This window comes from Erithacus rubecula, assembly GCF_903797595.1.
Source record: "Erithacus rubecula genome assembly, chromosome: 4".
Taxonomy (NCBI): Eukaryota; Metazoa; Chordata; class Aves; order Passeriformes; family Muscicapidae; genus Erithacus; species Erithacus rubecula.
In genome coordinates, this window is record NC_136686.1 from 6,548,386 (window position 1) to 6,609,905 (window position 61,520).

General features: G+C 40.5%; 3 protein-coding genes across 3 annotated transcripts; 2 read left to right on the plus strand and 1 right to left on the minus strand.

Moving 5' to 3' along the window:
- Window positions 1-10,053: 10,053 nt before the first annotated feature.
- CMAS (cytidine monophosphate N-acetylneuraminic acid synthetase) lies at window positions 10,054-21,097 on the plus strand. Its single transcript, XM_079303808.1, has 8 exons — window positions 10,054-10,295; window positions 12,641-12,783; window positions 13,005-13,160; window positions 15,759-15,892; window positions 16,747-16,841; window positions 17,513-17,684; window positions 18,506-18,656; window positions 19,426-21,097. The coding sequence occupies exons 1-8, from the start codon at window positions 10,135-10,137 to the stop codon at window positions 19,698-19,700; spliced, it is 1,287 nt and encodes a 428-aa protein (XP_079159934.1). The 5' UTR covers window positions 10,054-10,134; the 3' UTR covers window positions 19,701-21,097.
- A 5,072-nt stretch (window positions 21,098-26,169) lies between these two features.
- LOC306801777 (sulfotransferase 6B1-like) lies at window positions 26,170-32,983 on the minus strand (the record flags this gene model as incomplete). Its single annotated transcript, XM_079305147.1, has 6 exons — window positions 26,170-26,380; window positions 27,366-27,552; window positions 28,563-28,657; window positions 30,678-30,804; window positions 31,855-32,039; window positions 32,839-32,983. 6 exons carry the CDS (start codon window positions 32,981-32,983, stop codon window positions 26,262-26,264), a joined length of 858 nt encoding a protein of 285 aa, XP_079161273.1. The 3' UTR covers window positions 26,170-26,261.
- An 18,597-nt stretch (window positions 32,984-51,580) lies between these two features.
- Window positions 51,581-55,714, plus strand: TMEM52B (transmembrane protein 52B). Its single transcript, XM_079304754.1, has 6 exons — window positions 51,581-51,713; window positions 51,928-52,557; window positions 53,154-53,197; window positions 53,892-53,930; window positions 54,826-54,992; window positions 55,405-55,714. The coding sequence occupies exons 2-6, from the start codon at window positions 52,510-52,512 to the stop codon at window positions 55,653-55,655; spliced, it is 549 nt and encodes a 182-aa protein (XP_079160880.1). The 5' UTR covers window positions 51,581-51,713; window positions 51,928-52,509; the 3' UTR covers window positions 55,656-55,714.
- Window positions 55,715-61,520: the final 5,806 nt, after the last annotated feature.

Here is a 61,520-nt window from a genome sequence, read left to right on the forward strand (position 1 = left end):
GTGAAAACTCTTACATGTGAAAAATTTATCTTTCTTTTTCCTATCGCATTTGTTTCAGCATTTTCAAAATGCAAGAGCCAAGGCTTCATATTTTGAAAATTTTAACTTTAGCAGGGCTAACAGTGTTCCTACTGAAGCTGAGAGGAGATGCAGATTCCTGAACTCCTGAGGAAACTTCCAGAGCTAAAAAGAGAGATATTAATTGAAGTAATAGAAGATGGGGAATATATGAAGTGATGCAGTTATTCAAAGTACTAAACATTTTATTATGCCTGGGGAACCCAATAAAGTGGGATCCTGATAAATAAGCTGAAATTATATTTTCTAGTGGATGATTTACCACATTTTCTGGACACAATTTGAACAGTAAAAACCAAGATTCTTGTTTAGAAAGTTTTCTCTCCTGCAAATACACACTTCAGCTTTCACCAAGAAAATTTTCAAGGGTAGAATAGTTCTCCTATCAAACCATTCTGTGTTTTTATATTGAGTATCACCAGTGAAAGTGCCACTACAATTTTGAAACAACCTCCTTTTTACCCTCAGTTTGAAGCATTCAACTCTGGTACCTGAAAAAGGTGTACCAGTATCCAGGCATCTTCCATCTACATATGGAGCTGTGAGAAGAGTGACACAGAAGTTCCTCCTCCCTACTAAAAACTCTTGTTTTCAGACCAAAATGTGTCATTCTTCCTGAGCTCTAAGAAATACATCGATAAAGACAAAAAGTTACTGGTTGGAGCTTGTGGAATACTTGATATGTGGAAATGGGAACACACAGAGGAAGCAAATTGGCCTGAAATTTAACCAGGAGACAAAAATAATTGATGGAATCATTGTGTGCTTGTGTTCAGTGTGGTTGTGGTCAGGGCCATGAGGAGCTCTGGCTCTGGCATCCCTTTGAAGCCACCTGCACTTTCTGCCTCAGTGCAATTAAGCCAACCTAAGAAAAATATTTCCATGTCAAAGATACATACTTTAGGTAGTTTGCACAGTTGGTGAGGGCTAAATGAGATGTAATGCATTTCAAACACTCCAACAGTAAGAGATCTAATAGGCACATTCTCAGTACAGGTCTTTGCAAGTGCTGTACTGTCAATAGTTACTAAAGTTTTCCAGGAGTCCTTTCCTTAGAGACAAGGCAAAGGTGTGATGTCTGATTGTGGTTTAGAGCATGATTTGAAGTTACAGAGTAGTACAAATGGAGATTTGAGTCCCCCGTTACCAAAACTGCCAGGACTGGTTTCATTTGGAAAAAAATGACAAAAAAACTTGCAAAGGCAAAAATAAGGGTAGCATAATATGGAAGATAATAAAATTACTTGATAATGTAGAGCTTTCTGTGCCTCACACTCTTTTGCAAGATGTAGCAAGGAAAAAGTCCAGGGTACATGAGTTACTCAATGTCATTTTTGTCAACTCTTGGCCCAAACAGCCCTGTTTCCCCTCAGGAGATATTTCAACCAAAATTGCATGATTGAAGCTGATCACCACAAATCTAGTGAAATCAATCAAAATTGCATGACTGAAACTGCTTAAAACCCAAACCGACTACAAAAAGCATTTATAGTACAGATATTTTAAATGTTGAGTGTCTTCACTAAAATATTAATCCAATTGCTTACTCTACAGTCAGCACAGTAATATTTTTGCATAGGGTTAATTTAATGAAAAATAAGAATTTATCACAGATGTCCTATGACCTCTGTGAATACATATTCAATTACTTGCTTTCCCAGCAGCAATTACAAGTGAAATATGGTGTCTGGGTAGTCCAAAAGAAGCATTTGCTCACTGCTGAGTCGGACTGTGAGAAAACCATCCTCCAAAAGTTTTCATGGTAGGGACAGAGAAAGATGGGAAGTAGGGAAGGAGTGCTGCAATGCTCTCAGCAAAATGACACAAAAAATATCTGAGAAGACAGCTCCAGGCCCACGAGGGCACGAGAGCTCCGGGAACTCTCCGGCTCCACCGCCCATTGTGTAAACCATGGGGAATGGGGAGGGGATTTCCCACCAGCCTGAATCACAAAGGTGGGATGAGGAGCCCCTGATCTCTGCCTGATCTTTTGTACAGCCTTCTGCAGCTCACATGCTCATACAGAAATTCTGAAGAGGGTGATTTATCCAAGCCTGCAAATTTCTGCTTGGCCTGTGCTGGTGATTCCATCCCAGTCCTGCTCTGCGGGACAGCCAGCCATGAGATTGTCACAGGAACTGGGCCAAAGCACTCCTCACTTATTTGTTTCCCATCCAGATTGAGGCCTAGACACAGGGAGGGTGTTTACTTTGAAAGGAAGAGGAGTAACATGCTTGTACAAGGGATTCATCTCATTTAAAGGGAAACCACCCCTGCTCCAGAATTCCAACTCAGTGTGGCCATAAAACAAGCAAAAAATAGAGTAATTAAAATACTGCCACCTGCAATAGCATAATGGCAACAGCAGAAAATATTCCTTGTGCAACAATCTTAAATAACTGTCTGGAAAATCTATACAAATACTGATTTTGCTGAATTCTCCATGGACACATTTTGACATCACTGTTATAGTAAGAAGGGTAATTAATTGATGATGACTCTCTCAGTTGATTATTACTTGTTGCTGTGCTACATGGTGCTCATGTTGCTATAATAATGGCACTAGATGGTCCCACCAGTTGCCAAAATGACTTGTGTTGCTAATTCTGAGTTACTCAGGGTTACAGCAGCCTGTGCTACAGCAGCAGTTTCAGAAGGCATAGCAGACTATGAGCTGTGTGAATCTATAATTAAAGCTACTGCTTTAGACAGACAGAAGTATAAATTGCTCTAGACTAGGCAGAAATAAAGCTCTGTTGTGATTAGGCCACAATTTCAAATTGTGGATCTCTTTCCTACTGAGAGGCAGCATGCAAAGCTTTGCACTTGGCAGACCAAAAACCATTAGCAGCAGCCAGGGATGTTCAGTGTCAGGCAAAAAGGAGGCACTATATACACATTCCTGTGCTTTGAGGGAAAGAATTTGTTGATATGTAAAATAAACATGCATTTCATAAATAGTTTTGACATATATTGTGGGCAAACTGCTGCAGCAGATTGAGGATGTTTATGAACTCAGCTGGTGTAATGACCCAGTGCACAGATAAAATGAGTGAGCTGGCTGCTAAAGCAATAGAGATTTGCAACAAGAAATACATTAAGAGTGTTATGAACACAGGATGAATGGAAACACGTGAAAGCAGCAGATGAGAAAGCAGAACAAAACGTAAAAGAATTACTTGTACTGGCAATGAAGAACACCATTCCCTTGACACTGTTCCCAGAACATTGTTCTCAGCAGTAAAATTGAGTCATGTGATGTTTAGGGCAAGCCCAAAAGGCTGCACTGAAGGCCACAGGGCAAGATGATTTCAAAGCAGAAGATGCTCCAGCATCCTCACAACGGGATGGCAACAATGCTGCAGGCTGTTGTTCTCCCATTGGCCTGTTGGAAAAACAGACATACATTTCAAGCAAACAAGATTGGAAAAATCAGCAACTTTTCCAAAGGTCTATGGAAGTTGAAGTAAGTTAGAGCCCAAAACCAACAGGCTGCCCTATGACAAACACTGACTCCTAAAGGTTATCAAAGATCCATCAAAAACCCAATAGTTGTCAATCAAGAATAACCCCAGAGAAAGAATGAGTTCATGACAGACAGTGTCCTTTGCTCTCTGTGCTGCACACAAGTGATCCTTGCTGGGGAGACACACATAGGGGCTTGCAGCTGTGATATGGGACTGTGATTAAATGAAATATTTGAGAGAATGTTAGTGTATAACATCGATTTGGACTGAGATTTTATAAATAGGTAAAATGTACTCTTTCTCTAAGACCTAAGATTTTGTTGCATTGAATTTTCCTTTTTTAAAATATTTCTATGTCCCTTGATATCTTCACTCTTAAAATTTCTAACAGCTAGCCTGAATGTATCATGATGTGACTCATGCTTGTAACTTGTCCTAAACAAGCCATTGACACGACAAAGATTTTTTTGTTGCAGAAATCTTTTACTTATGTGGCAATAAATATCAGTTCCCCTCTCAGTTTCTACTTAAAGAGCTCCATTTCCCCCAATAGCTCTTCACAGTTTTATTATAAGAAGGAAAACCTGGCAGGATTTTTGGTGTTTTGCTTTACTGGCTATTAAAACAATGCTTTACCAGAATTTTTTTGGCTTTATTTAGAATCCCATAAGCTGGTTGATAGAAGAAAGAGTTAAAAACAACAAGTTAAAAAAAACAATTTGTTCATGCATGGATAGAAATTTATTAAAAAAAAAAAAAAAAAAAAAAAAAAAAGAGAGAAAAGAAAAAACACACCCACAAAATGCTGACCCATGAAATTGCTTGACACTGTAAGAAAGTACATACAAGTTGGACTAAAAAGAGTGAAAAGCCATGAACTACAGAAAAAAAAAAAAAAAACCAAACCTTCCTGTATGTACTAAGACCCTTAAGTAGGATGGAATTTTTGAAGGTTTTAGGGAGGATCAAGATTAAATTGCACTGCTAAAGAATTTATGGATTTTTTTAACAATCAAGGTAACAAAGATATTTTCAAGTCTGAATTCTGTGGGAAACTTTTTCTGCTTTCAGATCTGGATAAAAGCTTAGCTATGTCCATGTAATCAGGACAAACTAACCTGGCATCTGAAAAAGCTGAGCAAGGCAGGTATTTGGGGATACCTAGCACTGTTAAAACTCATTTTTCAGCCCTCTCTGAGGGCAATCTGAAGTTAAGTTGCTTTCAAATGTTCTCTACAGGTACTTTCTGAAAGTTATTTAAACTGTAATCTTTGACTGTACAAAGAACCTGAAGTATTCATGATTCCAGCTCATTGCTCATTTGGACACCTGGATTTGTGCAGGATGAATCTAAGTCATGATATCAAAAATGATGTTGTTACTGCAAAAATAAATGATTATTTTATTATTTTATATCAGGTAATGTAGACAGGTAATGTCTACACTATTTGTCAAATAGTGCAATAATAACAATAATAATAATAATAATAATAATAATAATAAATCAGCAGTTTGAAATTACTCTTAAGTATTCCTATTTCAATTCTGATTTGTTCTGTTTCCATGAGATTGCCAAATGGAACACAATCCATCCAGCAAGCACTGAATTAAACACCGTGCATTTCATTCTCTCATTGCAATTTCGATTAAAATTCAGCAAAGTAGTTTGCTGTTTCACTTCTTCAGAAAGCCCAAAAAATACACCAGGTCAAGCATGAACTCAGAGCAAATATATTCCTTCCTGCCTGCTTATAAGAAATTTCAGACCCTTGATCACTTTTTGATAAACATGGTAACATTTCTTCACCTAACTCTCAAGTATGAACAAGCTGCATTAGCCCAAGACCTGCCCAAAGCTTCCAATAAGAGGAATGGGTAATTTGATAGATTTGACCAAGCCCATTCCCTGTTTCCTTTACACTGGTTTGACTTCAGCATAATTGCAGGGATTTCACTAGAACTATCCATGGTTCAGGCAAGGAGATTTGGAATTCTGAACTTTTTGTTGCTGCAGAGAGGCCTAGAAAGAGCCTATCCAAGTTCACCCACAAGTTTATCCCAGAACTCCCCCTACATGCCTCCATTAAGCCTTTCTTAGTATTTCCATAGTATTAATTAAAATAGTTTCCATAGTATTCATTAAATTAGGTATGTCCTGGGGAAAGACACAACCCTGCAACTGGGCCCACCTGCACTGCTACTTATGGAGCCTGAATCAGACTGCATGCATACAAAATTAAAGTGTCAACAGCAGTTTGGACATCGGGTTTTTTTTATTTTTTTTAATGCATTTGGCTTTGACCCACACCCCACAAGGCTCCAGTGTGAGCTTCAGAGAACTGTTGTGACATGCTTTTCCTGGCTTTTCAGAGTATAAAGGGTGGATGACAGTAAGTGCAGAGCAGATCTCAAGACTGGCAGCTTGGAAGGGCAGGGTTAACCCCATGCCAGGCAGTTCAGAGGGTGTGGGTGTGAAAGCAGACCCCAGCCATCATTACTGAGAGGTTTCTTGCCCAGCCATGCCTGATATATGTAAATAGCAGCTCCACACTGCAGAAAATTCCCCTAATTAATCAGCTAAGTTTCATGATGTGCTCACTGGTAGTTAAGTTACAACCTCTGAGCATTAACACCTCAGCACACACCTACTGAACACCTCTGGCTTTGTCCATTTAATCCTCCACATGGACACGAATGAATAGACTTCTTTCTTCAGAAAAACAATAAACTGATAGTTTATAGCAACTGAGTGGTGGTCAGAAAGGAAACTCACAGATTTTACTATTCCCAGTGGAGTCATGTGGCATGGAACATATTTTTAAAATAGATTTATTCCCATTAATTTTACTTCTATACCAGCATTTCCTTGTAATTATCTAGTTTGGCTCTTCTTGTTCAGGGACAGTCAGAAATGACAGAATGGGGATATTAGTGAGGGGAACTGTGCAGTTCCAAGACCTTGTCCACACCAAAGGATGTGGGAATGACTGCTGTACTAGCTGGTGGTGATGGAGGAGCTGAAATCCCATTTCCTCCAGGGAAACCTGTGCCTGCAGGCCACTTTCATGATGCCCTAAACCAGGGTACATGTTCCAAAGATATGGAAAGCATTATATTCTTTGTTCTGTCTGTTCTCCACTTCTCTATTATTAGAATAGTTCTTATCTCTCTGAGTGCTGTGACCCACACAGGAGCAAAACCTCAGTTCACACACAGAGAAAGGAGCTAGGATGTATTTAGGTGAGTAATGTGTGCTCAGAGCTGAGTTTCACCCTTGGATACTGGAGCAGGCAGCTGATGAACCCTCTGAACCAGGCAGAGTTTCTGAGACCAGACAGCATAAAATGTTCCCTGTGTTAAAAACAGGGAGAAAGAAAATTCCTGGGGACTGTTTCCTCTGTCTGCTCTGGCAAGCAGTGCCACACAGCAACAGTTTAGGTAGCAGGAGAATCAGTTCATTAATGCATTCATAATCTGAACTAAAATATTGATACAGATGCCATTAGTCCAACATTTGATTCTTGGGGAAAAAAAAAAAAAAAAAAGCTGGAATAAATAATCAAAAGGTTTTAGTGAGCATATAAAATAAATCAAAGCAATTAATAGTCAATACAAATTTACAGAGAATGAGTCAAGCCAGCATAATTTCAGCCTACAAACCCAGACCTAGGAGGAGCTGGAGTAGATGCCCTATATCATAAGCTCAGTGAAACTCTCGATAGATTTCACATAAATAAACTACAGGAGTGTGGTTTTCATGAAATTATTTAAATGTAGGGACAGGTGTGGTTGCTGTAGGAATGACTGCAGGAAACCTTGGGGCACACACATCCAGAGGCAAAGGAAGAGGGTTGGAAGTATCTGGCTATGTCCCAGCTCTTGCAGAAACAAACCTTAGGTCAAAGCAAGCCAGTGGCTGAATTATGTTAATGTTGCACAAGAAAAGGTAAATTATAGAGGTGTATAAATGAGGTATGTGAAGCAATAATCCTTCTGCTTCACCCCCTTGCAATATCCTGTTTAATTCTGAGCACTACATTATGGAGAATAACAGTGCTGATGGGAAGTCTGGAAGATCTGAAGCAGAAAACTGAACTCACAGGTCTGATCCTGAAAAGGAAAAGTCCAAGCTGAGATGGGGCCTGTTTTCAAAAAGGCACATGCCTGCTGAATCTAATCTCCAGATGTGTTTTGGATAAGACAGGAATGAATGGACTCATATTACAGAAAAAAAGATTTAGTAAAGATTAGGAAAATCTTTGTTATCATACAAATCTCTATGTTGCCTGGACAGGTTATTCAGTTAACATCACTAATAGTATTTAGGACTGAGTTACACACATGTCCATGAAAAAGGATTTAAGATGCTTGTTTGAGGACTGTTTCAGCCCTGTGAGTGAAATATTTTTATTTTTTTAATAGGAAGAGAAAAAACAAACTAATTTTAATTATTCACAGACCTATAAAAACATTCTTACTAGTTGAACCCCCTCTAGTATGGCATCTATAAAGTGTGCCAGATGTCCTAAAGCCATTTATTTTCTCTGTATATGAAAGTTGAACCCAGACTCAGCCCCTGCTTGGGATATTGCTAGACTATGAGAAGAGAACTGAGCTGTATTATGTAGCTAAAGTATTATTATTGATAAATCATAAAATTTTCACAATGTGGTGAACCAAATTACATGTGGTTTTAATTTCCTCACTATGGTAAAGAATGGATTGTCCCGACAGGAGGTGGGGTCAAGAAACTAGATATGGTACTTAGTGCCATGGTCTCATTGATGTGGTGGTGTTCAGTCAAAGTTTGGACTCAAAAATCTTGGAGATTTTTTCCAACTTGGCCTGTTGTGGGCACAGCAAGCTCTGACAGAAGCATAAGGTTAAATGTGTGGGAGTTTGGATGTGCCAAAGGTTTAAAATCTTTGAGTTTAAAAAGAACCCCCCCCGTAGGAATTAATTATTATTAAGTGGGAATGTTTAGTTTGGCAGTGATGGATAAGGTTCTTCTGTTCCACAACACATCTTGAATAACCAGAGGACATCAGTGACCCACATGTGGTACATTTTCACCATGGACTGACACAGGACTCAGATCCTGAGTCTCAAGGAGTGACTTTGTGACTTCAACAGCCTCTATTTCCCACTTTCTAAACTACATTAAACCCCAAATTCCCGTGCAGCCTTATGTCAGCAATAGATTACTTTATTTTGCCCATTCGGTTTCTATGAGACAGTTGGAATAGCAACCGTGTGTTTTTATGCTTTAACACGTTTTTAGGAAGTGGGAAAAAGAAGCAAGGAGCGCGTCCCAGCTTCTCTTCCCACCAGGAGGCTCCGTGTGGCTGCTCTGCCCTCTGCCGGGGCTGCTCAACAGGGAAAGGAAAGGAAGGGAAGGGAGGGGGAAATGCGGAGCCACGGAATGGTCATGGTGACCTCTGGAGATCACCCAGTCCAACCAGGCAGGGTCACCTGGAGCAGGTGACACTAACGTGTCCAGGTGGGTTGGAATGTCCCCGGAGAGGGAGACTCCAGGCCCCCCCGGGCAGCTGCTCCAGGGCTCTGCCACCCTCAGTCTGCAAAATTGCTCCTCATGCTGAGCTTCTTGTGTTTAGTCTGCGGCCAGTGCTCCTCGTCCTGTCACTGGAAAGAGTCTGGCACTGTAAGGGAAATTAACCCACAAACACCAGAGGTTTATGTCCAAAAAGGAGACAGAGGAGTCCTTTTTGCTTTATTCGAATAAAGGGAGAGGCCATGGGGCATTCCCCTGGGATCTCTCAAATTTTTGGAGGACGCAGCCTCCCTTTTTATCCTATTTTCCCGGCCGCTTTTCCCTCTCTCTTTCCCCATTGGCTGAGGTACTCGAGAGGCACAGACTTCCCGGAACGCCTGACACCTGACATTCCCCTCTAATGTATAACCCTCCCTTTTAATTTTTAATTCTTGTAGAATTCAGTTTTCCCCCTCCCTGTTGCTTCTTTCATCTTCTGTTACCCAATTTTATTTACCAGCAAACCTACAGTTTGTTTGTAAAGGCAAATCTCTTTTTCCATTCATCAATCAGTGTAATCCCTCCCATTGTTTCTTTTATCTATAGGTGCTAACTTTACCTACCAACAGATCTACAGTTTGTTTGTAAAGACAAATGTAACATTCCTCTCAGGCACCATCCTCTCGGCACCCTTTGAGATATCTACATGCATTAATGAGATTCCTTCTCAATGTTCTCTAGCCTAAAGATAGACACCGCACAGGTCCATCCATCCCTGCATCCATCCCGCCATCCATGCATCCATCCATCCATCCTGCCGTGAAAGCAGGCACGCAGACCTGGCTCTGTGGAGCACTTTGTGCCAAAGAGCACCCTCTCCTCCCTAAAGGGCGGATGATCCCCGAATCCCCATTCGAGTCCCTCAACCGGCGCGTCCCTCGCTGTCCCCTCGGTGTCTCCCCGCCGCTCTCCCCACACGCATGCGCGAGGCCGCAGGACTACATTTCCCGGCATGCCCCGAGGGGGCGGTCCGCGCGCGTGGCAGGGCGCGGCGGGAGAGGAGTGGACCGGGACAGTGACAGGGACAGAGACACGGCCATGGATGCCGGCGAGGGGCGGCTGCAGCCCCACCTGGCCGCGCTGGTGCTGGCGCGGGGCGGCAGCAAGGGCATCCCGCTGAAGAACATCAAGCTGCTGGCGGGGGTGCCGCTCATCGGCTGGGTGCTGCGCGCCGCTATCGACGCCGGCGTCTTCCACAGGTGCGCATGCGCGGCCTCCGCCTTCCCTTCCCCTGGCGGGTTCTGGTTCTGGTTCGGGGTGGAGGTGTCGGGGAACCCTGGCGTAAGGAAGGGTTGGGGGAAGCCGCCACTTCGTCAAGAGTGTCTTAGGGGTGGCTGTCAGTGTCTGCAGGGAGGGCTCAGGCTCTGCTCCGTGGGGCCCAGCAGTGGAACAGGAGAAATGTCAGGAAGTAATGCCCAGGAAGTTCCACCTGGACGTAAGGAAGAATTTCTTTACTGGAACAGACTGCCCTGAGAGGGTGTGGAGTCTCCCTCGGTGGGGATACTCAAAAGCTGCCTGGATGGAATCCTGTGCAACCTGCTCCCGGTGACCCTGCTGGCACAGGGAAGTGGGACCAGGTGACCCGCTGTGGTCCCTTCCACCTGACCCGGGCTGTGACACTGTCAGTGGCAGGATTGATCCTCATTTAAGAGGGTGCAGGTACTGTGGCACCAGGCAAGGCAAGCACCCTGTCAAGAACTCAGCTATCCCTTCCTGCTGAGGGTCAGCAGCAGAGGAATGAAAGAATAAAGTCTTATAACACAGTAATTTGAAATTAAAGTTGTTCTGATGCGTGGTTGGGTGGCCACTAGCTGCTGATGTTTGCCAGTAAATATTGATGGGTTTACTAAGACATGTGCATTAAATGGGACTGCCGGGCTGGAGATATCTCCTGTGAACTGCTGAAGCACGGGATGACTTTGGTTCGTGGTCATCTGGGTACTCTGGACAGCGTGCACCAAGCTTGGGATCTCCAAGGATGGAGACTTCTGTTATTTCCCAGCACTCACACAGAAATATCTTCCTTATATTCTACCTGCCCAGCAGTGAGATCACCTCCTTGCTGAGATGTCTCTCAGCATCTCTTGGCATATGTGTGGCACATCCCAGGCCCAGTCATCAAGCTGGCTCCTGTTGAGCTTGCTCACATTTTCCTTTTGGGTATCAGGAAGCCCTCAGCTGGACACAGCACATCAGAAGCACTCACTCTAATGTCAGGGTGAAGGAGGTAATCTTGTGTACCTATATGACACAGAAAAGAAGTTTGTGGCCAAGTGACATGTACCCAGCTAGATCCAGAGCACTCTGTATCTCATAGCTGCTCTGACATTATCTAGCCTGGAAAACCTTCCTTGCTGTATCTGAAAAGTAGCGGATGCAGCACTCTGCTTTATTTTGAATAAAGAAACAGGCAAGAACACTTCTGACCAAGGTTACTGATAATTTCTTAATGATTTTGAATCTATATTGCTCAATGACCTGCTGTGGCTTCAGTCTGGTATCTGAATTTTCCCAACAGGAAGCCAGGCAGGGTTGTGCAGCCTGACTTTGAGGCACAGCAGGTGCAGTAGGTGGACGTGCACCAGGTTTGCCTGGTCACTGTGGAATAGCTGTGTACCTGTTGCACAACAAAACTCTGGTAGTTCAATGGGGAGTGTGTATTTAAGTTCACCATCCCAGAGCTGGAAAACACCTTGTGTGTGTTTGTTCTCGTGGGTGTGACTTGACATTGCTGTCGCTGTCACACATATTTTTATTCTGATGATCTCACAATGTCTTTGGGGGAATAAATGTAACTGCAGCACCATTTACTGTGGACAGTGCATTCAGAATGCCAGCACACCTGAGAGAGGAAGGGTGGCTTTTCAAAACTTTTGTTTTTACACCTCTCATGCTTTTTTGTCACACTGATGACAGCGGTGGCTTCACAGTTGCTCAGTGTTTGTCATTGTGTGATACTCAGAATTAGCCCTTCCTTTTGTAAATGTTTATTTTCTCTGAACGATCACAATCTTGCTTTACCAGTACCAGAAGTTTTCTGTGCCAAAATGTGGAATTTGAACAGCTCCTTTTCTGGGATTGTATGAAGCCAAATTAACATATTTTAACACGCTTGCAGCATAAACTCATCTTTTAACTTTGTGGCAGTTTTACTTGTTGTAAACTAAACTTTTAGATTATTCTGAATGCCACACCCAACACATTCACAATTCATTGATCTGTTAACATGCCTAACAAATTCTGACACTGGATTTTTCTGGTAGCACTTCTAAATTTTATGTTGCTTGAGCTTCCTGCATGAAATGTGAGATTCAGATTTTTCACTCTGGTGAATGTGCATGTTTTATGCCCATTGTTAAAAGCTGCTCGTTGGACTGACTGGGATAGTTTTATTAGCACAAATACAATAACTAGTTCCTTATTGCAAGGTGTAGTACAGACCTAAACAAACTGGAGGGGTTTTTTTCAGGTTAAATTACAACAGGCAAGTCAACAATGGTGGGATTTATTCTTCATATTAATTTCTGTCACTGTCTGCCAACAGCATATGGGTTTCCACAGACCATGATGAGATTGAGAAGGTTGCAAAGCAGTTTGGTGCTAAGGTCCATCGCAGAAGCCCTGAAGTCTCTCAAGACTCCTCAACTTCTCTAGAAGCCATCACAGAGTTTCTCAATCACCATCGTGGTAAATCTGGGATGAAATATGCTGAGCTTTTATACTGTAGCCCCAGAGGGATGATGCACTTATTATTTAGAAAAATAAGTAAAGCACTGAGTAAATAAAAGCTAGAAAGATTCTCTTTTATTTTTTTTAATTTGGTGTGTGGTACCTACTCATACCACACTTTGCAGTTGTGCTACTAAAGACATAAATTGTTTCATAAATGTCTCTTTGTTTTCCTTTAGAGGTTGATATTGTAGGAAATATTCAAGCAACATCTCCCTGTTTACACCCCAGTGACCTTATAAAAGTGGCAGATCTGATCCAGAAGGAGGGGTTTGATTCTGTCTTCTCTGTTGTGAGGCGGCATCAATTCAGATGGAGTGAGGTAAAGAAAGGAGGTAATATTGAGATATTTCTGGTTGCAGTTATACTTATTTTTAATTTTTTTATTTTGTACCAAATTCTTGCTTTTCACACCTTATTTTAGGAAGTGATGTCTGAAGCAATTTGTGGTGGCTTAGAAATTCCTTCCAAGCACGGATGTCTTGATATTACTGAGCATTACACACCCTTTCTGTAACTGTTTTGTAGAAATTAGAATTATATTATTCTAGGCTGAAGATACAGTTCCAAAAAAGTCTTACATGTTAACTTCTTCCTAGTGGGTGTTCATGTGTATTCAGACATGACACTGAGGTCCTAACTAGAAAACTGTTTCTTCTTGCTCTGCAGTAGCTCACAAATGACCAATAATGTGAGATAAAATCTTGGTGAGGATGGCCTGGAGACTTAGGCTTTGTTTCATCCTGATAATTTGGCTGCTAACTTATGTCACGTTGCAAAATGCCTTTGAGTCATGAGGGCTGAACTCATGTTGGTTAGCTCATCCAGAAAAACATGACTGGTTTTTCCCAGAGAAAATATGCCTCTCAGCTACAGTGGCCAGGATGACTAAAGACTGAAATTTTACAAATCAAGATTGTACCTTGGTTTAGCTATAAATCACTTTTTGTCTTGGTACAAAGAGCTATTCCACACGTTATGTATGTTGGCTTTGTTTCTGTGGTTAAAGCAGGAATTTTTTTCTCTCATTTTTAAAAGTGGTTATTTCAGGTACTCTCACACTGGAGTTTTGGGTTGGTTTTGTTTGGTTGGTTGGTTTTAGTTTGGTTGGTTGGTTTTTGTTTGTTTGGTTGGTTTTTTTTGAATGAAAGTTACTCAGTCATTACAATCATTCTGTTGAGCTATAAATTGCTTCAGATGATTTTTTTTTGTAGTTTAGAAAGCATCATGCTATAAAAGAGCATGTGTAATAAATGAGGCTTGATCTGAGAGATAAATTAGAATAAAAGTTAAACCTTTGGAGTAAACACTTGGACATTTGTCATTATTCCTTATAAGAGGAGAAATAAGTGACACTGTTTGTTTGTGCAGTATAAAAGGGGAACCAAAAGCATGAGTGGAAATTTCAGGATTCTGTGGATTGCAGTTTAGGAAGCCACATGCACATCCTGAGATGCTGGAAGGGACAAATGTGAAACAATAAAACTCATGTGGATGTGCCATGTGGCTTCCTGAAGTGGTTGTGTTCCATAGGCAGATTGATAAGAAAGCCTCAAGGCCTACCTAAAAAAGCCAGTAATTCTTCAGCATAAAATAACATCCTACCAATTTTAATGTGGTGAGAGATAAGGAATCATTCAGCTGTAAGGACTGAGGACTGGAAACACATTGTGCCAACATGGCAGCTTAAGGATAAATGCAGATGGCCTTTCAGGTGTGTGAGTTTCAGGTGACTGTGATCCCCAGCAGCATCATACAATGGTTTTTCTTCTTTTTATTTTTCCATACTGCTTTAGAGTACTGATTAGGCTAAAAGAATTTCATGGGGGGTTTTTTGTGTAGCTCTGTTTCTCCTTCTGCATTTAGGTTTAATATTGATAGACTGAAAGAGAAAGGTGTCTCTCTCTGACTGGAAATGTTTACTTCAGTGAGCACAAAGCTTTATTAAGTTATGAAACACAAGGTGTGTGTATCTATTAAAGTCTCAGGATGCTTTGGATGTTTGAGAATGTCCTCTAACTTCCTTGTGGTTACTGCATCATGAGACCTGGTGAATTTTAGCTGCTTTGTGCATCTGGATTGAAGGGGCTTAAGGACAGAAGTCCTCTATTTGGTTTCTGCTGCATGTACAGCTGTCATTGGTGAGAATATTGGGATCCTTTGGGATGGTGTTTGTACAGACAGCTGTGTGTTTATTTGTGGCCACTGATTAAACCATTTGTGAAGAGTTAATGCATATCCCTAAATAGGATGTATTTTGGGGAAGTGTCAAGCTGTTTTCACAGGCAAATATTATTCATGTATGGGTTTTTTTCACCTTCCAGCTTTTAGGCTGGTCCTTTCAGGTATCAGAGTGCATTCAGGCATTCCCTTGTCACTAGGACTTGGCTTACAGGAATAGTATTTCTTTCACATTGGCAAGGACAGTCTGGAAGAATGTCCCTCCTGCTCCTTGTAGGAGCCAGTTTTGAAGCAAATAACATCTTAGGTTTTTGTTGTTGTTTTTGTTTGTTTGGTTTGGGGTTTTTTTCCTAAAATGGTAATGAAAATTTTCCTTTTTCACTGCTAGGCATACAGAGCACTTCTTCAGTTTATTCACAGTTCCGAGAAGCAATTTAGTGATTGCCCAGAGAAGTTGTGGATTCTGCATCCCTAGAAGTGTCCAAGGCCAGGCTGGATGGGGCTCTGAGCAACCTGGATAGTGAAAGGTGCCCTTGCACATGGCAGGAGGTTGCAACTGGATGATCTTTAACATCCCTTTCAAACCAAATCAGTCTGTGATTCTTTATAAAGTTAAGCAACAAAGGCAATAATGAGAGAAGTTGGTGACTGAATTATACCCTTAATTTTTCAACAGAAAGTTTAGGAAGTTAAGTGACTCTGAGCTGGAATTCTGTAAAGCTTATTTTGTCTTTGTTTTTCTTTGTTAACAGACAACAAGATGACAGAACCCCAAAACCTGAATCCAGCAAAGCGCTACCGGAGGCAAGACTGGCCTGGGGAGCTCTATGAAAATGGCTCATTTTATTTTGCCAAGAGACATCTGATTGAGAAAGGCTACTTGCAGGTTAGTGCTTCTGGTTTTTCATGCTCTGCAGAGTAATACATCTACTCTTGCTGTAGAGGGTTCTGAATTGAATGCTCTGTTTTGATTTCTGATGCAGTCAGTGTGAAATAAGAGCACTCTTAGTTCAGTTTGCTAATTGTTTGTAACTTAGCAGGGCTAGTTATAGCTAGAGCAGTTCCCATAACAGCATCCTCCACAGCAAATAAATTAATGCAAATAAATGTATTATATAGCTTTAACCCTAAACCAGTACAATACTGAGTTGAGTTTACACGAGTTCACCAGTGTATCTAAGAATTCATTTTAGTGCCACTAAAGGTGTGAAACTGAGCTTCATGCAGTACCAGAGCCTTGTCATAATTTGTAAATTTTCAGCCAGTTTATTTTATGCCAATTTTGTACTGTAACTTTAACAGTCTTTTTCCCTTACCTGATGTTTGCATCCCAATGCAGTGATGCAGAACAGCACTGAGGTGTGGTGGATATTTTTCCATTAGAAATTAAGTAACAGTAAGCAAATAATAATCATAGTCTTCCTAAGCAAATGCTGTAGGTATTACTATTTTGCTGATGAAAAGATCTAGTGAAATTAGTGTGATGCAATTGCTATAATGGATAACATCTTGCACACTTTCTCTAGTTGTGAAATGGAAATAGTTATTAACCCTGTAGAGGGTTCCTTGAAATGGTTCTGGTGTCACTGGCAAAAACATATTTATTGGTTCACTTTTATATTAGCCATGGTGGCCACTGTGTAACCAGGCACTTGGCTTTCATTGCATGTTGCTAAATTGCAGAGTTTTGTGTTTGTGTTGACCCAAGCAGAAAATTTGAGTGTGTTTTATTTCCTTTAGGGTGGTAAAATGGCCTACTATGAAATGCGTGCAGAGCACAGTGTGGATATTGACATAGACATTGACTGGCCTATTGCAGAGCAGAGAGTGTTGAGGTAAAAGCACTTCTTATTCCAGTATTTCCTTTGATGCTGCTTGTTTCAAAGTGTGGTCATGTGGATTTATAATGTATGGAATGTAAGCAAAGGAGATCAAAGATAATTGGGCAGCTTTATTTCTGCCCAGCATTTTTTCCTATCTCTGTTGAAATCAACTGAATTACCTTTGTTACATGGTGGAGTTTTGCTAGTTTGGTTTTTCTTTTTAAAGTTCAGCTTGGTGAAGAATATAAGCCCCACTATACCACAGCAATGTGTTAGCATAATCTCTGGCTTTCCCAGCTGAGGTTCCCCAGATTTCCATGCTCCAGACTATAATTAATGCCCAGGAATGGGAGTGTTTGTGTAGAGAGCATGAGCTGATCCCACCTCACCAGCTGCCTTTTCTTTGCGGTTGCTGTAAAGAAATGGTGGGAAAGGAGTACATTTTCTGTGCCTTTTTCATCATATTTTTAAATAGATGATATAAATAAGCCATCTTTTGGATGGTTCTGTTAGTTTCTTTGAAGAGGGACAATATAGTTGGAGAGTGATGGTGATAAGAAAAAACATTAGGAAAGAATTTCAAAGCTGATTCTTCTGTCTGATGGTTACAGTTGTATGGGAAATATTTGGGGTTTTGGAGTGTGTAAAAACATCCATCCTAAAAAGGTAATTTCTTTGTCTAGCTTTGGATATTTTGGCAAAGAGCCACTAAAAGAGGTGAAGCTCTTGGTTTGCAGTATTGATGGATGCCTGACCAATGGTCGCATTTATGTGACAGAAGATCACAAGGAAATGGTCTCCTATGATTACAGAGATATTGTTGGCATTGATCTGTTAAAAGAAAGAGGAATCCAGGTAAGTGCTGTTCTGAAGAGTGTATCTTTGTGCTGCTTTTCATTTATTTCTAGTATATATTGCTGATTAGATCCTGCCTTGTGCTCCATTTCTTTTCATTCTGTACTTAAAATCAGTGCCAAGCATTTGTTATTTGTTTGCCAAGCAATTGTTTGCCAAGCAATTAGGGAAGATAAGCTTGTCTACATCTTTGACAGAAAACCTGAAGGATTTGCATCTGAGATTTCTGAAAACCCTGCTGCAATTATTTTCTGGTTTTAGTTTACATTGTGCATAATTCCTGAAACTTTGAATTTGGAATGAACTTCCAGAGATAAATGTGTTGTGCTGCTTCAGTCTGTGTAGAGTTGGTTTGATGCTCTGAAATGCTGCTAATAAAGAAAGTTATTAAGTAGAGGGGCCAAGGAAAACACTTCATGTTCTACTTTAACAAATATTTCAGAAATCTTCCTTGGGAATTCTCTCATTCTACACTGTGACTTAATTAGATATTACTTCACTAGATAGTTACCATGCCACCATACATATTTAGTATTTTATTTAGTACATGTTGCATTTAAAAAAACAAATGCAAATTATTTTTTAACATCAGAGAGGGCTGCAAAAAGGTATTTCTCTTTCCTAAAGGAACCTCAAGACTGTGTGGTTTTGGATGCTAATTACTTCTGCTCTGAGTTTTGAAAATCAATCATTCAGTGCTTTTCTGGTACCTGAGAGAGCTTCTACAAGCAAAACTGTTTTTTTTTTTTTTGGTAATAGCAAATCAAATTATATGTCATATTTCTTTGGATGTAGAACTTACTCCAATTTTATTTCAATAGGTTCGACTCATCTCTGACAGAGATTGTTCAAAAACACTGTCAGCCATGCAGCTGAGATGTGTAGCAAAAGTCAGTGTGACAAATAAACTACAAGTTCTGAAGGACTGGCAGGAAGACATGGGTTTGAGCTGGAAGGAGGTGGCTTACTTAGGTGAGTTCCTTTTCTTTTGGTTTATTTCATTTAAATAGTATAGACAAATAGAATCTTTGTACTTCTGCTGAGCTTCAAACCACTTTTCTCTTTGTAAATACCCTGAATTTAATGGGATTGCTGTGCACATTGCAGCACACAATCACCAAAAGCAGGTATTTTAAGGCCTGTTAGGGTACAGTCTAAATGTAACAGACATTGATGAATCTGTGTAATTTGGTAAGGGAAGTCTTCACTGTTTTTCCAGTGGGATATAGGAAAGCTTTTGCTTTTAGGAAACATTTTGATATCAAAATGTTAATAAAAACACACTTAGAGCTGACAATATTGAATTGATTTTAGTTCATTTCAGAGGAATATTGTATGATTATGTTCTGAAATGATAATCAGAAATGGACTGAATTAGAACTGAAAGCCATGTGGTTCTGTGCTAAACTGTATTTCAGTGGCAGGTTAAGTGTGGAGTCCTGCCAATGCTTTTTCAGCTGCTTACATAATTTTACTGCTCTTATAAGTACTGTTCTCTTGCCTGGCAGTTTTGAAGTGTGATCAGCATTTACATGGATAACCAAAATTTTCCAACAACTGACTTGCATGTGCAAAGTGCTTGTTGAGCTGCTGAGATGAACATTGTGACAAAAAAAACCAAAAAACAACACATTTCAAAAATCAGATCAACGCATACACAGAAAAACACTGAGAAAAATTCTGATTATTTCCTTTCTGTGATATTTGGCCTTGATCAAAGATATTTGATCTTCCTCCCTAGGAAATGAGGAGACTGATGTGGAGTGCCTGAAGCAGGCAGGCATGAGTGCTGTGCCTGCTGATGCCTGTGCTGCTGCTCAGAAGGCTGCTGCTTACATCTGTAAGAGCAGAGGTGGCTGTGGAGCTGTGCGGGAGTTTGCAGAACACATATTCCTGCTCCTAGAGAAAGTGAACTCTGCAAGGAAGCAACTGGAAGAAATCAGCTCAGCAGAGAAGGAAATGGGGAGAAATGGGAACAGCAGAAAAGGAAATAAAGAACTGATGGAAAAAGAGTAGCGCTGTTGGTCAATCCTGCTTTTCTTCCTCAGTACATCCATATCCCAAAGGAATGCTTACCTTCCAAATTTTACAGCACAGTAGAGTTAAAATGTGTCTCCCTCTAATTCCAGGTCATGATTATATGCTGATCATATCCATGATGATTTTAGAAGCCATTTAAGTGAACTGGGAGAAATACTACAAAAGAGAGTGCCCTGTAAATCTCCTCTTAATCATCACACCTCTCCTACAAGAATGATGCATCTTTATTTCATAATCTGAATTTTTTTAGGGATCAATGATTTTGCATGACTCGAAGATTTGGAATTCAGGCTTGAAACCAAAACTGTCATTTTTGCTCATATGGTTTACATTTCTTTTGTCAAATGCATGGTGGTTTGGTTGTGTGATGGAATTTTACAGGCTTTGTCCTCAGCAAGGAAGTTTTAACATATGCTGGAGAGGTCAGATGTAAAACACTATCAATAAAATTTCCTCCTCTATTTTTAAAATGCAACACAGTTACTGTAAAACAAGTTAATATTCATTTTAAAAAGCACTTTGATGTGTTCAGTTTTAAGCTCCTAAATAATTAAATCACATTTGGAATTGCAACTCTTGGAATCTGTTTATTATGGGTTTTACTGAAGTGCCTAAATTAATATTTTGCCAAATTTGGAATTAAATTTCCCATTGTCTTTGAGATCTTTGCAGAAACTTGGTTTCTTTCTATGAAGACTTTATTGCAACCTCAGATGAGCTAAAGGCAAGTAAGGGTCTTTAAGTTCATTGTATGGAAAAGTAGCTGCTGTTTAAAAAAAAAAACACCACCAAACCATAGCTGATGTGAGTTTATATAAAATATATATACAGACTACTTTTAGCATGTTAAAACTGGTTTACATGCTTGTATTTATTGAAAATAAGATTTGTATTGTACATTACAAATGCAATAGTATATATCAGAGTCAAGTTCCTGTTTGGGTTATGCTAAAAATAAAAGTACCATGGTACAAAGGCAATTACAAGTGAAGTGAATGATAATGGCTTGTCATTTTATTTTGTGTGCTAAATATTGTCTTATATAAATAGTTATACTCCTAGTATATCACCTGATATATTCACTTCTGTTAAACTTTGTGTTCACTTCCTTTCACGAAGCAAAACGTTGAACTGAAATTTTTTACTGCCTATCTACAGTTAACAGATAAACCATTTACTGTCCTTATCATCTCTAGGTCACCTAAATTTAAGTGCCACCTTTGAGTCACCTTTTAGGGCTCTGTGCTGGATAAATCCCATGGACTTTGACAAGAGGAGAGCCAGATTTTGGACATCAATGTTTTCACTTTGATGAATTCTTTTTTAGAAGAATATGCTATAATCTTACATTGGGAAGAATATGAGGGATAAAAGAGCCCTAGAGACTGTTTACCAAAAAAAGATACTTGATATACAGGATCTGCTGCCTGAAAGGTTCAGATTTGTACTGCCCACACTGTAGTGGAAAGCCTATTTATAGAGTAAGAAGAGGGAAGCTTTAATTACTCCTCTTGATTTTATACAAGAGCCTCAATCATATGAAGGATTTAGGGGTTTGAGAGGCAGAGACAGTGAGGATAACTCACCTTAGAGGTAAAATCCCAAGTCCCAGGGAAGGTTCAAATGTGTAGAATATTTTTCCAAGGCCTGTTCCAGTACATGTGACACCACAGCTGCCTGTGATTAGAGGGGTATTACTCATTCAGAGTAGATTTCAATGGTCAGTTTTGGTTTTCTGGCCTGATTTTGAGATCATCTTTTGGCCATGTGAGCAATTGTTTCTTTGCTTTAATTAACCTACAGTATTCCAAAGATCTTAGGTAATGTGATAGGTAATCTTAGGTAATGTTCACAGAACATTATGATTATGTGAAATGGGAAAAAAAGGAAATTATGTAAATATTTGTAATAAGCTGTTATTAAAAATAGCTGATTACCTCAAATCTTAAATAAACGATTTTCTCTAGTCTTTTAAGTAGAGAATGGTTAAGGGCTGGCTTGTGGTGAGTTTCTGTACTGCAAATCTTACATTCCCAAGTTCATGTTCCACACAAATAATTTATGATGGTAAAAGTGGACAAATTAATAATATGCACACCTTCACCTACCTCTGATTCGATTCATTAATTTTTATCTGCTCTTTCTCCTATTCAGATTATCTTCCCCTCCAGTTCCTGTATGGTGATGCATCAAGTTCTTAAGTAGTTTTCAAATCAATAGGAATCACATATATCTCAGCCTTTTGAAATCAGAGATATGTTTTAATACTTGCTGATTTCAAGTTTTTAAGACTTTAAAATCTTGAGCACACATTTTAGGTAAATAGTTTTTCTAGAACCCGTGTGGGGGAGGGTTTTAATTTTTTTTTTCCCTTGTTAGTGTGGTCTTAAAACAATATTTACTTTTTCCAGAAATCAGTCTAAATGAGTTTCACCCAGCAGAACCAATCATCCTAATTGTTACCATTACAAAAGCAGTTATGCTGTACAGAAGAAAAACACCATTATGTGTGAACCTGATGTACAAATGGGTTAGAAAAACTTACTTGTAATACACTTGTCTGAAAAATTTTTGGGGGAGACATGAAAGAGAATGAGCAATGAGCAGTGTGAAGGTAATGATACCAAATTATTCAGGTTGGCAAAAAAAGAGGCTGGTTAAACTGAGGAGATACATGTAAAATAAGCTGAGCTTAACTGAAAAACAGTCCTAATGTCACATGTATTAAAATACCAATTTTTATGGAGCAGTTATAATTCAGAAAAGTATCTAGTGGTTTTAAGTGTGTGCTGGCAGTTGAAAAAGCAGGAATTTCTAGAAAAATAATAAATAGGAAATAGGCTTAAAATAATTAATCCACTGTATAATTCAGTGGTTTGTATGTATCTTGAATACTGCATGTTTTGTTTATTTTGTATTGAAAAGGTTGTAGCATTCCAAAGGTTTGTGGGAGGATAAAATGGATGATGGATGAAAAGAATCAGGTTCAGTGGCAGCAATAGCCAAATCAGAATTCTTCACTTTGGAAGAAGGATTCTCCCTTTTGACTGAAGGGAGTTGTGTTAAAATATCTGTAAAATTAAGGACAGAAAGCCATTAAAAGGCCACTGAAGAAGTGAGCAGTGACCAAAATCAGGTGCCTGAGGAATATAAATTTACCATGTTGTATTTAATGGTACTTTCCAGTTTTCCTGTGGCCTCAGCACATTTGCAGCGTGTGGATTTCCAAAGTTGAATGTGGGTTGTAGACATTTAATGAATCTCAGAACACTTAAAATGGACTTTGGCCACATGTTTCGTGAGTGACACTTGACACAGTTCTGGTTCTGAACTTTGGATTCTTGCTCCTATTTCTTGTTTTGGAAATACCCAACTGCATTTTATTTTTGTTTCACAATGTGTGTTAGTGGTTCATTCCACGTCAATGTGTAGCTCAGATACAGTGAGTAGCAGGATATAGCATTACTATTATCAGTAGGAGTAATCTAATCATTAAAAAAAAAAAAGAAGAATATAGGACAAAAGTTCACACAGAATTATGTAAGAGTACAGGTATGTTGGATGAATCAGTGATCATTATTATCTGTAGTCAGAGATACAGGAAATTACTGTGAAAGTTCTTGGCCAAAAGGTACTCAGAGGTTGTGAGAACATTCTGGAAAATTCCACATTTTTCCTGATTGCTCACATGCATTGCAGACAAGTTTCTGGCCTAAACTGAAATGTATCTGGCTACCCTTGTATTAAAATGGAGATAGTCTCTCCAGGGATGTAGGGTATAGTTGCACACTTGTTTATGGCTAGCACTGTCCACGTAGGATTTTGTTTTTACTGTCCCACCTTCTTTTCCTGGTTCCACTTTGTCCGCAGCAGATCAGACTCAGGTTGGGAGAGGGTCGGTCACCGTGCCCTGATCCTTCTGAGCAGGGAGGCCCAGCAGAACTGGTTCTATTCATTAGGTAAAGCTTGGTCTAAAGAGCTTGAAAATGGGATGCAGTACCTCAGAATTCCAGAATAAGGTGAGTCAGAAGGGACCCCTCAGGATGAGGAGTCCAGCTCCTGCACACGCATTCCAGCATTCCCACCCTGTTCCTGAGCTCCTGGAGCTCTGGCAGCCTTGAGGCCATGACATTCCCTGGGGAGCCTGTTCAGCACCCAACACCCTCTGAGGGAAGAACCTTTCCTGATACCCACCCTGACCCTCCCTGACACAATTTAGGGCCGTTCCCTCAGCTCCTGGTCACACAGAGCAGAGACCGGGGCCTGTCCCTGCTCCTCCCTCAGTCTCCTCTGGCTGAACAGACCCAGGCGGCCTCAGCCCCTCCTCGCTCCCCTCACGGCCCTTTACCCAATTTAGACAAATATAAAACACTCCCATTCCTTTCACTTCACGAACTTTAAGTTTTCCTGAGTATATTTATCATGATCTACCTTTGGATCAATTCCATTCTCTAAATGCTGCCTCTTAAAGCTACACTTATCTTTGCCTGGAGTCTAAACAGATTTTATGGGCAGTAGTTCCGATAACTTGCAAACAGACCCTGCTCCTGACTTGCCACATCGGTGTATCAACACTTGGAGCACTTTGTTCAAAGAAAACACACATTGATTTGTGATGGAAGCCAAGAGCTTTTGGGGGATTTGAGGTGAAGTTGCCGGCAGTGTGGAGAGCAAACTGGGCCTGTGCCTTTCAGTGCCTCCATCCTGCTGCCCTTGCTGAGAGCAGGGAAACTCAAACCTGGGCTGCTGTCAGCTTGGACAGCACAGAGACACATGGCCTAGCTCTGCTTCATTCACCTGTCCTGATGACTGTTTCGGGTTTGTTAATCTAGGTAAATCCATAATTTATCCAGTAGGCCATGCCGTAAACTGATTAATTCCTCTTCCCCCTGAAGGAGCTAAGGAGAAGCACAGTGTTACCTCCCTGGCTGATGGGTAGATTTACCAAGTTTACCAAGCTTTCCTTGATCCACAAGGTAAGTCCTCATCTTGTCCCTTGACACACAGTTCCACGTTGTGAGTATTATATCGATGTAAACAATCCTTTCTGTGTGTGCATACAATGCTGCTCACAGCAGTCTTAGAGCAGCTAAACTCCCTTGCAAATCTCATTTCCCCAAGGACCCTCTGTCTTTTTTCCCATATTCAAAAGGCCAGAAAAAGCTAAATCTCTAAGTAAAATGCTCAATTATTTTCATTAGCTGATTTCTTGCCACTTATTAATAGTGGAAGAATGACACCTGAAAGGAGGGCAACGGTGGCATTTTGGGGGAAGAGTGAGGGATTTTAATGTCAGAAAAGCAAAGTAATACATTGAATGGTTATTTGCATAGAGCAGGGCATCCTCTCCCTCAGGCAGTGTTGAATTGGTAAATAGCAAAGGACTGCACACAGGCTTTTCTCCCACTCTCCCCAGCACCATAACTTCTGTGTCTTTGTGCAGGTGCAAAATCAGTAGGTGTTGATGCCATCTTGCACACAGCAGGTATGAAATGAAAGGGCTGCCTGGCAAGTGTGAAGTGTGTGGCTGCAGGGAGATTAGCATTGATCAAACAAGGCTGAACCTCAGAAACAACACACCCAGAGGAGGAGCTTTCCTTACACACAGAAACTCTGTTCTGCCTTGGAACTGTGTGGTTGGGTAGAATAGTCCCTGGGATGTGGACACAGACAGCTGATTCTTGGAAAATCTGTTTTATCAGGGACAGAGTAAATAAATAAGTGCTGTTTGGATTAAGCTGTCTCTGAGTTGTGGTTTGGTTCTGTTGTTCAAGGAGTGGGAAGTGAAATAGTTCTCATCAAAATACTGGAAACGGTCATTTTGAGGGAAGAAAATCAAATGGAAAGGAAATACATTTGCAGTTGCCCAACATGTGGTGCTGAAATTTATTTGATTTGTATCAGTTGCATTAAAAACACAGAGAATCTCTGACTGAGAAAAAAGTTACATCAAAAAACTACATACTGTTAAAAAAAAAAAAAAAAAGAAAAAAGAAAAGGAAACCTTTTTGTAAACAGACTTCAGATCTTCAAATGTTGCAGTTTTAAACTTAATTACCAATAACCATGTCCAATAAGATAGACACTTGCAAATCATGGTGTATCACGGAGCAAGTCTAGGGTCGTCACATTTTTGGTCATTTTCTTATGATGTGTTTTTAGAACTCTTACATATTCAGTTTCTTACAAGTTTGTTTCTTGTTTTTCTCTTCATATTACCTTTAATAAAATTCTTAACTCAGGTTTACAAATTCTGTTCCTATCCCCTTGGAGCAAAAAAAATAAATAAAAGATGAAATAGATTTGCTAGTCAAGCAATGGGCTTGACACCTGACTATGTGAAACCATGTACACCTGCCCTCTGAGAGCTGAGTTCAGCTCTGGCACTGTGTCAGAACCTTCCTGTTCTCAAAACCCCCATGTTCACAATCCTTCCTGTTGGAAGCATTATAAACTGATGGGAGCATCCATTCAGAACTGCCCACCAACTGGTCTGTGCATGTTTGCTGATAACTGGATATTGTTCTTCACATGAACTCAGAATTCATAGACAAAACTGTCTGCCATCTTGCTGAGTTTCATTTTCTCATCAAATATCTCCTGAAACCTAATATTCTGCTTTGGAGTGAAGTAGTTCTTCCAATCACCAACAGCACCTAGGAAAGCAGGAACAGAAAGAAGAGTGAAGTGAGAAATATGTGGAGCAGAAAATGATTTAAAAACCAGCCTGGTTTTGTTAATGTTGCAGTTGGCACAGATATTAATATATTTTTAACCACAGTCACTGTGGTGGTCAGGATCAGAATTGTTCTGGTACCAGCAACACAAGTAGTGGAGGAAGAACAGCATCTTTCCATGGTGGAATTGCAGCTCCAAGGGACATTTTGCCGTGCCTTAGTTGAATTAATGGAAGGTAACATTTCTTCGTTTATTAATTGAAACAACTCTTAGTTTTAAACTGGCAATTATTGTTCAAAAATTAACTAAATCAAAATAATCAAAATCCATGAAAAAAACAGTGGGTTTCATTTACTTGTTATCCAAAACCTATGAGGTTTCCGAAATGCCAGAGCAAGAAAACAGCTCCTGACGGTATTTTAAAATCACATCTGACTAAGAACTGTGGAAAATTTTCCAAGGTCTGGAAGTTTCCTATGACCATTCTGTTGTTGTTGTTGTTATTGTTGTTGTCAGCATACTCCTTCCTCAGGAACATTTCAGTAAGATAAGGGGTGATAAGAGCAGTCTCATTCAGAAGGAATGTGTCTGGCTCTTTCATATTCTAGTCAACTAAGTGACCTTGGCAGGTGATATCAGAGAGACATGTTGGAAAACACTGAGGTAGTCAACTTTTAGATTAAAAAAAGACAGATAAAGAGTAATGCTGGGTGAACACTTCCTTTTGGCTCAACAGCTCCCACAGAACAATATTAGTCAGGCTGTAGTTCAGACTCCTCTGTGCTTCTCTAGAATGTCTGAATTTGCAGCCAGAGAAGTTAGGAAGTGATTTTTAAGAGGGCTTCAGATCAGAGTCCTGCCATCACTTCCCAGGGCTGACCCAAAGACTCCAGGAAAGACCTGCCCTGCAGTCTTTGTCTGGATTCCCACTCTTTCTGCCGTGCCAGGCACAAAGGAATTTACCTTTTCGGAAAATCAGCCTCCTGTTGGATGTCAGAGCACACACGGTGTGATTGGGATCGCTGTTCTCCTTCTGCGTGTCATTCTTCATCTCTGCGAACGAGGACTTCTCGCAGATGTCCTGGATATCATTGTCACTGACGGTTAAATTCAGGAACAAACTAATTTCCTTTACAACCTTTGGGAGATCCTGAGGTATAAGAAAAATACAGCTTTTATGTTTCTGAGCTGGTTATCAGACTTTTAGCTGGTATGAAAATGATCCCTTTTATTACCTGATGTTTGTCACACATTTATTTGATTTCAAGCAAAGCTAAACATGTCATTGGATTGTGCAGATGACAGGTACAGTAAACCTGATTCCTCTCTTAGTCATACTCACAGAAATTAATAAATACAGAGTGTGCCATATCACACACAGTCACATTGTCAATTTTACCTCCCAGTTCAGATAAAATGTTCTTCTGTCTCTCAGAATTACTTCCCTGGAAATAGAGGAATACTCAAAGCCCAGCTCCAAGTAGCTTATTTCATTGGATGTGTTATATCTAGACATCTAACAAATGACTCGGCATCCAAAATGGTTTGTTTAATATTCCTAGTAGTTGAAATTTTTTTCCCCAAAAAATGAACAAACCTATTTTCATGGAGATATAGAAAGTGTTTTCTAGTCACCTAAAAATTAATTTTCTGAAAGCTAAGGTATGTTCATATTTTACTTTTTCTCTTTCAAGAATAGTGAAGTTATTCCCTACTCCTCCAGCCTCTAATTTTCTTTTTTATTGGGAACACAAGTCTCAAATGTGAGTAGTACTGTTGTCTTACATCACTTTTTGAAAATTTCACCTGAAATGTCAGATGTAGCTAATTAATGTGTGGTCCTCAAAAGATGTCCTTGGTTGATTTTTCCATAGGACAAAAAAAGACTAACTTAAAATTCTGCCTGAGCCTGAGGAAAATTGTCTGAGTCCCATTCTTGCATCTAAGAAATGCAACTCTCAGAAGATTTAATATTTATATAATTTGTGTATTCAGAATGATTTAATTAATACAAAATTTCGTACAATTGAAAAATACGCCAAAGATATACATTCACATTTTCCATCTTTCTCCTTTTTCACCCTAACTTCCTCCTGGATGTTTTAATGATGCTGAATTACAAGTAATGCCTTCTGCACTAAGAGCAGAGAACATATTTACCTTCTTCATGTCTTCATAGAACAAAAAGAGGATGTTTTTCTCATCTTCATGTTCTTCCCAGCTTAGGAAATGATCAAACCAGGATCCACAGACAACTGAAAGGAAAACCCATGTAAAGTAGATTCAGATAAAGTTTATTCAGAAATAACTGTGATGCTTCCTCACACATTTAGGAGAATAATTCATATCCATATTCTTCTAAAACACAAGCAGTTCTTTGTGTCAAGTGATGAAAATTTACAAAAGTAACTTCCAAAGAGGTTTCCATTCTTGTTGGAATTTGTTTTCATACCAGATACTATTCTGAGATATGATTCTGCAGTGGAAGCAGTCTCCAGATCTAAGGAAAGGCCAATAATGAAATAAAATGTACCAGCCTAACCAGATCTGCAAAAAAGCCTCATTCAGCCAGTGTCACAGATAAAAGGATTTGAAGGTGATTTGTTTTGTCTGAATGCCCCATTTGCTGAACCATAGGAACATAGATAAGTTTCAGCTTCCTTTTAAAAACCAAAATTCTGATCTCTCCATTTCAAGGGTAAGATGAAAACTTCTGGCAGGGCAATGAGAAGAGCCCTGGACAGAGAAATCTCAGCCAGCATTCTCCAGAACTGTGACTTTGCTTTATAACCAGAACCACTTGAAAATTCTAATCTTTAATGGGCATCATTTTGGTCACAAACTGTGAGTTGTAATTAAGTATAAATTAAAATTAATAGCTATAATTAAGCTGAATGCTTCAGTCTGTAGCCCTGCAGCACATAAAGCAGTTTCAAAGTGCAAGGCATGTGTGCTCCACAAGGTGCAATTAAACCCTACTCCTCCAGCCAGCTGCTCTGGGGATGTGGCCAGTGGTAGTACAATCCTGGTGGCTTCAGGAGAGCCTTGGAGACTCCAGTGAATTCATTACAATGGTCCCTGTGTGTCCTAACCCTTGTTTAGAACTGATATTAACTCTGCATGAGTACTGCAAGATTTGGATCAGGAGCACAAAGATGGCATAAACTACCACCCTTCCCTCCACATCACCCCCTACCTAAATTTCTCTTGTAACCAGCATAGTTATCTAATGATGCCACACATAAGCACTCAGAAAATAGATGGTGGATAGTAATTTACAGGGAAATAGGAGATGATTTTAAAATTTAATTATTGAATGCTTCAGGTTGGAAGGGACCTTAAAGATCATTTAGTTCCAACCCCCCTGCCATGGGCAGGGACATTTTCCACCAGAGCAGGTTGCTCAGAGCCCCGTCCAGGCTGGCTGGGAATGGAATCCCCTTTCCTTTTTTCCACTACTGTACATTCAGAGTTGCTACTAAACAAGTCAAGATCCTGCAAATCACTGAAGCATGTGCCTTAGGGCTGCTCTGGACCCGGAACAGCAGATCTGAGCCAAAGCCTGGAGCAGGCAATAAACAAATTGACTCCTGAAGCTCTGATGTGAGCCCGTGATGACGGCAGTGGCACTTTTCTTTCGGAGTTTTCAAGGTGATCAATCATTATTGCAGTTATCATCACTGTGGTGACACGTGTCCTCAAAGGAGTAATAAAACACTAAATGGGAGTGGCCAACGTGAACAAGGTCCTGTTGCCAGCTGCCATCCCATTGCTCCTAAAACGTCTCCCTCTTGTCCTTGGTCTTTGGACTCCATTTCTCAGACAGCACATCAGGGAGAGTGTGTGCAGAGGGGCTTTAGGAACATGTCCAGGCTCCTTTTTTGGGCTACCCAGGGCTGTCTCCCAGCCTGGAAAAGACACCAGATGTGCAGTCACAGATGTCCCTGCAGCCACAGCTGTCCCTGCAGCCTGCTGACAATCCCCTCACATGCTCTGTCACCAGCCACAGCCCTGCTTGCCCAGGGCAGAAAAGAGCAGCAAAAACCTGCAAAGGGCTTTGCTGGAATGATGCCTCTGCTTCTCAGAATGACTCCTTGCAGGGCTGAAGAGTGCATCCTATTATTTGCTCTTGTTTAGCTTGGCATTAGGATTTATCCCCAGCAACCCCATATGAATAAGGAGTTTAATAAGCAGTTTTCACCAGTTCAAATTTCTTAAGTCTTTCTGTGCATAATAAACTAACATGAACTGCAAAGAGAAAATATTTATCCTTACCATTGCCTTTTAAGAACAGGTCAAAGAAAGCAGGCCAGGTGTCTACTGTGGGAAGGTTTGGGTTATCTCTGTAGTAATGAAACATGGAAACTGCAGTGTCTTTTGGATTTCTGCTGATGTAGATCATCTGTATATGAAGAAAATGTAGTTATTAATGATAATATCCTCCCTTTATTTTAGAGGAGTTCTGTGTATAAATAGAGCATCATCATAGGCAGTTTGCAGTGTCAAAACCCTTTCCTTTAGGATTCCTCCTTCAGTAACCATGCCACTAAATCAGAAATCTCTCCTTAGTTAGGAGTCCATAGTGACTAGTACACAATTCCACGTGGACAGAGGCGTGTTTGCCCCAGCTAAGTAATGTTTATGTTTTATGAAAGAGTCTGTGTTAACTTTAACCTTGAGTCAGTGTATTATCTCATCTATCTCACGTATGAATGCATTTAGTAACTAATATGCAAAGGACAGCTGCATAACGTAAATTTTGGGCTTTCATTCAAATCAGTTTTGTCCCAAATGTCTGGATCTGAGTTATCTGAAATTTTTGACTTTGAATATAAAATCTGAGACCCAGAGGATATTTTTTAAACATGTCCTACATTAGCATGGGAGGAACTGGTTTGGTAGGTGTCCCCGCCCATGGCATGGGGGTTGGATCAAGATGATCTTTAAAGTCTCTTCCTGTCCAGGTGATCCTGTGATTCTATGAACTCAAAACTCTGATCTGAATCTGACTCCCATGTTTCATTTCTCCTCTGTTTGCCCAATACTTTTATGGGCTTTTCAGAAAGCTGCAGCAGGAGGGTCAGAGTACCTTTAATCCCAGAGCAGCCTGTAAGTAGCCAAGATTTCCTAAGACAGTAAGAAATGGGGTAATGAGAACACCCCCATTATTAATGAGAGATTTCTGATTGAAAGATGTTGATATTCTATTTTGTGTGGTGTCTGGTGTAGAAATCACCCCATGGGAGCAGTGGGGCAGGAGCAGAACCCAGCCCCTAGTTGAAATCTCTGCTCATGTGCCTTCCACTGCTGGTCAACTGTGTCTCCAAAACTCACAGCAAAGCAATTCTAAAAACTGTGAATCATTCAAAACTTACTAAGAATCAACAGGAAAAGATAGATTCCTAGTAAACTTTCTACATATTTTACTGCTTTGATATAATTTTTGCCTTACCTTGCATTTCTTACTCTTAAAATTTGGAGGCAACATGTTGTAGTCTAAGTGTGTTGGGATGATTCTCTTTGATGAGAGTTTGTTCAGCTCCTCCAGTTGGGAAATGTCTCCAAATTCAATGGGAGATGTTATTGTGACTTGGGTATTGTAAAGCTTTGTTATAACTCCTGCAAGCCAGTGAGTGCCTACAGAACAGTAATTTTAAAAAAGCAAAACAAACAACAAACAAACAAAAAAGGATGACAATTTATTACTGTGAAACATACATTTTTTCATATGGAAACACCTTGCTAATGAACAATTTTATTTCTAATACTCCAGATTTAAGAAACTTTACATGACTAAATGATCCCATTGTCACCAAATATATAAACACTGAAAAAAAATTAGGGCTGTATCTGAATTACAATGCAACTCTGAGAGAAGTGGTAATTTTGGTAACAGAACCATGGCATTAGACAAACTGCTGTCAGCTGAGAGGTGGCTATATTGTTTTTATAATTTATTTTAGAATAACCTGTTGTTTGGGGTTTTTTTTCCTTACAATAACTTGAGTCTGTAAATTTCTGAAAGTACTGATTGAGCTCTCCCTGGAGGTGTGCTCCTCTGTGCAAGAGAGGTGGGTGGAGAGATGATAAGAAATTAATAAATCTAGAGCCAAGAGCCACACAAATAACTTCATACAGTTTTTAACTTGCTCATAATTGAGTGTAGAAAGTCCTCAAGAAAATCTTTCATTACAGATTTTACTTACAGGTAAGGAATGTATATATGCTTTCCAACATGAAAACACCTGAGATTGTTTCCAATTACAGAATCAAAATGTAGGGAAATGACCCATATTTCTTGTAATAGGAACATTTAATGGCAGAATAATATATTCACATACTTAAACATCTTTTCCTGTTTCTTTCACATAGACATTTACCAAGCAGAGAACATGAAACACAAAATTAACAATTAACATTGAAAACTAAAACTTACCAGATTTGGGATAGGAAACCAAAAGGACATCATCTTCTCTAGCATCAAAAGTATCCAAGGATTTTAAAAGTTCTGGAGAAGACCTGGTGGTAAAGCGAATCCCCTTAAATGTGTGTAGGAGCTCTGCCTCCCCAGAGTTGGACATGGTTGCTTAAGTCTTGGATTCCTGCAAATCAGATAACAGGGACAGGAGGAAGATTTAAAAGTCACTTCTTAGTCAGGTGGGTCGAAGTGACAAATTGAGACTGAGAGCACAAACCTCATGCTTATATACTTTGCCACAATGTCCTAGCAGATACTGATTTTTTTTTTTCAGGTGCTTGATAAAGGCAACAGAAATATTAGAGCTAATTTAATAAATAACTGAAATGCTGAGTCATGAAAGATGCATCCCATTTGTCATTTATTGGCTCTCCAGATAAACAAATGACGTAATGGCCAAAATATAATTGTGAAAAATAATGACAATGAACATTTCATGGTGCCTTAAAATATGCTTAACATATTATTCTGTAAGTTGTACTTTGTTGGAAATTATTCTTACCTTCCAAGAAAAAAGCTGCATTTTAAAATAATTTTAATTATTATAAAAACAATGTACTATTTTATGTGAATGAAATTTTTTTGTTTGTTTTATTTTATCAACTATACAAGAGATTGAAATTTCAAAAGTGTAAATTGATTCAAAGTGCTTGAATCTTGTGATGTTAAGGAACCAGTATTTTGAAGATTTTCTGATTTCAGCCTGAGAAATCTTAAAAACAAAGACACTTAGAGGCACAAACATTTTTTAAGATGTTATATGTCTCCATAAGAATACAAGCAACAAAAATCTCAAAATGAAAGTAGATATTTAAATAGATGCATTATTATATAGATATTTAACATTGCTTTTAATCCCATGTGTTTCATGACTAGAAGTGGTTAAAGATTTTTAAATCTTTCCACAGAATATGCAGATTTTAAAAGCCACTTGCAGGAAAGAGCCAGTTCTCCATTAATTATAATAAATTAGTTGGCATCCTAGGACAAAATGTTTTGGGTTTTTTTTTTTAGCGAATCTGTGGAAATTATCATTAATATTTTTCAAACAGAAAAGCTTCGCTTTTGTTTAATGTGACCTTAAGCAGAGTGAGTGTACCACAGTAAAATAAATAGCTCAATTATGAACTAAAACTAGAATGTTTAGTATTTTCAATTTTCCTTTCAATTGCCACAAATTAATTTACTCTTTTTTACATTCTGTTTTTCAAAAATCCAGTGGCTTCACTATTCCTATTGAAAGACTCCTCCAACATATTCAGCAGAGGCCCCTTCAATATCTTCAACTCAAAAAACCTCCTTGGAAATCTTGGTTTAAGATGAAGCAATGCTTTGGGAATTTTCCAGCTTTACCAACGTTCTTTTTTTTATCATAAATAACAACTTGGGTTTAGTCAGAGCAGCTGATTCCCAGATGTACTCCCACAAGCCCTGGTGAAAAGTTAATAAATAGACATATCCTCCCAATAAACACACCTGAGCAGCCAGGATTGCTCACAAGGAGTAAGGACACTTACCAGCTACTGTGCTTGCTTATTTCTAATCCAATCTCCAGAAAAGCCAGCAATGTAAAATTGACTTCCCCCCCCGCCACCCCTTTCCCTTCTCAGCCTGAAAAGGAAGTGATCTTCTCACTTGTAAAGTTGTCCTTAAGCAGTTACCACATGTAAGACATGGCCTGTGCCATCAGGGAACTCTGAATTCCACTTCATGCATGGCCAGGTGGGGTTGAAAATCATGGAAAATATGCTCTGGAAAGATGTTCCCTATTACTAAGGATGAGAGGTGATGGGGAATCTTTCCAGGGTGTCAGTGGGGGTGGAAGAAACACTTGGATACTTATGCTTAGGTAGAAATTAGGGAGTCTCTCAGAGGAGCTCAACATTTTCTTCCTGCCCCCAGGCTGACCACCTAAGCCACTGCTTCATATCTTAAGGTGTGAATACTCAAAAATCTGTCTCTGTCAGCACATTTCACTTTGGTTACTTCAGCTATACAAACTATGTCCAAAGACATAAAAAACCCTGTTCCTGTGTTATTCTGAATGTGCATATTAATCTGAATGCAGAGATTTCCAAAGTTGAATTTGCAAGTCATCATTCCAGTTACTGGCACGTAGCACAAGCTAGTAAAACTTTACTGCCTTGACCTGGCAGAAGTAATCTCATTGTAAAATGTTTTACTTATTTACCATTCTTATTCTCTTTCATTTCCTCCTGCATTCCGGCTATGTTTTGTATCAGTGCATTTGCCCCATCTAAGGACTTGGACCTGAATTAATCATTCACAGCAGAAATTGCTACAGTGTAGAACAGAAGCAATACAGTAGCTAGAAAAATTACCATTCTTTTAGCTCATTTCAGTTGCTTTTTGTAGTAGCTTATCTTTTTAGTGTCTATAATGGCAATGCAGGGGAAATGAAATTTGTCCTCCTCAAATGCTGGCTCTACTCAAAAAATAGGGCCTATCCCTGCAAGGGACCAGTACCCTGAATTGTAACAGCTTAAAGAACAAGAAAATATTTGGCACCTTTCAGGGAAAAGTTATTATTAAAATAATGCTAACTACATTACCATAAAATACATTATTATACCATACTAACTACATTGCCATATAATGTAGTATTATAGCTACATTATACAAAGAGAGCACAGTTTTAAAGACTGTGCCAAACCTTCCATCCAACTTTGATTTTCTTCTTTATCAATGTAGATAGATAGATAGGTAGACAGATAGATAAACAGACAGATAGACAGATAGATATGTATATTTATATATTAACATGTATATATAGACTAGAATTGCAGTACCTATTGCCGGATCTCTGCACCAGTCTCTGAGGAGCTTTTCCCAGTACCAAGTTCTCCTTGTCCTGGTCTCTGCTATCCATACTGATGGAGTGCACACGTCACCAGCAGGTTTCACAGGTATTTTCTTGCCAGGGAGCAGTGCCAAACTTGGATTTTGGGGATTCTTTGTCATTTGAGCCAAATGTAGGTGGGCAGCAGAACACTGCTTCAGTCCAGCTCCTCCTGTCTCCATATCTGACTTACCTTCTCCCATCTGTATTCTTGTCAGGTGAGGAATTTCTTTTTCAATTACTTTAAAATTTCAACTCTTCTGTTCCTGCTTCTGCCCTGCAAGCTCCAATTCATACTCACCATCCTCTTCTCTGCTTGATAAAAGGCAGTAAGTACCATGTCCATCTCCTTCAGCTGAAGATTTCTCAGCTGAGGCCAGTCTGTTCCCCTCCAAACCCCTCTCAGGCAGCATGTACTAAAACGATACTGTGATATTGTGGGAATATGCAGACAAAGCCATGTGCTGTTTGCACAGGTGAAAATTTGGGTGTACATCCACAGGGTTCTCAGTGGTTTTTAGCACTCTCAAGCGTCAGGTTTCTCCTTTTTTTTTTTTAATGTCCTAAAGCTGTGAAATATTTCAGTGTTGTGGTAATGAATGGAGTGGTAAAACTGATGTAGCCAATACCTGAAATGCCTCTAATTCATCATTGTTCCAGGTCTGATGAACCAACGTCCCTAAATGACAAAAGATTTAACTTCACCTGATGCACCTGGGAGTAGAATTTCCCTTGAAGGAAGGGTATCAGTGAAATCCCTATTTATTTTAATGTTACAAATGTAGTGGCTATATAATAGAGACAGCCTACAAAATGTTGGACGCAGCACAAGTGCTCAGACTTTGGGAAATTAGGACACCTCAGTGTCTGAGAATTTAGGAACCTCACCCTGGGCTTCTGTGTAGTTCTAAAGGGACTCTGTTGGGTGTAGGGCTGCCCACAACACATCAGGACTCCTGTGACTCTTCCTTAGAGTACTCTGAGTTGGTCCCAGCTATCAGGGAGTGTGACTTAGCCAGGGCTACTTTACTGGAACGGGCAATTCTCTTCCTGGCAGTGCTTCCCTGCAGTGTCTGAATGCTCTCAGAGAAGCCTCCCCTCATTAACCTATAGCTCTAATCAAGAGCTCTGAGTTGACAACAGTGATTCCAGAAGTATCTGACTTCACAGGCACTGTCATCTGAGGCAGCTGTGCATGTGCTTAGCCAATGCTCTGCAGTTCAACCCTTTGTGCTGAGTCATGTTCTGTTTATGGCATGGAAAATAATAAAATTCCCTGACCTGTCTCCATCCCTCTTAGCACAACTCATTGCCTGAGGATGTTTCCTGCCACATCCACAGCTGATAGAGCTGATCAGACCTAATCACGACAGGGCCACTGCTGCCAGCACAGTGCTGCACAGCAGAGGGTGACAGCCCAGTGCCACCACTCAGGTCACCACTATCTCTCCAGCTCCTGCCCTGCAGCCGCACATGACAACAATTCCTGGGTGTGAACACACACAGAATGAGGACATGAAGGGGAGGCAGAGGGACAAGTGGGCAGAAAAGAAAAGCAAACGAGGATTTTAACCTTCATTGGTCTAAAAATGTGATGCTGTTGCATGCAGGCAGGCTCAGCCAGGTAAACCCCCTCCCTCATCTGTCAGACTCCCATGGAGGCCTGATTTTCTTATGTTTCTTTCTTTGCTTATCTTTATTGGCTTATTGCCACAGAAATTAATTACAAAAACTGAGTCACCCTGTAACTGCTGGTGCACCTGCACTTCAAGTGGTGCTAGGAGCTTCAAATGCTCTCAATTTGTTTTGGTTTGTCAGCGTAACTGGACAGAAATATTTTGAAGCACATATGCTATATTAGGCTAAAGTATCCTATGGGGAGCCAGAAAAATTCCAGATAGAAAAGCTTTTTGATGTGGGTGTTTTTCAGAGATCTACAACATGTGGAGCATCATTGAACACAGAAAAAAAAAAAAAAGCCTGATGGCAAATGCTATCCTCTTGGTCCACACACTGCTTTTAAATCCAGCATCCAGCTGGACACAGCTACATCCTAAAATTATCCCTGATTTCAAGGTTCTTTAAGATCTCTCAGTCCCAAGTTATTAGTCATGAGCTGTAAAATGCTACAGGAAAATCAGGAGATGATAGAGAGGAGCTGGAAAGCACCAGGAAGAAAGCTGACTCCTTTCCAGCAAACACCAGTGCAGCTCAATCTTGTCCAAAACAGTCACTCCTGGACAGGCAAATTAATTCCAAGGTCTAAAGGGAAGTTATTTGCTTCTATTTATAACAGCTTTCTGTGATTTGTGATGAGAACAGTAAGCAAAACCAGCCAGATCCAGACTGGATAAGTGAAAAACAAGTTTCACGTCAATTCTCTGCCTTTGTGTCATTCAGAGGCTGAGTAATATTCTGCAAAGTTTATATTTGTTCTCTGTTGTTATGAGTTGGGGTTTCTCTAATACTTTCTTGTGTTGCATTAACTCTTTAGGTATAGATGCCTTTTACAGGAAAGATAATTCCTACTGCACGCTTGTTCTCTCTGGCAGAGTCGTGATGTAGCTTAGAACAAGTCAAGAACAAATCAGGATTCTCTGCCACACAGTATTTTAGTCTTAATATTGGACAGAGTGAAAAAAACCCAAGGTTTCTAAAGAAAGCTTTCAAAATAGATATTGTATAGCTGTTCAGCCCTTTTCCTGGGATGGAGCACAGCTCATAACTCCTCCCATCATTGGAGATAGCATTTTGGTTTAGATTAAAAGGTACAAATGGCTCCCTGGCCCCTGTAGTGGAACCACAAGTCTAACACATGATCTGATATCAACAGCCTGTTGCACACAGTATTTTCCATCTAGTCATGCTTGAGGTCTTCTTTTGAAAGGACAGGGAAGTCACTTTGGCCATTCCTTTCCTGATGGCTAATTACTGTCAGTAATACTCTGTGTCTCACTGCTGATTTAGAAAAGAGGTTTTTCCAAATGGGGACAGCCATGAATCAACCTACCTTGTTTTTCTGTGCCTTTCTGGGAGGTGCTGAAATATAAATGGCTTAAAAACCATCAGTCATATTACCTGGATTTTCCATGCACACGATCATCCTAAGAGAAAGCATTACAAGATTTTCAACATACAGTGCAAAAGACTCTATAGGTCCCAGTCTCTTTGGAATTTATTTCCACCATAACTCTTGCAACAAGCAGGGACAAAGGGGGAGGATGACTGTGGGTCTGGGCAGCAGAATGCCAAGAGGAGTGGGCTGCTGGCTCTCCAGCTCCAGGGGCTAAATACCTGCTACTCTCAGAGACCCCAGGTGTGATTAGGATCCTGCTGGGCTAACACAGCACACAAACCAGGACTGACAAAGTCTGCCTCTGTCTGTGACAGCATTACCCTGGGAATTGCTGCCTGGAGTGTGTCCAAAGAGGCTGGAACATGTCCAAAGAAGAACAATGAAGCTGGTGAAGAGCACAAGTCCCATGAGAAGGAAGGAGTAGCTTTTTCTCTTTCAGTCTGGGAAAAAGGAGGGAGAGAGAAGGAGGGAGTAGCTTTTCTCTTTCAGTCTGGGAAAAAGGAAGCTCAGGGTGACCTTGGTGCTCTCTAAACACCCATGAAAGAAGGCTGTAACCAGGTGGGAGTGAGTCCCTTCTTCCAGGCAAGAAGTGACATGATAAGAGGAAGTGGCCTCAAGTTGCAGCACAGGTGATTTAGATTAGATAATAGGATTTTTTTTGTCATGGAACAGCTTGTCAAGAACTAGACAAGGAACAGGCTGCCCAAGGAGGTGGTGGAATCAGCATGCCTGGAATGCTCAAAAAACACGTGGATGTGGCACTTGAGGACATGGTTCTCTGACAAACATGGTGGTGGTGCTGGGTTGATGGTTGGATTTGACAATGCTAGAGGTCCTTTCCATGAATCTAGAAACCAGGCTGATTTTAGGCCAGCTCAGCTCCTCTCTGAGTTGACACACTCATGGTTGTAATCTTCAGGTTTAACAGCCCATTTTCTCTAACAGGTGTCTGAAATTGGGAAGGAACATTAAGTTGAATCAAACCTACTAACCCCTTCTGTTATTAGATACTGCTTACATTTGTGATCTATATTTATAGAATATATAAATCCATTTAAACACCAAGTCCAGTAGCTATTTCATGCACTCAAGTTTTTCCCTCAAAAGAGACATTCCAACAATCCCACCCTATGCATCTCCTAGAGCTCTGGCAGCCTTGGGGCTGTGACCATTCCCTGGGGAGCCTGTTCAGTGCCCAGCACCCTCTGGGGTAAGAGCCTTTCCCTAATATCCACCCTAACCCTCCCTTGACACAGATCCAGCCATTCCCTCAGGTCCTGTCACTGGCCAGAAATCAGTGCCAACTTCAGTAAAATAAATGGAGTTAAAATATGGGTGGGGTAACTGCCACTGCAGTTCTATGTGGGTGTTAAGCACAAAATTTCCACCTCAATAAGCAATAAGAGAACACTCACCCCAAATCCAACCACTTCTTTACCTCGGTCAGTTTTTGTTTTCATTAGCAATTAATTTTTTTTTCTGCAGAGTATACAAGAAAATGCCAAAGTTCCCTGATGCAGAGTGGAGTGTCTTCCCTGCCACCACTAATGAATGATCATTTTCAGCCCTAAAAGTCTTGGGTAAGGCCTCCAACACCTTTGTAACTTTTAGAATTTAATTAAGGAGTAGTGTCTTATATGCAATCACATCACAAAAACCACGATGTAACTTAGCTGAAATAATGATCATTGTTTTACATTATTTAGAAATCAGGATCCAATCCAGATTAGCAAGGCTAAAAACCTTTGAAGACTGCTGAGCCAACATCCATATCAATCTTTAAGTGCATGTGTCTACATTAGGACCTTCTAGATGTCATCCAGGTCCCCAGGATTAATATTTCACATTGGCTGTCTCTCTTTTTCCAGAGTTATCTTGCCATAATAAATTGTGTGATTAAGGTGTAATATGGGGTTATCTGTTATTTCTTTTTTTTTTATTATTCAACTTGTTGACTCACTGGTTTCCACGCAGCCAGTTCCAGAAACTTCCATTCACAACATTTACCTGCCTAAGTGCATAATTTCTTCAGATGCACTTCAACCAGCAAACTCCTTCAAAATTCTCTCCTTCTGTCAGCTCAGTAACTTCAGGAGTTTGTTGGTTTGTTTGTTTGTTTTTAATTTCTGAAGAAATGAAAATGCTCCTGAAGACCAAAAGGTTAAATGCAAAATTGAGCTAATTAGTGCCAGCATTACAAATCTGGAATTCTGGTTGTTTTTCACAAAATTGCCCTCAATTTTCTGCATTTTCAGATCCTTATTCTGTATACTTTTACCATTCTGTTATCATTATTTTACAAAGAGAAATAAAATGGAGCTGGCTGAGGGATAAAAAGAAAAGTTAATGGAAGAGAAAGGACATGCAGTTCATTTCTGCATATTGGATTGCAGTGAAATTCCTAAAATTATCTTTACAATAAAATTATTTTAAAAAAACAGACAGCAAGTATAAATATCAAAATGCAGCCTCATATTTCTTCATGGTTTCAATTGTATCCAGCATTTTCCCTCAAATCCTTACGCCTAATTAATAAAGATTTCTTCCTTTCTTGCATTAATGTAACTCTAGGCTCAGTCCTCTGTTTTGTCCTTAGAAAATTGAAAAAAATACTGAATTTATTGGGAGCACTGTGTTTATGTGTGGATGGCTGGATCTAGATTTTTCATTACTATGTCTAACTGATGGAAAAATAGGTGGGTTTTAGGATAGAAATAAAAATCTTAAATGTTACCACCTGCAGTAATGTCACTTTGCAACAATTGTTAAAATGACATAATTATGTGCAAGAGATCTTTAAATGTGCATGCAGAAGTCATACATATATATGAAAGACATGACTTTTGGGCAAACTAATATATTAATATATGACATGAATATATGTAAATGTAAAGTGGATTTTCTTTTATTCCTAAAATCAGAGCGATGGTCAAATAACTATTTACTGTTTGTGCAGACATCTCACAGAGTCAGTAGGTCCATTTATTTTATTTAAGCTTGTAAAGTGGTTTCTCCTGATGACAGTGAAAGACTTGGCAGCACAGGTCTGCACTCATTATCAGGCAGCACAACAAGCAGTGCCTACATCTCTCTCATCTGTTGAAGATGAGATGTTCAAATCTGCAAGCTATTTTTCAATTCCTTTGGTTGCTTTTTTGATGGAATATGAAAGGGAAGTGCAGCAGAAAAATGGTGCAGCCAGCCAGTATCATGCAAAATTAATGCTTGTTAGTTTTTGAGACCTAAATCTAGAGGTGTACCTTTTGTGCTGGGCATTTTGCCACCATTTGGCATTAAGTGAGTAGATAACACTTTGAATTATTTGAATTAATTTCTAAATAGACCCTAAGTTATATTTATGGTATTTATTTTCTTAGTGAACTGAAGCCAGTTCTATCATAAATACATATTTCTGCTGACCAGCAACAAATGGTATATAACAGACATTCCTTCTTTAATAAATGTAGAAAATGAGGTGTGGCAAAAATTAGGGTTGAATGCAGTTCCTAATCTCTCTGTTTCAAGATGTGGAATGTGGTATTCCTGGTTTTAGTTAACAATAGGAATACCAAGTAATATGAATAAGGAAGTAAATTTAAATTTCCTAAACGTGTTTATCTTCTGAAGCTGAGGAAGTGAAATTCTCCCTCTGACTTACACTTCTTGCTGCTGTAGAGGCAGATCAGAGCCAGAAGATGTAAAATCGACACTTTATAGTTGCTACATCTCCCCACCTTCACTCCACACCTTTCAAAACCCTTGTGCTCTTCCTCATGTGAGCGAGGGAATGAGAGGTGAAAGCCCCAAAGGTGTACAGGGCAATTATAACTCATCTGGAGGTCTTGGAGAAGTGTCCAAGACCCCAAGGCTAAGTCCCTTTATATTTTTATAAATGAGCAGGTCCAGAGTCAGTGAGATCTCCACAGTCATCCACAGCACAAGCAGGCTGTTTCTCCAGAGAGCAGCTCATGTGCTGTGGGCAGTGAAAGTGGATCAGTCCATTCTCTTGTTAGCCAGGAGACCTCCAGATTTCTGATCAGCAGAGAAAGGGAGAAGGATGTTTAAGCCATGACCCTACTTTGGAGAGATGCTTCCATGCCCTTTCTTACACCTGAGACCTTCCCCACCAGTGCACACAGGGTCCCCCTTTCAGATCCATCAGTGGCTTTCCCCTGCCACTCTCCTGCCCACACCAACCTCAGCCACACCTCTGCACTTCTCCCCTCTCTTTCTGGTTAGCTGCAGTTCTCATGATCTTTTTCCTGAACCCTTTGCCAGTAAAAGTACACCCATACCAATTTTATTATTACAAACCTGCTTCAAGTTTTGCATAATTGAAGGCATCTGGATCTGACAGCATTTATGACCCTCTCAAACAATTCTGACAGAGGAAGCCTATCTTTTAACTGCTTTCTACCTATCACTTCAGCGTTACTCAAATGCAATTTAGATTTAACAACATAACATAGCCCTTTGGACTATTCAAATGATATGAAAAACAGCCTTACCAAAAACCACCTTAAAACATCTTCCTGCACACATTCTGTGCGGGCATTTTGCATACAATGTATCCAGACAGCTTCACTCTTTTTTGGTGTCACTGTGTTGATACTGCTCTGAATGTGTAGAGTTAACCATGCAGAAAATGAGAAAATTGTGAATGTCTTAGATCTGGGGATCATTATAAAAAGTCTAGAGAATGAGGAACATTGATAAATGCTTTGTTTCGTTTTCCAACCCAGAAAAAACCCTAATTCAAATGACACCATTTTTAGCCTTACTCTATAAGCTGTTACTATGCAAACAAACTTCAAGTGAATAAAGGATTTAAAACACCTAGAATCTATATTTAAATTGTATTTTTGTCATACACTGATAATCTAAATGATGGTGCTCTGTAGTACATCATAGGCAGGATGATTTTGTGCTTGAAAAGAACAAGAACCTTTTAGGATCTGTGTCTCATAGAGAACCTAAGTCCTGTATTATCCTCTGGAGGATGCTGCAGCTGCTAGCTGGAAGATCAGTCACTTGACTTGTATTAGATTTGACAGCTATGAATGCTTTTAGAAGCAGAGTCACGTGGGCTTAGATTGGTATCCTTAAAAGTGAAACATCATACATTAATGCAAGCTCAGGATAACTGCACGAGTCAGAATTTACAGGGAACTAAGAGAAAAATGTTTCATATCGGGTAAGTGTGTTTATTTGAAAAAGAAGAAAAAACCCCAAAGTTAAATATCAAAGAGTAGAAATACCAACATCTGAGTTACTATTTCTTTCATATTAGAGCAAAAGGCACCACAGTGAGATCAGACTCAGCAGTCAGATTCCTTGCTCTGGGTTGTTTTGCTATTAATTTTTGTTTGTTTGTCTGTCTGGTTTTAGGGCGCTCCATTTGTTTTCTTGCTTCTCTGAAATGCAATAAAACCTTTTTGAAAAGATGACTGGTGAACTGTACTAGGCAGATTCCTAATGCAGAGGCATCTTCCAAAGCCTATTGAAATGTGAAAAAAAAAGGCCCTCATGTTCATTTGATCCAACAGAAATATAGATCTGTTTCTCCTTTATTTGGAGACCATCCCCTATAATTCACTGACTCAGGCTGACCAGTTCTTTCAGTGCTCAGTCCAAATAACCTTAATTCTCTTCCCACATAATCTGAATAGTGGTCTCCATCCATCAGGGCAGGCCTATTTCTGCCTCCAGAAACAGGATAAATCTTTTTGACATCCGTTCAGGCACCAAGAGATGTCCAGCCAGCCACCATGGTAACTGTGACAGCTATCTGACAGATTATTTACATAACATATATTTTAGTCATCAATTATCTTGAATTATTTCTACCTGAATGTCTAATTTTGGCCCTATCTTGTGCAAAGCTTCCTTCTGAACTATCTTGCATTGAGTTGATGGTGTTGACTGATGCCATTAGCACATGAGGCAAATGAGTGCCAGGCCAGTTGAATTATTCAGCCTGGCATCCAAAGTCATAAACATGGATAAAACAAGATACTGACTGCCCAATGCTCTGCATAGCATCGTTTCCCGAGGTACCTGTCTCTGAGAAGTGCTCCTCAGAAAGCAGGAGCTCAGCTGAGAGGATTAGGTGTGAATGACAATCAGTTTTCTCCCACTTGAGCCCATTGGGAGAAATCATGGAGGCTGGGCCTTTGTAAACACTTTGTTTGCCATGGTTACTCCCTGTACTAAAGCTTATAGATTTTCTGAGATATCTGCTTTACCCCTTCAAAATATTCTCTGGCTGCCCACACAGCAGATTGTGCTTTGAGGCATCCAGCGAGTGTCAGAGAAACTGAGGAAATTTCTATTTCTCATCTATCCATCTCCTGCAAAAACAAAGGTTTTAGCAGGAAAACCACTCAGCATTTAAAGTATTAATTCAGATTCCCTCCTGTGTGAGCCTGAAGCATTCTGCAGGCTGTGGATTTTATACTGGACTCATGTTCAGGTCTTTCAGGTTCAGTCCTTGATTCAGCAGAAGCTGGATGCCTGTGGCCTTTTCCCTGTTTGCACAGCAGAGGTGACACAAGGATATCAGCACAGAACTTCTCTGTCAAAAGGTCTCAAGTCAGAAGGAGCAGGTGTTATTCACTCCAAAGAAGTGGTTAATGGCATCTTGTTGTGGCTTTTCAGAGACAAAGCTGAATTTGGGGAGTTAATTTGGGAGGTGGATGTTTATTTCCATTACACCAGTGGGAGAGCTTTGAAGTCCTAGCTCTCTTGCCCTTTCCCTATTCCTACTTTAAGAAGGCCGTGTGTATTTTAATGAGAAGTAGTATTGGTCTGGTAACACACAGAATAAAAGCTTAACAAAACAATCAAGTGGAAAGAAAAAGAAAAATAAAGAAGTAGCCTGAAATTGCTTATAAGTGCTACTCATATTTCTGATGCTTTACAGAGATCAGCCTTCAGTAACCCAAAGGACAATTTTGTCCTTTGTTCTCTTGCAATTTTTTTCAATGTGCAGGAAAGGATGCATGTATTTGGCATAAATAATTTACCTAAATATCACTTTTAGCTAAAGCCAGGCCAAGGTGAGAAGAAGCCAAAGCATTTCTGCAAAGCAAACAAGGCAGTTTGCAAACACTTCTTAAAGCACAGGAACAAACAGCTAGACACACCGAGTTCATCTTGCCCAACTTTAGTGTCCACCAAGGGGACACTAAAGCTCCCTCTGTGATAACTGGGAACAGCCTGCAAGGTGTGTACAGAGGAGATCCAGCATGGTCACTCTCAGCTGACTTTGCCCAGGAATGACAACAGCTTTAAGGATACAGCTCAATTAATTTAGAAATCAGCAACAGACTGGGATATATTGTGCTATAGAAGTGATAATTTCTCTTTGCTAACCAGAAGAGAAACTTGGGGACCAGTTCAGATAAGGACTGGGTTTAGATTAGATACTGGGAGGTAATTATTCAGTTTAAAGAGTGGTGAGGCCCAGGCACAGGTTGCCCAGAGAAGCAGTGGCTGCCTCATCCTTGAAGTGTTCAAGGCCAGGCTGGATGGGGCTTTGAGCATTCCCCACTCCATCTGTTCCACATGTTTAGTAAAACAGAGTATATCTCATCCTAAAGACAGGTGAGTCCTGTACTCCATAGTCTCTGATTCCTCATCTGGCAACTTATTTGTATACGCAGATTTTTGGACATCAAACTTGTTGCACATCCTTGTTCCCAGAAGGGATGGGACTACCTGTGTAACTAAGGAGACAGATTATTTTAATCTACAGGTGTAAATACAGAGGGAAAGTCTGCACTTTGTGCTGTCCAAGAGTCCCAGCTATTATTTGCCCAAGAACTTCAAGCCCTCCCACTATAAGGTCACATAGGATGCCAGCTCTCAGCCTCCTGATCTTCCCCTGCAGAAGAGGGAGGGATAATCCAAATCTGCATCCATATGAAAGCATGAGAAACTCTGTAGTCTGGTTTTAGATGTAACAGAAGTTCCAGACAGAGTAGTCACTTCAGACTAGAAAGTTGCTAATTCTCCCCTGTGCTTAGAAATCTCTGGGAGCAGTTTCCCTGAAAAAGCAAGGTCAGCTTCCCACTATCAGCAGAGGGGACCTTGACCACTCTGCATGAAACAACCACATCACAACCCAGATAGGCAAGATGATGCCTTTTCAGTCAATCCCTTTCCTTCAGGAGGCCCTTTGCTTTTTGTGTTGTACACCTTGTACAAACAGAATGAAGTAAAACCCTGTGATCTGAATAGGGCTGGGCTGCAGAGGCATCAAGTTTGGTGAGAGACAGAACAAGGGATCACAAATCAAGGGGGGCTGTGCTGACCTCTGGGTGCTCTATAGTTACGAAAGCATTGTCCTTGCACCACCTGTGAAATAAACTGTGCTTTTTTACCTATTGCCATCTGACACATATAGCTCTACCATAAATAACTAGCTGATGTACCCATTGAACTGCTGTTTTCAGGTCGGAGTTTCTTTCTGTGCTTCCAAGAAAAGCAACATCAGCTTCATTTCCCAGACTAATGGAAAAAGTTAATCCATAGTCTGCATCCTGTAGTTGTTTCCCTATATCTTTATTTCTTCATTTCACTAGGTGTGTAGTCCTCCTTCAAGTGTAAGTCTGAATTGCAATAGAAAGCACAGGAGTGACACCACTGAAGCTATAACAAGAGCCTGGATATGTATATTTTTTCCCCTTGTGATGGCTTTCATAGATGAGCTAGCAGTGAATTTGTATGATCCTGCACTGTGATTTTTCAGGATTCATGGACACTGGCCTATCCAGTCATTTCAAATTGGCTAGTGGGTTTGAAGCTGAGTTCATTAGTTTCTAGCTATATAAAACTGCACTTTTTTTCTTTATTTTGCACCAGCTGCTGTCTTGTTTTTTTGGGACTATGCCAGGCAACTCTAGATCTTGCTTTCCTTTGTGGCTGAATCAAGAGAATTAGCACAACATGTGGTACTGCTTCAGTCTCAGCCACTGAAGGACAAAGCTTGGCTCTTCAACAGACTCTGTTCTCTGCAGCTTTTAGGAGGAACATTTAAAAACAGAGTTTGCCAAAGCCTTTCTGGTCTCACTCTGCAGGATAATTTCATACACCATTGGTCTGCAAGGTTGGCTGGGGGGCAGTGTTATAAGAGTTCATGCTAAAGCAGTGGAGAAAGGGAAAGAAGGTAGAAAGCAAGGGACTGCCCTTATTCTGACATGTGGAAAAACCTAAAAATAATTTGTTGAGGTTGGAGTAGAAGGAACTGTCCTGGGAGGTGGTGAAGTTCACTATCTCAGGAGGTGTTTAAAGAGTCTGGATATGGCACTTACTGCCATGGTCTGGTTGATAAGGTGGTGATGAGTCACAGGCTGGACTGAATGGTCTCAGAGGCCTTTTCCAACCTAAATGATCCTGTGACTGCTAAACCAGGGCTGACCCAATGCTGAAATTACACAAGGAACTATAATTAGGACTCAAGACCTTGACTGAAATGATACACAAGTGATATACTAGTTAACATCATTGGTTAGTACAGAAAAAGTATGGTGTTGACCATGAAAGCAGGTGGAGGAGGAAGCTTAGAAGCAACTGTAGATCAAAATTTTCCTTCAACAGACCCAAGGTGGGACCATAATTTACCTGGGCTGGAGATGGTTTAAAGTACCAGAGATGGGCATTATTTGGTGTAAAGCATGCTACACTGAAAGCCAAAGGTCAAAACTGCATGAGGTAAAGCAGGACATGTGACTTTCATCAAAAAATTGAAGGTGACTGCCAGAAAATACACTAATCCCGAGATCCTGAGAATCTAGAGGAGATTGTACAGTTAGAAACTATCTATAGGGCAGTTGGCCCCAGATATGAGAAGCAAACTCCAGAATATGGAAGAAATAGAGTGGTGTGACTCAGGAAAGTTGTTAGATGAAGCTTGGAAAGCACATTACAAGAGGCTGGAAGGGAAAACAAGAGCCAGGAGAACCTACTTGGAACTCTAGAGGGTGCTAAGGGACTGCCCAACAGGGCAGGAGAAAGAGAAAGGCGAGGTGGAAAAAGAAGGGGAGGCAGGAGGCTCCCGTCTTTTCCCTGACACTGATTAAAGGCAAAACCAGAGTGCATTTGATAAGGAAAAGGGGGTTGGAGGTGGAAATGCCTGCAAGCTGGGAAGCTGGACTCTGCCTTACAGCCTATTGAGAAGATGAAGTGGTGGAATTTTTGCTAAGCACAGGGGCAACTTATTCTGTATTGAATATACGTAAAGGAAAGCTTAGTAAAGATATGGAAAATGAAAATTGGTAAATTGTAAATTGCAAATTGTTAAATTTTCCTTGATCCAAAGCAGTGGATGAGGGAGCCCTGACACAGGATTATCTCCAAACCATGGAACAGGTATATTCCAGCAGAACTGATTGGCAGGATGAACCAATAGAGAATCCTGATTTAGAATTATTTAGATGGCAGCAGTTTCATGAAGGATGGAAAATGGATGGCAAGATATGCAGTGGTGACTGCCACTGAGGTATTAGAAGCTCAGTCTTTACCAATTAACACATCAGCCAAAAAAGCAGAGATAATAGCACTAAAACCAGCATTGAACTTGGCAGTGGGCAAAAGAGTGAATACTTGGACTGATCCCAGGTATGCATTTGTTGTGATTCATACCCGTGGAGCATATGGAAGGAAAGAGGACTGCTACCAGCTCAAGGATCAACTATTCTAGACAGAGAAGAAATTTTACAACTTCTGAAAGAAGTTTAAAAAACCAAAGGAGGTAGCAGTGATGTGTTGCAAAGCACATCAATCTGGACATACTAATGTTAGAGTGGGAAACTGACTGGCAGACAAAGCAGCTCAAGGAGTAGCTGAAAAAGGCATCCCAGAGTCAGTGCCACCAAAAAAAAAAAAACCCAAAAAAAAACAAAAAAAAAAAAAAAAAACAAAAAAAAAAAACAACCATACCTGAATTTAAGCTAATTCTGACAGTGAGGATCAATGTTTAGAAAATACATTAAAAGCCACTAAGAATCAAGAGGGATGGTGGGTAACAAACAGCTAACAGGTTATTGTTCCACTTCCTGGAGGGAGGAAAGTAATGGGAAAAGAACACAACAAATCCCTCAGGGGAATTGAGTCCCTGACATCTAGTTCCAAAACTCTGTACTTAGTGTGGGAAAGACTGAAATACAAAAATCTGTAACAGTGCAATGTCCAGTTTGTTTAAAAAACAATCCCATAAGCAGGAAAAGGCCACCTCCTGGAACAGTTAAAGACAAGCTTCACAAGCCTTAAAGGGGAGAATGTTGCCAGATGAAGAATTTTTTGCACCTGGTGTGTTAACACATGATCATTCTTGAAAAACCACTGGCCTATGGGACTGCACAATGTGCATTGTATAGAAAGAAGAACTGGAGAGCAACCAGCCCAGTTGTGACAACTTTTCTCAGTTCACCAGATTTGACTTTGGGGTCACCAGACACCAGGGACCACCAAAGAGATCTCCAGGACAGGAAAACACATCTGCAGAGAGGAGGAAAAATATGTTAATGATTTTGGGGAAATGATTATCAATTGCATGTTTATTCCAGGAAAATCAACCAATATATATGTAAAATGAAGCCTGTAAATAGGATCTTTTTCTGTGCTCAGCATGAACAATATTCCAGAGGATATCCCCTCGTGCATCCAGCCAAAAAAAGAATGCCTACTTCTTAATTCTACATTGGTGTTAAGGAGTTTGTATTTTTAACTATTTTTGGTAACACTGAAAACAGATTGTTAATAGCAATACCATAGAAATTGAAGAAGAGTAATCAATAAGTTTCAGTAAGAATTTATTATTATATCCTTTATGAGAGGTCACTGTTTCATGTCACACTTCAGGTTTTTCTTTAGGGATTTTTTGGTCACTTTTTCTGCTATTTCTGCATTTGGATCATCCCAGAATTTGAGATTATCATATGACTGAATTTCAGCTAAAATCAAATTATGATCTATTCAATTATCACACTGATAATAAGAAGCCCTTAAAAACATTAGTGATTTCTACTTCTTTTCCAAATTGAATTCAATTGCAAAAGCCATGCATGCAAAAAAGCTATTTTACAGTTCTGCTGGGTCTTTTCTTCTAAGACTTCTACAATACACCAAAGAATTTAGGAGAAGGAGACAAAAAGACTATTGGTCAATTCCTATGTAAATACAATGTCAGTAGGGCATTTTTCTTTCTTTTTTCCTTTTTTTATTTGTCCATCAGGACTCAGAAATCTTCTTCCAGCAGGCATGGATGGATGGATGAATGAATGGATAAATTACTGCTAAGGCATGCTTATACTGTACCACTACTTTTATAATTAGAGAATGGCAAATGAGTTTTAGCCTGCCTTGGGAGAAAAGATTATTTCATGAATCCATTTGTTCTGCTCTGCAACTCTAAAATGCACCACCAGGGCTAATGATTCACCAGTTTAATGTGAAGGGGCTGTGATTGCAACAAGGGGTAACAAGTCTCACTAGCTGCTATCCTACCTTTAACAAACATTTATGCACCGGTCCCAGGTGGTTCCCAAACACAAATAGTTACACATTACTGCAGAGCATTTTTTCTGTATCAGCTATTCAAAAGAGAAAGATTAGGAGAACCCAATTACATGAGTGTAATAACACTCTGGATAGCCATGAGCACTAACAGAAATTTTAAGCAATTCTACAAGACAAAAAAAATATTAATGGGTCATTTAATTCAGCCTGTGAAAATAACCAGCTGAAGGACTCATAGTATCCAGGACAAGAGAATCAGATAACCCTCTGCTGCAAGGGATTTAGGGGGAGTTGACTGGCAATGCAGGAAGTTTGGGAGTGGGACCTGTGAGTGAACAGACTCTCAGCTGCAAGAGTGACATAGCAGGACATGACCAGGTAAGAGGGATGATGGCAGAGCCTTAAAATGGGAGGTACAAGAGTTGCTGCATATTAATATATATATAAATATATATATTCATATGCATATATATATATACACTCATATACATATATGTCTACATACACACATGTGCATATAACTGCAGATATAAATACATATAAAATGCTGGATGTAATTATGATATGGCAAATTCTTTCAGTTCTAAATCAGCAGGTTGGATCGTCAGAGGTAGGACAATGTGAGTGCAGGAGCAGAGAAGGTCCTGGAGGAGGGAGAGGAATCTGAACTCCATTTAAACAGGTCACTGACATGACCTTCAACCCACTCCCCTCAGGGCAGGGGCGGGGAGAGAAATAACTGGGAATGAACAAACTCAGAGACCCTTTCTTCTCATACAAGGGAAGGGTCAGGCCTGCAGAGATCTCATGATGCCCTTCACTGAACTAGTTAAACATCTAAAGTAAGAACCTGCAGCCACTGCTCTTCTCCTGATCTGACTGGAAAGTTTTAAAAATCCCTTCAAAAGAGGAAGAGAACCAGGCCAATAGAATAACAAAAAGAGACAAGCAGAAACAATCAGGAATTGCCAGTGTCAAAAAGAAAAAGAGGGAAAGCAAAAACCTGAAGGACAGAAGGAGGAAGAGTAGGAGGAAGAGATTGGATTCAACACACAGCACAGAAGCTGCTCCTTCTCCTGGCCACTGGACTGGTGAGGATGAACTGAAAGTAGAAAGGACAAGAAGACTGTGAGCAGCTTGAAACACCAAGAGACCACAGAACCACCTTACAGGGATGCATAACTCAGACATGATCTGCTTTGTTGTAGGGAGTTTCCTATGGGTAAGTCATCTTTGACATTCCTCTTCATGGTGTCTCTGGTCAGATATTGGAAAGATGGAGGGCCAGTAGCAATAATAATTTCCCTGATATTAGAAAGGACTGGACATTTAAAAGGCACACACAGAGAAGATAATATTTGCTGCTATTCCAGGGATGGTAACTCAGACATGAGGGTACCCAAGGAAAAGGATTGAGAAGGGTAGGAGTGCTGGAGGGACAGAGCAGTTTTCAAGCCAGGGTGGGTATAATATGAAGCAGGATACTTAAATGTTCTTAATAATGGAGCATGGAGAAGGACCTAGAGCTGGAAGATGACATGGCTTGTAGTGGAGAACGGGAAGGCTGTGGTGACAATGAAGTCAAGAACAGTACTAAATAGGATTTTAAGGACTACATGAAGTTAATGTATGAAACAATGCTGTTGGCAAGAGTAACTTCAAATCTACAGCAGAATATATGATAGAAGCAATGGAAGATAGATAACAGTACGCCTCTACCATAGGAGATCCAGGCTCATAATATAAAAAATATACAAGATGCATTTGACAAAAATTTAATTCACTCTATCTGTATCTTTGCTGCTTTTCTCCTTCTAGTTCCCCCAGGTGAGAGGTGAAGAGGGCTGCCTCAACACTGAACTGTTAAGTATTTGTCAATCTTGCTCTTCTTTTAAGAAAACAATGAACAGCAAAGGCAATACTGGACATGGGCGTTATGACCTGATGGTTAACATTTCCCAGAAAATCTTATTTAGTTGTATTAAAAATTCATGTAAAATCACCATTACTTTGAATGTGAACTGTATCAATTACTATTTTTATTGGTCAACATACTGATTCTGTGGTACTGCTCCTGCTGCCTATTTGGATTACTGCAACAGTTAAGAGCTTTCTGGTGTAATTTCAGTTGACTGGGAATATGAATTTAGAATTGAACTTGCCTTGAAAAAATGGTTTGAAATATACTGTTTTGGTGAATATTACTATCAGTGATGTAATTTGTAAGAATAACTAGAATTATAGAGTGACAAAAAAGAAAGAAATGAACTTGAATGCAGATCTCTTAAGGTTTGCAAAGGGAATTGGGCAAGGATAAATATCAGGAAAAAAATCAAGGTATAATGCCAACAGAAGGGAAATTCACCTAACAGGGATATTGATGAGGTTGAACAGCTATGTTCTCCACAAAGCACAATGAGTTTCTCACCATTGTGCCATCTGGAATCTGGACAGTGAGTGAGGAGCATGAGGGGAGATGGAGGAGGGTGCCATGGGTATCTTCACATTTATTTGGTGTTCTGTGGATAACTATTTCTTGTACCCTCTTCTCTTCAGCTGCTCAGGTACAGAATGGGACCGTCTGTGGTATATCTGGTAAGATAACATGTTTACTCTAAATATCTGCATCTCTAGACCATTCCAGTAGCAAGGGGGTGGGATTTAATGTGACCTGCTCAAGAGTGATGTCACCCCCTCCTTTTCCCTGGGATTCTCCAGAGCTCTACAAGAGCAAGACAGCCCCTCAGATATATCATTGTCTTTTACAAAAGTTGACCCACCAGCCTCCTTTTTATTACACATATTTAGTCATATGAACACTATTGATAAAGTATCCATGGCACAATATGCTTTTTAAAAGACTGATTTTTAAAGTAAGTTCTGTCTGATTTCTTAGTCATTCCCACCAGGATGAGAATAAGAAGGATGGTAGTTGTTGAACATCTAGAAGGCTGAATTAATACAGCTATGCCAGAAAATTGCAAGATCCATTTTTTCCTCTCTGCTTGTCACTCAAAATGAGATGTCTGGAATACCTGGCTTTGGTCCCCAGTACAAAATAGAGGTTGGCAAACTGAAGCCAGTCCCCTGCAGAGCCAATAAAAAGAACCAGGTTTCTTCAGCCTGGAGAAAGCTAAGGGGATAAAGTGATTGCAGTTTTTCACTACCTAAGAGGGATCTTGAGAGAAGATAGAGACTTCTCAGATGTGTTCAGTAGAAGCACACAAGGTGGCTGACCTAGCTGCAGACAGGAAAATTCTGATTAGACAGGAGAAAAATGCTTCCCCTGAGGATGGTGCAGCACTTGAACAGGTACATGGAGGGGATGATGGATCTGCATACCTGGATACTGTCCAAACCCAGCTGGACAAAGCCCCAGGCAACTTTGTTTAGCTTTGAGGTAAACCATATTGTAAGCAGTCAGAGACATTAAGAGATGTCCTGCAAACAAAATCTTTCTATCCTAATTCTGTGTCCCCTCCCGCTGCAGGTTGGTGCTGGTGGTTGGAGGGCTCCTGCTGCTGTGTGGGCTGGTCTCTGTCTGTGTGAAGTGCTGCTTCCAGTGCCACCAGACCGGGGACGAGTCGGGCCCTCAGCCCTACGAGGTGACCGTCATCGCCTTTGACCACGACAGCACCCTGCAGAGCACCATCACCTGTGAGTTGGCCTTGCCAGGTCCTTCAGGGCACCTCAGCACCCTGCTGCACTGCAAAGCCCAGCTGGTGGCACCCCAAGGCTGGCAGAGGGAAGTTCATGGCAGGAGGGAGGGAAAGTGACCTCTGTATGTGCTACAAGCTGAGACGTGCTGGGGTGGAAAAAGGGCAGCTACAGGTTTCAGTGGTATTTCAGGAGAGAGGAATTGTGGGGGGCTGCTAGTAGGATTTCACACATACACACACAAACACACACACACACACACACACACACACACAGAGTCCTTTTAGGGAAGACAGGAAAACATTCTGGTTGTGGGAAGAGAAAACCCTAAGCCCTATGGATGTGTTTACCCTCCTCTAATCACACAATGCCCCTGGGATGAGGCAAACAGCTTTGGTCTCTTCTCTTTCAGCTCTCCACTCGGTGTTTGGGCCAGCTGCCAGGAGGATATTGGCTGTGGCACACTCCCACAATGCTGCCCAGGGAACACCTCCCCTCTCAGCCTCAGACACCCCTCCAGTGTATGAAGAAGCTCTGCACATGAGCAGGTTCACGGTGGCCAAGGCAGGGCAGAAAGTGCCAGACCTGGATCCAGTGCCAGAGGAAAAACCACAGGCACCTACTGAGGGCAATGATGCCCAGCCAGCCCTCCCAGGACACTGATGTCTGGCTTTACTCAACAGCTAATAATACAGGATAGTTGCATGCAGAGACTAATTCAGGTGGGCAAGGTCTAAAGAATTTCAAATTAACTCCCTTAGTCAATAAAGGAAGGGAGGTAAGGGGAAAACAACTAACATTTCAAATATTTTCAGATCTAGCATAGTGGAATGGCTGTTTTTGACACCTCCTTCAGATAATTTGCATTCACCAAGCCCATTCATTACAGGCACACAACATTAGAATCACACAAGGGGAGGAGCAAGAGCACTACCTCTGAAATAAAGCTCAATCATACTTTCAATGCATTCATATAGTACCATTTATTAATTCCTAATGTTGTTGTCAAAACCAGATCCATGGAAGTGAGACCATTTAAAACATGCAAGCCATTTCTCAGACTGAATAACTTGTGAGTCTCTCCTGGACAATACAAATATGTTGAACCATCCAGAAATGAACATAGGTATGGCCCATCTGTAAAACCCTGGACTAGGCAGTCAGGAGAAGGTGAGTGTTAAACTATATCAATGTTGTCCCTACCCTGGATTCAGGACCTGGAAACATTAAGGCAGAACAACATTAAATATCACATGATGATTCATTCAGCCACTCATAAATTGCATGTATATGTTCAGGTTGACATGAAGACAGGTCACATCTTTTTTAAATTCCTGCAAGGCCCTTCCTGCTGAAGTACCCAAATTTCCACTTTAGCTAATATGCTGATCTGCTTTCCTGTGAAATATAGAAAATACAGTTCTTTTGTAGATAAGAAGAACAAGGACAATGTTGGACAAGATCCAACATAGACTAGTTGGACTAGTTCCAAACATGTTTAGGAACCTAACTGCTGTTGAGATTACAACCATAGAAAATTTTAGAGAAGATTGATAAAATTGCTTCAGGTATAGAATAAAGCTAAATTGAATAACCAAAACATCTTTGATGATGCCCCAGACCTTGACCAGTCAGGAATTTTGTATCTAAAGGAATTTAATGAGGGTCTTGATTTTTGAGGTCACAAACTTCTTCCTAAATTGTCTAGTCATTATTAACTGTGTCTATAAAAATGTTACAATAACAGCATTATTATTAGCAAGTGATAAACTGGAGTGGAATAAGTAAAGAAGTGACATTATGTGCCTTCTGCTATTACACCTTTCTTCAATCTTAGAATTGTAGAATGGGTTGGGTTGAAGGGGACCTTAAAGACCATTTTGTTCTAATCCCCCTGCCATGGGAAGGGACACCTTCCACTAGACCAGGTTGCTCAGAGCTCTGTCCAGCCTGGCCTTGAAATAATAATAGTAATAATAATAATTATAACTGTTTGTGGAACACCTGTTAGAGTGACCTATTTTATCAGCTGCTCTCTCAAGTGCTGTTCAGGCCTCACTTCACCAAGCTGCAGAACATTTCCTGGAAGGCTCTTGTTTACTCCACAGTAAAAGCCTGAAGCAAGCAGAGACATTTGAGGCTGCTGAACATGTGTCAAGTACTGTCAAGCCCAGAAACTCCCTGGAAGTCTTCACAGTGCTTTCCAGGGGGAACATTCAGCTCCTCCTGCCTGCAAGCCCTGAGCTGTCCTGGCATTTAACACGTGAGGGTCACTCTGCTCCACAGGGCAGCAATTCTGCCCAGAAAACCCAGTAGTCCCAGTTCAGGAGCAGTCATTAAAGCATCCTTCAATTTCTGAAAGCCCTTCCTGCAGTCAGGCTCAGCTCTCTCTTAGAAAGGGGCTCAGGATTGGACAGATAACCTCTTTTCCTTCCTGGACCCTTTGAGTGGTTTCCCATTGCTTCTCTTCTAGTGCTAACACCGTAGGATCTCTAGGCACATGCATACATTCCTTCCACTAATCAGGATTATTCCACAAATAAATTTTAAAAAAAATATCAGCATATGGCAGGTAGTCCATTGCATTCCTTCTACAAAACAGCATTAATTGCAAAATGGTATTGTAATTTGCAGTCTCATGAACTGGTCACTTTTCACAATCATTAAGTTTATGTATCAGCCACCAGTGATTACAACATTCAACAAGTTGTTTTTGTGCCAATGGGTTACCCCTCCTAAACCCCCAATCTTTTCCAGTTCCTTAGGAGGGGAACCCTTTGGGATCCCTTCTCTTGGGAGCTATGAAGATAGCCCACTCTCATATTTACCATCTTAGGAAAAAAAACCTAAAGGTGTATACCAACCTTTTACAAGCCTTCCATAACCTCTTACAGTGTTTTACAACTTTTTACAACCTTTCCCAAAACCCAAGCCAGTGAACATTTGAAAAACCTCTGAGCCTCACTTTGCAAACTTTCTATTAGTGCAACTTACAGGCAGGAATAACATCTTCAAATAAAGTACCTTAAGCAGTGTTGTATTTTCCCAGGAATGACAGAGTGGTCTATGGACCAGACCAGGAAATGGGAAGATCTCCCCAAAATTATTTTGGTGTGCACTGGAGTGTTGATGATTCCTCTGATCCACTGAGTTGGCACTTCTTTGTCCCATCTGGGGTACCAGAAACTGCTCCAAAAGCTGGGAAATAAACTCCTTAAGCAGTTTGTTAGGGTAGAAAATCAATATTACTTTATCCAGTGTTAGGGTACATGGGGATAGCTCCGCAATACATGCCAGTTATCAAAACCTTTAACTATTTATACATTTGAGCAAACAAAGAAATCAGTGTTCATTGTCTTACAAGCTACAAAGTTCTCTTCATAGATCAGTATTCTATCACCTATTGCCATTTATTTATTACTTCTAATGCTAATCCACATTTTCAGCCTTTTATTATTTATTTATTTTCCCCAGATAGAGAGAATCTCAGTAATTGTCTTTGTTAGTTTCTCCTTCATCTCCAGTTTCTGTGTCCTTGTGGTTTATACATTCGGCATTCTTTGTGTCCAGGTCTCAACAACAAATTTTTCTCTCTGGTCTATGAGCACTGCAGCACATCTGTTCCTAAATTTGTAATTTCTTTTTCTAACACATGGGCATCACCCTTAGCTTGCCTGCCATCTGTTAACCATTTTATGGATTAAATCTCCTTAAAGCAATTTTCCTCCCTGCACCGCTGCACCGGCTCCTTTTAAAAGAATTATTAACTTGTTTGGTAACAGTGCCACCTTTAGGTTCCCCTAAAACATGGAGTACTTGAGAAAAACCGGTTTTCAGAAACATCCCACTGGCCCTACTGCTCCTTTGTTTTCACAGGAACAGCGATGCCCCTCCCCAGCACTGGCTGGAACAAAGGGGATCTCTCAAATCCTGCTTTGCAAGTTTGGGGTGTTGTCCTTTATCCCGCTGGAATTGTGATTGTGTCCCTTAATCTGCTCGTGACATCATTTGTATGCCTTTAAGCAACTTTAGATGAACCTGGGCTATACAAGAAGTATGGTAAGAAAGAGAAGTTTTGTTTTTGTAAAAAAAAAAAAAAAAAGAAATTGTAGAAAATGGAGCAGCGAGACAGCAGCCCAGCATGGGCAATACAGAGTGCTTTTCTAGAGGAAAGGAAAACATTTAGACAATTAAACATTGTTTACTGGGAGTGACTAACCCTGTGCCCTCATCCAAGACCAATGCGCCCATACTGGCTCTGAGGGTACTGCAGATCCAGTGCCAAGAGAAACTGGTGACCAGTCACGAGGGATACAGGAGGGACACCAAGCAAGGACTGTGCCATGGATGGCAGCGAGCAGATCAGAATCACAAGTGCCTTCAGGTATGCCATCCGTGGTTTAATCAGAGCACAAAGCACAAATTTTCTGACAAAAGAGAGTTTGATATGCAGAGTCCACACTAAAGATATTTTTATAATTTTTTTTAAAAGTCTGTAGAGGCATAAATTACCCAAGGGGAGGCAATAATGAGAGAAACGGAGTCTAAAGTTATAGTACGGCACAGGCTGCAAGCCCTGCCCCCAGATTCTGTGCAAATATTTTTGTCTCCTGCTCCTATGGCTGCAGCATTGGCAACGCTTGGGAAATCCCTTGTAGAATGTATCCACATGACCTGCAGACGCAGCAGTACAGTTTGTGCTCAGAGCTGTTCTGATTCTTTCTCTAGGTTAAGAAAAAAACATACTGTTTTGACAGTCTGTGAAGCACCACTTTGCACTGGCAGTCCAGGGTAAGAATATTAGGCAACACCATTTCCAGTTCCTCCCTCTGGCAAACGAATCCAGAACGTGGGGTTTGTCACATGCCTATGGGCTGACATTTTAACAGCCCTAAGTCAGATGTTTAGGTGTTTGTCACTGCTTCTGCATGTATCATCTTCCTGCCTGCTTTGCCAGTGATGTTATGGTTATTATTGAAGCTGAAGGAGGGAGCTGGGAATTCAGTGCCTGACAAAGTGGGAAAGCATCAGGAGAGAGTCCTGGGGCTGTACATCCAGGGCTGCACCATCAGGGCAGGGAGAGAGTTCAGTCAGGGGATTTGCTGAGCAGAAGTCACCTAGCAATGCACTCCCAGAGCTTTGTCTTTGCATCAGAACAGGAAAAAATCCTGGCACTTCCCTCTGATTTGTCATGAGAAATTAAAACCAGGTGTTACCTTAGCTGCCTTGGGAGCAGTCCTGGAGATAAAAACAGCAATTCACAGGGTAAGAGGAGATTGATATCAGTCTGTTTAAGTTGCCAGAATATGTTGATGGCTTAGGTGAAACAGGCTAGAAAACTTCTTCCCTTTTGTCCTTGAGGAAGAGGCATCACTACAGACCTCCAGTGCACCTCCACAACTGCTGCAGGCAGTTAGGAAGCAAGGAGGCCAAACACAGATTTATATGAAACCAGAATTTTCCTTGAGTCTAAACCCTGGGGTTCCTTCAATCCAAGCTATTTGCTATTTGCAAAAAATAATGCCTGCTTTCTGACTCACCCCTCTGAGCTCCTCTGACAGTACCTGGCAACTATGGGAGAATGTTTACATGTCCTGGGACAGACAGAAAGGTGTTGATGGTGCTTCCTGTACAAACCTTACACACATCAACTGCTGAAGGCTGGGACGTGCTGGCTGGTGACATTCCCACTGTGGGCTGTTTTATCCTTAGGAGATTTGGGCATGCACCTGCTGGAACAGACCATTAGCAGGAGGTCACACTACCCCATACTAAATAAAAGTATTCAGTACAAAAAAAAAAACTACCAGTAATAAAAGCTTGGGAAGTAAAGGACCTGCCAGAGTTTTTTTCAGGGCATCCAAAAATAGGTGTCATTATTCAAGTGAGCAAAATCACACCCCAATATTCCTTTTCCGACCCCTGTTCATCCTCAGCCAAGACATGGGATTGAATTAGGAAATCTGGGTCTTTTTACCTCTGCCTTAGGTGTGGCCGTGGAGAATTACATTATGCATCTGGCTGTTCCACTCATCTTCTACTACAACTAAAACACCTGAACAAATAAAAGATTGGCCTTGACAAAATTCTACTTCCTCTGAATCAAGCACATCAAGAAAAAATAATTTAATACAATCCAATTAATTGTCCCTGGAGTAGCAGCAATTGATTTTTGTCCTGATGTGAGCATGCTGAGCCATTCATTAATACCTGCTCTCTGCTGATCAGTGAATAATTGCGAGTCGATCTGCTCCTAGGGAAAAAAACCCCAGATATTGTATGTGCCATTGAGGAACAGGGCTGAAATTGGCTGGCTGTTCTGGTTTGCTTGCACACAGCTACCTTTAGCTGTCTGCTGTTTGCAACACTGGCGTGACACATCCCATGGCAGCACCCAGCTGCTACAAACAAGGCAACAATCCAATCCAACGGCCCCGGGGCCGGTCCGAGAACAAACAAAAATTTATTAATTTCTCTTTTTTTTGCACAGGTCCTATTCACTGGGACAAGCGGGGGTATTCAGGTCTC

Excerpts from the sequence above, each read along its gene's own strand:
- TMEM52B (XM_079304754.1), top strand. The coding sequence starts at position 52,510 with ATGCATAACTCAGACATGATCTGCTTTGTTGTAGGGAGTTTCCTATGG. Across the intron at positions 52,558-53,153 it reads TTGTAGGGAGTTTCCTATGG|TTCCCCCAGGTGAGAGGTGA; the intron begins GTAAGTCATCTT and ends TTCTCCTTCTAG. Across the intron at positions 53,931-54,825 it reads GACCGTCTGTGGTATATCTG|GTTGGTGCTGGTGGTTGGAG; the intron begins GTAAGATAACAT and ends CTCCCGCTGCAG.
- CMAS (XM_079303808.1), top strand. The coding sequence starts at position 10,135 with ATGGATGCCGGCGAGGGGCGGCTGCAGCCCCACCTGGCCGCGCTGGTG. Across the intron at positions 12,784-13,004 it reads GTTTCTCAATCACCATCGTG|AGGTTGATATTGTAGGAAAT; the intron begins GTAAATCTGGGA and ends GTTTTCCTTTAG. Across the intron at positions 13,161-15,758 it reads GAGTGAGGTAAAGAAAGGAG|ACAACAAGATGACAGAACCC; the intron begins GTAATATTGAGA and ends CTTTGTTAACAG.